General features: G+C 32.2%; 1 protein-coding gene and 1 long non-coding RNA gene across 3 annotated transcripts; both read left to right on the top strand.

Annotated features, from left to right (window-relative positions):
* Positions 1 to 41,853: 41,853 nt before the first annotated feature.
* On the top strand, positions 41,854 to 51,964 carry LOC143057693 (uncharacterized). The gene is made up of 2 exons (XR_012972794.1): positions 41,854 to 42,001; positions 46,384 to 51,964. It is a non-coding gene; the product is annotated as an uncharacterized LOC143057693 (long non-coding RNA).
* Positions 51,965 to 56,404: 4,440 nt separating this feature from the next.
* On the top strand, positions 56,405 to 63,088 carry LOC143057692 (uncharacterized). Of its 2 annotated transcripts, XM_076231054.1 has the most exons (3): positions 56,405 to 56,671; positions 59,499 to 60,393; positions 61,099 to 63,088. In XM_076231054.1, the coding sequence occupies exons 2-3, from the start codon at positions 59,541 to 59,543 to the stop codon at positions 62,919 to 62,921; spliced, it is 2,676 nt and encodes an 891-aa protein (XP_076087169.1). In that variant the 5' UTR covers positions 56,405 to 56,671; positions 59,499 to 59,540; the 3' UTR covers positions 62,922 to 63,088. The 2 variants fall into 2 exon arrangements, with proteins under 2 accessions (XP_076087169.1, XP_076087168.1); XM_076231053.1 differs by having other exon boundaries at positions 56,411 to 56,671; positions 59,499 to 63,088.
* Positions 63,089 to 72,089: the final 9,001 nt, after the last annotated feature.

The following is a 72,089-nucleotide window of genomic DNA, read 5'->3' as shown; positions in this document are numbered from 1 at the left end:
GGATGCTATATTTTCTTCTCCGGGCGCTTTTTCTTTTCCACATGCGCTTTTTCGTCACCCGGGCGCTCCCGGGCGCATTTTAGTAGGACCCGTGTCGTTTGTTTTCTCTTATTTTTGAGTGTGAAATCACATTACTTTAAGATGTGTCACGGTACTTATCTTTCCCAAATTCATGTATTTGGTTTTGATGTTATATTTGTCATTCTCATCGGATTTTGTCTAATGCTAGTCCGTTTCTGTGTGTATGTGTGTGTGTGTGTGTGTGTGTGTGTTTCATTTTAATGTTGTGTCGTTGTTCTCCTCTTATATTTAATGCGTTTCCCTCAGTTTTAGTTTGTTATCCCGATTTTGTTTTTTGTCCATAGATTTATGAGTTTTGAACAGTGGTATACTACTGTTGCCTTTATTTACGTAAACATATGTAACATGAGTATTAGATTAGTAAAAGAGGGACGAAAGATACCAAAGGGACAGTTAAACTCATAAATCTAAAACAAACTGACAACGCCATGGCTAAAAATGAAAAAGACAAACAAAAAACAGCACACATGACAGAACATAGAAAACTAAAGAATAAACAACACGAACCCCAAAAAAACAAGGGGTGATTTCAGGTGCTCCGGAAGGGTAAGCAGATCCTGCTCCACATGTGGCACCCGTCGTGTTGCTTATGTGATAACAAATCCGATAAATAGTCTAATTCGGTAGGTCACATTCATGAAAGGGAAGAGGGTTGTAGTTACGACGTAAGGAACATATCCGATATCATTTGTGAAACGGTTATTCCATAACGGTCAACCAACTCGTGATGGTGTCCGTAAAATTTACGAAGGAATGATTTCAACTTCACCATTTGGAACTCTTGGTTTAATTGCTTCCTTGTGAGCAGCAGCCCTCTATCAAGAAAATCATGATAGGAAATGCAAGAACGGGAATATCGTATCAATTGGGAGATATATACTCCGTATGCAATCATGTTCTTTGTTTGATGCCTTCATAACTTTGGTAGTCAAGGCAAATGTGTAAGCTCAATACAAAACTGTAAATATTGTTTTGTAAAACATGTTTTTCTACATAAACACTTTTTTTCTGTTTTGATACTTCTCTGATAAATAAACCATTGATTGGTGTCGATCTCGAAATATGATCCAGACATCAAATTTAAATTGAAAATATCTTGCGAGTATTTTTGGAAGTTACATGTAGCGACAATGTTTAGGTTAAAGTCGTATTGAAAATAATAATATTGAATATATTATTTTTATTATCACTGACATATAAAGCTCTACATGTTTTACCCATTTAAACATACGCTCATTAATTTTATAATAACATACCCGCATGCATGTTTGTAAATGAAAGAAATCTTCAATAATGATAATCATATGTCAAACCATGGAAGTATTATATTGACAGGAACTCCAACGAAAAATTAGCACATTCCCATCCCACTGATTTCTTTAAGAAAATAAAAGGTTCCGACACAGTTTGGCAAGTACATGATAACTCCTTTGTGGGGTATCTGTGATGCCGCCTTCGCCTGTTCTTTTAACTGAAGCTGGTCTTATCACGTGATTTGATATCGATTGTCTTATCTACCTACCAATGTAAATAAACACGGAAACTCCCGTGGTTATTTGTGAATCGCCACATGAATAACAACACCTGTTGCTGTTCAATAAATGAAGAGCAACGCTGAAAAGATCGAAAAAAATGGTCCATATTTAACAGAATGACATAAGAAAATTAACTGCATTCGGAAAGAGGGCAAGATTATTTTTAGTTTTGTTGAGTATGTTTTAATCATTGGAACTTGGAAATCGGGAAATATCCGATTATGAAAATTACATTGTTCTGAAGTAGAATGTTTGCAGAAAATAATGTGATGCGCTTGTAGTGTGCCAGATGGTGCCAGATAACTCAAATTTTAAGTTAAAGATTGTAAACTTTTATCGAGTGTTACACAAATATTTTTGGTTTTCTCTATCGTAAAATGTTATCAACTTATTTATCAAATATGTTTTAAAGACTAAAAGAGGTTAATAATTACACGCATGTGATGACCTCTACATAGCAATATCAGGTTACGAGACATGCAGATCAATTGTTACACCTTTAAGAAGTTTTATGATAATTCCAAAGTTGTAAACAACCTTAAACATTCAACCATGGAAGTAATATTGAATTATATTTAAATATTACTTCCATGATTCAACCTAGTCCGAGATTACTCGATCTGACGTATGACAGATTTCTTTTTACGGATGGCTTTTAATATTTCTGGATGCATTTAAAGAACGATCACCGTTTTAAAAGCTTTTACAAATCTGAAACATCTTACATCGTATGCTAAGCAATTTTTGTTTCTGTTTCTTGTTATTTGCATGAAATGTTTGACATTGGACTTTTAGTAAACAATAAATCAAAATATTTGATTTTTTTGTTCGGATCAAAGCTCTTTAGGTGTAACACCACTAATTCGGGCCCGGCCAGAAAGCACATACATATAGAAAGTAGTACATATTTAACACAAAATAGTTCCTACGCATGAGTGTAACTTTCAAAATATGTAGAATATTTAGGTATTTTTTTGTATCAAATTAAAGCTGAAGGACTGGTGATCATTTTAGAACACTTTTGGACTTTAATTTTGAATATTAAAAAAACTACACCAAATTTTAAAAAGAGGGTACATTTTGTCTGTTTCTCAGATCTGAAGTACCTGTTTGGGTACATCCGAAGTTCCGGGAACCAGTTCTTTCTTATATGCAATTAAAGGTATGTTGATTTTTTCAGTACAAGACACCATAAAGTGTTGCTTTGCAATGCAATGATTGCTACTTTATTTGAACTTTAAACAAAAGAGGTGTGCCTGCTTGAAACGGAGGAATTTAGCATAGAAAGCAATGGGACCATGAATTAGTGGTGTACTTCCTATTACAGAGAATCATCAGAAATCCAATTTTTAGAAGTTGTATCTATTCCAATGAAAATAAGTCAAATTTGATGCTAGTAATGTTTCATCATCTTTTTTTGGTGAACCATCCTGTTTATAGGAAATGTAAGCTCTTAAATTGGCATAATCAAGTATTTTAGCCTTTTATGGTCATACAACATGCATGCAGTTAAGACTTGACTCCAAGTTCTTATTTTTGCATTTTTTATGATTGAAATCAATAAAACATGTATTTTATGACTTGCATATGGTACAACATAGCTCTTGGTCAAAATAATCCTATGATTTTTCAAGTTTTATTGTGTTTCTTATGGTAGCCTTTTACAATCTAGGCAAATGGTATATATTCATATAAGAATTCCAAAATCTCACTGTCCATTCAATTTTGAACCAGTTTAGCAAGTTATCTAGCTGAGGGATATATAAATTGCTCTTAATAATCTATGTTTTACCACAGAAGTAAGGTTTATACAAAAAAGGGCCATTTTTTTTATTTGAAGAAAAAAGGGGGGACAATATTCTCAATTGTGTCTTAAGTTTGGACTAATAAATTTGTATTTAATGAAAAACCTCTGATAAAAATATGACTATTGGTTAGCACAGAGCTTTCCTAATAGAAATTAATAAATAAAACAATAATATTGAGAATAAAAAAGGATTTTGGCCAATATACAAAATCCATATGCAGTTTTCTTTGAATAACCCACATATTACTACCAGTCCAATTTGAGCTTAAAATTAGTAAAATAGTATTTGGACTAAAGCTTTATATGTTTTTTATTGCTTGGAATAGATCATAGAATGAAATAAAGTAATGCTGAAGTCAATATAACAAGTTTGGTTCTGTTATAGGTGTAACACCACTAATTCGGGTCCGGCCAGAAAGCACATACCAGAAAGTAGTACATATTTAACACAAAATAGTTCCTACGCATGAGTGTAACTTTCAAAATATGTAGAATATTTAGGTATTTTTGGTATCAAATGAAAGCTGAAGGACTGGTGATCATTTTAGAACACTTTTGAACTTTAATTTTGAATATTAAAAAAACTGCACCAAATTTTAAAAAGAGGGTACATTTTGTCTGTTTCTCAGATCTGAAGTACCTGTTTGGGTACATCCGAAGTTCCGTGAACCAGTTCTTTCTTATATGCAATTAAAGGTATGTTGATTTTTTCAGTACAAGACACCATAAAGTGTTGCTTTGCAATGCAATGATTGCCACTTTATTTGAACTTAAAACAAAAGAGGTGTGCCTGCTTGAAACGGAGGAATTTAGCATAGAAAGCAATGGGACCATGAATTAGTGGTGTACTTCCTTTAACCCCGTCCCCCCCGTCAACTTTTGGATTAAATTTTTGTTGGAAATTCTTTCATTAAACACTTCATTACAATATTTGTCAAAGTTAGCAGTAACACCTGATAATAATTACTGATAAAAACTTTTCCGTTTACTTTATATGAGGATTTTATGATTTTCAAGCCTAACATGTATATTTCAGTTACGTAGCATATTTACCTGACGATATCAAGAATTTGGTATTTAGTCAAATCTTAACCGGAAATTGTGATTCTAAAATTTATTAAATGTAAATAACATGTCGAAATATTTAGGCTTGAAATAAATATATTTTTGGATAAGGTAATGCAAGCACACGAGGTGTATAGTGTCTTATACGATTACAGGTTTGTAATGTTTAACAACCATATTATATCAGTGTGTAAACACGTTAATTATGAGCTTTGAAAGTCAAGTAGTTCGAGCATTTTTCTGAGTAAGTGTTAAAAAATTTCAAACAAATATTCTTTACTGTGGTTAGAATTCATTAGTCGTCAGTATCTATAGATTAACAACTTGTAGTTATATTGATAATTTAGAATCTTCCTTGAAGGTGGCGCACGATTTCGCAGCTAAATAACTCGATTGATGTGTCATTTGTATACAAGAGTTATATTCCTTTGAACTATGAGTCTATGTTTAATTTCATAAAGTCAGTATGTTGATTGTCTACCTTGAACAGGGTTATAATTATATCTTATAAATATAGTTTTTTTTATTGAATTTAAAATCGTTACAAAATCTGTAATGTACTAGATACTCGTATTTTTCATTAGTTTATCAAAGACATTTATGTATATCTATAATTTCTTTTATTTGTTTTGAAATGTTTAAAATTAATATATACCAATATAAAGAATCATTTTGTTATCTTATAAACATTTTTTTGTCATCTGTAAGTATTCATACCGTGTTTATACGTAAAAAATAAGCAAGGTCAAATCTGCCTTCATCATCACCAACTTTCTTAGAGCAATGAGACAAACTGCTCTAAATCACAGATCACAGGCACTCGAGCTCGTTACAGAATAAAACTTCCCTTTGTTATACCTTAATATACCAATAAGGTATATAGGGGGAAATATTCTGAAACAAGTGACTATGTCACAGAAAAAGCATCTTCCCAGTATTCATGAAATTGCTCTCTATTAAAGCCATATCCTGGAAATTATTAAAAAAACACTTGTTTCCTACTTTTAATTTGAGGTACAATATGACGGTTAAAAAACATTAATTGTGCTGTCAAGAATACACTGTTTCAAGTTGTGGTATGCATCAAAAACTGTCCAACAGCATTCGTCATTCTACTCGTAAAGGCATTTGTTTCTAAGATCGGTATGGTGTATACCATTATGCCAGAACTCAAATGAAGCAGAAAGCTGATGTAACTTATCTGCCTTACTTGATCCCTTAAGACAAATACATGAAAGAAGTGTAATAACGCCTAACACAAACACAAAACAGTACACCATAGCCACCATTTTATTCCAGAAGCTTCTAACTGATGCTGAATGCTAGAGTGTAAAATTGTAATTGGGACCTACCCAAAACAATTAGAACTTTTCTGGAAAAAACCATAAATGAAAACAGAACTATATCATCTTCCTATAATGATTGAATGTTAGGAAAATTGACCAGAGTTATCTTACTTTAATCACAGAGAGGGGAAAGCAAACAATTTTTAATTTAAGCCTAATTAACATTAAAACAATTTTCCATTAACAAATAAAGTTATCTTATTGAAATATAAGGACTTTGTTTGTTAAATCTATTAATTTTATTAGATATTATGAATTTTTATGACAATAGAGAAACATGCTAAGTTACGCGTGTCTAGCCAACGTCTCTCTCATGAATAAAAATCTTACTATTTTAAAATTGATTGCAACTTAAACTGAAATGTTTATGGCTTGTGAGTATTTCTACTCTTCAGTTTTTTTTTGTTTTTGTTTTTTATTTGGTGAAAACAGTCGCGGGGATTTCGTTTCTTTTCTTTTTATTTGTTTTTAAGCAGCAAAACCCGTAAAAACTGACATATTTGTCATTCACATGGTCGGTAAATTCATTTCCTTGACAATTAAGTACACATCCGTTTATTTCGGTATGTTCCGTAATTACGATCATTCACGAGGTTCCAAAAATTTGATCGGAACCCATGCATCCATAAGACGATGTCGAGTTAATTAACAGATACTTAACGATTTTGCGGCATCGCACTATATACGTTTGAAGTCCGCTTGTTGGAGTTCCTGTCAATATAATACTTCCATGGTCAAACTTACAAGGAATACATGTACTTTTAAACTCAGATAGGCAAACGGATTTAAATTGACAGGTTTGAAATAAAAATCAACTATTGCTTGTGTAATTACATTCCGACTATTCATGATTTTCAGCCACGATGGGGTTGACTAATTAAAAAATAACTTAATTCTATATAAAACTATGTATTTACTTCCATAGACAAAGTCTTCTTTGAAATTACAGTTTAAATGCATCACAATACGTACGTTAATCAATTCAATATACTGCTTTGTAATAACATGGCGTCTCTCTAGACAATTCAATCATGGTGAAATTGAAACAATTCTCTGTCAAACAATTTTAGAGATCTTTACTATATAAACAATTTAAATTACAATTATAGTCTGGATTGCTAGTAACTGCGTGACAATATATGTAGTTTGCATTTTTAAATACAGCTAATTCACAAACCACGGCACTTTTGGGGCATATTTAATATTTATAGAATCTATGATGTGTTTACCTACTGGTTTCTACATTCCATAATTTCATTTCGTAGAGACGCAACTCAACCAATCTCCAAGAAAATGTCGAAACGGAAAGCCCTTCAGGTATATTAGTACTTGTTCATATTCAGATAGACAAAATGACTAAAAATTGAATATGTCGCACTAGTTTGTAATAACATGAGCAACACGATGGGTGACACATGTGAAGAAGGGTCTGCTTACCCTTCCGGAGCACTTACGATCACCACAACTTTTTGGTGAGGTTCGTGTTGCTTAATCTTTAACTTTTTTTATGATTTGTCTTGTGTACTATTATTTGTCTGATTGACTTTTCTTTGTTACCCATGGCGTTGTCAGTTTATTTTCGATATATGAGTTTGACTGTTAATCTGGAAGCTGTCGCCACTTTTGGATATTGATTGATTATTACATCATAATTATTTATTCTTTTCAACCGCAATTGGATTCACTTATTGAAAAAAAAAATTAATTTTAATATGCATGTCTACTATATTACGACATATTTTATTCTATTATCAAGTATTTCTTTAAACAGTAGTTGACATAAGTCATTTAACATACTGTTATCAGTTAGATGATTTTATTGATAGAAGGTGTGTTGCTCACATGGAAGCCAATAAAAAAAGAGTTCCAAATAGTGAAGTTGAAATCGCCCTTTCTTAAATTTTATGGACGCCATCACAATTGTTTGCCCGTTCATGGTTATTCGTTTTAGAGATAATAGCAGATATGTTCATGTCGTAACTACAAACCTGCCCAATTTCCCGAATGTGACCTACCGAATTAGACTTATTACTTTGTTTGTACTGACATGAGCAATACCACGGGTGCCAAAATCTACTTACCCGTTCAAAGATCCTGAGATCACCCCACGTTTTTGGTGGGGTTAGTATTACTCAGTCCTTAGTTTTCTGTCGGTCTTTTTATTTTTGAGCAATGGTGATGATAGTTTATTTTCGACTATAATGAATTTGAATGTACTTTAGTATACTTCGCTTTACCTTTACATAATTCAATATAGTGCTTTGTAATAACATGGCGTCTTTTTGGCGATGCAATTATGCTGTATTTGAAACAATTCTCTATACAATATTTTTTTAGATCCTTACTTTATAAACAATTTCGATACAATTATAGTCTTGATTACTAGTAATTACGTAATAATACATGTAGGTTGCACTTTGTAAATACAACTATTCCACAAACCACGCATGTTTTATTACTTGTTCCAAGATTTTATCTGCATTTTTTTTTTTATCTAAAAGAAACACAACTTGGACTGCTGTATCCCATTTCGAACACTTTTACCTATTTTGTCTGTTTTTGGTTTGTTTTTTTTTTTGCTCATGCAATGTACATTTTTACCATTTTAATGGAATTTTTCGTGACTTTCAAACAAATGAAAGTTTTAGCTAGCTGACAGTTGTTTTTCATTCGTTTGATATGCTTTAGCATTAATTGTGTCATAACGTTGTAAATTTTCCATTGAGATCGATATTTTCTTTAATTGTGTCATAACGTTTTAAATTTTCCATTAAGATCGGTATTTTCTTTTACTTTTTATATTGTTAATATTTGGTTTAACAAACATACCAGTGCTGATCTAACATTTTTAAATGTAGTAAAAAACATTAAACAACACATAATAAATTTCATGTTTTTTTCTGAATCTACCTTTATCAAGAACCTAATAAAAACAACAATACTTATGTGTTATGGTCACTTTCAGTGATTGGTTAACCTATACATGTACAATATGTTTGTGTCTCAACTCACCAGTGATATGGTTTTGCATCATCAAGTCTCCATATGCCATAATAGTTGTCTGATCTGTTAGTTTTACCGATTATGTCATATTCCCGGATGTGACATTTTAAGTACGGACTCGTACGGCGACTGATGATGCATAATAAGAGACGATTACACAGTCGTCACACCTGGTCTCGATCTTTTTATAGCCAATGCAATTCCCACAGTGCATATGTCTCGCCTTCACTTGTCTCTGCATTAAGGATGTATTCTTCTTGCGTTTCAGTCTCGTTGAAATATCGTTCTGGAATTATTTCAAAAACATGTGATACAAGTGAAAAATATCAATGAATTTCAAAAATATTATACTCAAACATAACTCTGTGAAAAAAATGTGCATTTACAATGAATAGTTTTAGTTTTTGAGTAATTCAGTTTTCAATTTTTACGTAACAGTAAAAGTTCAATGATAAGTTAATATTGATATTAAAAGACCTCCGAACAGAAAGAGGTGTTCAAATCCCCGAGCCCGAGCCCTCTTTGTGATTCTATTAACACTTGGCATCATAGAGTAAGAGCACAGACTGGCCGGCTCAGAATCGGAAATGTGTCAGGGTCGGGTGACTTTTCTTCCTTCGAACTAATATCTTGTGAACTTACACGATAAAAAAATCGACTCAGCTTGTCAGTCTAGTAAAAAAACGGGGTTAATACTCTTATTATATTTACACGTAATCGTCCTGAATATTAATTTTATTCGCCGCTGGTCGTCATCCATAATCATTATTTATTTTACCGTTTTATTATACAGTGAAGTGGTTTTTTTTTACTGGTATATATTAAAACTTCTTAAATTTTCACCAATCAAAATAAAAAAAAATGACATGTGAAATTTTTCAAACATTTGTGATTGTTGGGATTATTATCTTTGACGGTAAATAATATTAAGGTAGATTACAAGTATATATTTTTTTAGACAGAATTTTTTTTATAATTTGCCAACATGAAGATTTTACTATGCTCTTTTCAAAAATTTAATAAAACGTATTGGTCACCGTGCTATTTTTCAAGCTATGAGGCGTTTAAAATTGCCAAAATTTGGTTAGTTTGTTCATGAAAAAACACATTAGTGTGCAAAACAAAAAAATAGAATTTTGAAATAAATTGTGAGAAGAAAGGTTTCATAATATGTTTTGAGAAAATAAAAAGAAAACATGGTGTCACCGAACTTGTTTTCTTGCTACAAGTGAAAATAAAAAAAATCCCTATTAGCCCAGTATAAATTTTGTACTAAAGGAGTTATCTCACCTTAAATGGCTCATTTGAAAAAAATGATTTTAAAACCCCTAAAAATATTTTGAATAATACGATTAATTTTACAAGTTTTCTCTAAATAGAAAAAAAAAAACAGTCTAACCATTGAATTGCAAATCTGTCTCAAAATTTGCAGATTTAGGCAAATAACTAGACCGATTTTGTACTGTGTTTGTACAATCCGAGATGGCGGTATACCATGCATTTACCTCAAATCAAATGTGAAAATATTATTGAATTAATTCCGTATACATGTATAACTATTATTTAGTCATGGGTCGGTTTTGAGCTTATTATTCTGTATACGTAATGTTCTATAAAAAAAAAGACCGAATGTTGACTCTAAATATTTTTATTTATCTGTGTCTTTGAGTTGCTGTCGCATTAATGTATACCTGTATCTCCTTTTAATCAAAACCAAGATTCGCTTGGGTATGGAAATATTGACATCTCTAGACCTCTCCCGTCCCACAGTATACCTTGCTAAATTGGTGCGTTCATTTGGCTTATCGGTTATATAAATACGCAGCTTTGTCCGATCAAAATATAATAAGAATGTATATCAGATGTCTGGTGCAGTGAGAATTCCACGCTATCTTCACCTTAAAAAACATTAGAGGGAAAGACGATCTACGAACGAGTTGAATGATTGAAATGTGTAAACAACAAGAAAGGTCAGCTTAATCTTTTTAAATAAGTCGCATGGCTGATTTTTACAACATTTTTGTGACTTTTGCTAGAACAATAGTAAATGAAAAAAATATAACAAAACCGTTCAGCAAGACAATATAAAAAAATTGAAACGCTCAAAATAAGTTGAATCTTTTTTATAAATTGTTGTCAACCTTTTTTATCTTTTGTTTTTTGGCTTTTATGACAACTATTATACCAGTCTGAGATATAAATAAACTTGAAACAGCAAATGTTGTGAACTAGACGAGACAGCCGTCATTGTACGCTTCAATATTTGAGTTATTGCCACTCAATGAAGATTGTGTGTCTGTTCTAGTCCCTCCCCTATTAGTTTTGCTGGAAATTATACAATGTAACCCCTGATGTGTACTACGACAACGTTTTTTTTAATATTAAAAAAACGATTAAATGCAAAAAATGATGGAAGAAATGCTAAGATTTACGCACAAGTTTACAAAATTGACAGCATGGTAAATTTGACACAAAAAAACATCAAATTATAATTAAATATTCTTACATTAACATCTACCTATATTTTTTTTAAGTTAAATTTATTCAGATTGGTCCTCTTCATCTTTATTGAAATATAAAAAAAAGTGCACAACCATATGATTTTTTCTTCACCAATTATTTGTTTACAGTCAAACAGTCCTTGAATGGTGTAAACTTCCCACTAACACCATACACCATTACACCATACTCCTTGTACCATTACACCATACACGTTACACCTTTGCACCATACACCTTACACATTACACCATACACCATTCCCCATTCTATCTACACCATCCGAAATTACCCATAATGCAATTAAATTTCAAATATTAAGATTATATCTATTCTTTATGTTAACAATCCGAAAAATTAAATAAAAAGAACTTCGTGTTCAACCAATGAAATGTTGTACACCGTACATTCACACCATTCCCGATCACACGTTACGCAATCACACCATTCCTCATACACCATTACACCATTTCCCTTACACCATACACCATAGCACCATTCACCATAGCACCATACACCATAACACCATACACCTTACACCATTGCACCATATGCCATACACCATTACACCATACACGTTTTTTGGGGAAGTTTAGACCATCCAAGGGCTGTATAAACCCAAAAATTAGGTTAAGAAAAAAGTTTAATCCTAGAAATTACAAAGTTAACTAAACATAACCATTTCTAGCCTATCCAGAGTTATATAACTAAGACTTTTTGTGAACATTTTTGAAAAAAATAGCTTTTTCTAGTAGATGGCTTTGCAAAATTAAGTTATAGCTTAAACCCATATTTGGTGGCCTTCGGCTGTCTGCTCTTTGGTCGTGTTGTTGAATCTTTGACATAATCCCCATTTCCATTCTCAATTTTATCATTTCTTTAAACTATTATAACATATGTTCGAATTTCATTATCACGTCATATGAACATACTTATTAGCTTTTATAATGGTTTTATCAAAGACTGCCTGTTAAAATGCTGTATTCTTTTGTTCAATGTATGTTCGAGATACAGTCGCCTTCTTATCTTTTTTTTTTTCATTTCAAATGTATGAGGTACATTAGACTATCTTATCAAAGAAACTATATGAATTATGTACCCTTATGTATTGTTAACTTGAAATCTGTTTTTTGGGGTTTATTTTTAATATATAGGTTTTACAATATTGTATGTGTAACAAAATTGCATATAACTACAGATGAATTTCTTGTTCTGTATTACCTTATGTAACGAAGTAGAAGTAGTAGTGTAATGAGTGTACACGTGTACTACGCGAACACTTGGAACAATATCGCATTAAACTACGCATTTTCGAAAACATTAGCAAAAAGTGATGAGTCAGTACTAGTATAAATCTTTCGTAATAAGTTAAGTCTCATGATACTTTGATATCAGCTTCCATGGACTTATAACTATGTAACAATGTTGTCATTTTCATGTCAAATCGTAAGTGGTCTCGGAAACATAAAACATGAAGATGACGTTTATACTATAGAACAATTACGCTGTAAAGTACTTCTCTATACTAATGGTTTTAGAACGGATTTGATTCGTGGGGCTAGAGTTCAATGGACGCAGTAAGGCAAAAAGTACTATAGGGACCAATTGAGTTAATATGCCAATTATGTCGTAGATCTTGATACCTTTGATAACTATATAGCAATACATTGTTAGAGTCATAATAGATTATTGACCGATTACTCATTTTTTGAAATCGTCGAAATACTTAGGATGTTCTACCAAAGGAATAGATTACCTTTGTAGTATTTGCAAAACCGTTTATCATTTTGTATTCTCAATGCTCGTCAACTTCATATTTGATTTTACCTTTTAATCTTTGTTATTCTGAAGTCACTTGTGTTGCTTATTCTTTAGTTCTCTTTGTTGTGTCATGTGTACTATTGTTTGTCTGTTTGTCTTTTTTTCATTTTTAGCCATGGCGTTGTCAGTTTATTTTCGATTCATGAGTTCGACTGTCCTTCTGGTATGTTTCGTCCCTATTTTATAATGGTAATGCATAAACTTTTAGGTCCATAATTATTTTATTTCAAATGGGATTATGTCAAATTGATTGATGTTATTGACGTTTTGAATTTGTCTAAGAGTTCTGTATATTTTTTTAAATGTTTTTCTTAGAATTACGTACGTTAGAAGTACCGTAGACGACTGTAAATTTGTCTTAGAGTTCTGTATATTTTTTTAATGTTTTCTTAGAATTACGTGCGTTAGAAGTACCGTAGACGACTGTAAATTTGTTTACTGTTTTTCTCAGAATTACGTACGTTAGAAGTACCGTAGACGACTGTAAATTTGTTTAATGTTTTTCTTAGAATTACGTACGTTAGAAGTACCGTAGACGACTGTAAATGACGTACGTTAGAAGTACCGTAGACGACTGTAAATTACGTACGTTAGAAGTACCGTAGACGACTGTAAATTACGTTCGTTAGAAGTACCGTAGACGACTGTAAATTACGTATGTTAGAAGTACCGTAGACGACTGTAAATTACGTATGTTAGAAGTACCGTAGACGACTGTAAATTACGTACTTTAGAAGTACCGTAGACGACTGTAAACTACGTACGTAAGAAGTACCGTAGACGACTGTAAATTACGTACGTAAGAAGTACCGTAGACGACTGTAAATTACGTACGTTAGAATTACCGTAGACGACTGTAAATTACGTACGTTAGAAGTACCGTAGACGACTGTAAATTACGTACGTTAGAAGTACCGTAGACGACTGTAAATTACGTACGTAAGAAGAACCGTAGACGACTGTGAATTTGTTTTAAAGGTTTGATTCATTATTGATGATTTAGAAGAAAAAAAATACCGACCACAATATCCAAGAAAACTCAATACTGTTGAAAACTAATTTCGTGATCTTGATTGTAGCAGAAAAGTTTAACTATTTATCAATTAATCATACATCCAAATATTTTTTGTTAAGTAGGAGTCACCGAATCTCTTATTACAAGTGAAGGGATCTTGATTCTAAAGAAGAGTTTTACCAATTATTAAATATTATGCAACATTTTTTTTTCAATAGAAGTGCACGCAGCTTTTATTACAAGTTACGGGATCTGTAACAATATACCACTGGCCATGTAGACAGTAAGGAACCAATGCTATGCTATCGATGAATTAATAATTTATCTAAATTGTTTCTACAGCGTGTTAATCAATGAAGATGATTTACATGTCTGCGTTGCTTTTGAATCCTTTTAAGTCAAATAAAAGATATATTCGAGATGGATTACCATAACACAAACATGTAATCATTGTTGAAAGCTGTAGGGGAATCTATTGATACTAACGTTGTACATCCATTTCATTTTGTCTCTGGTGGAAAGCTGTAGCGTTGGAAATCATACCTCATCCCGTATGTAAAAAAAGAACAACAAATACATTTTTGTATTAGTAATAACTCATAATTTGTTGTATCAAAATTAATGTCAAGCTATGCGAGGACCGTGTCAAAACAGAATTTCGTACATTGGTATTTAGTTTATGGAAAATATCCCAGACTATTCAATCGACTTTGTGATAGAGTTTTGATGAATATATTCTAGTAGTTTCACAGAAAGAAAATCCCAATGTGTATATAAACTCCTTCTGCTCTTTATCAGGGTGGTATGTACGTAATCAATTTCAAATCATCATGTCAGAAATAATGTATTTGGGAGTGTCACAAGACAAGTTGTATTAGAAGATGAGAAAAACTGTATGTCTCCAGAAATGTAATCGCATTTCAATATTAATAATTGTCACGATAAAACAAAAATACATGTGTATGTTTAATTTACTTTTATCTTTGCAGGGTGTTTGATATTTGCAGAAACAATCTTGATCTTTAACCAGAATGTTTACACTGTCATTAAATTTCAGTATAAGGTTGAGGGTGACTGTCAAGAGCCTTGATGGACAAGAAAATAGCTTTTAAAAACATTGTTGAGGCTGTGAAAAGTATACGAAGTGTAAAAACAACATTTGATAGGTGCTTTTTATTCTTTATCAATGTGAACATGCTTTGACCGAGCAAAATCTTTTTGAATGTTAGATCATCAATTCTCTTCAATTTTGTACTTTGTTTTGTATTTTCATTCCAAACATAACTGTTGAGGTTTTTTTTAATGAAATGTACGTCTGAATTACTGTTTTCTGTCCAAAATTCTTGTATTTAGTTTTGATGTTATATCTGTTATTCTTATCGGATTTTGTCAAATGGTTGTCGTTTGTAGTTGTCAATCTTTTTTTTCTGTTGTATTCGTATGTTATGGTAAACGATATATTTGGTTTACAGTTTGATTCAGAAGAAACACCGACATAGCTAGATAATACAATTAATTATTTGATTACTACCACAATTTGATATTAATTAGTATTGTGATTTTCATTGATATTAATAAATGTCAAATCAGTATTACAAATCTAATCATGAATTCTATCCAAATGCCATCCTTTTTTGGGAATTTTTTAAGAAATTCAAATGTGACGTTACTTTGTGCGTTGATGGCTCGGATGTTAAATTTTATGTGCTGGTTAAGGTTGTAGTAGTCACCTCGTCGGTTGTATCATGTATATCTATTATATAGTCATTTTACAAAATTACTGTTTGCAAAAGTATGAATTATTCTTCATAATAAGGATTTCTAATCCCAGGCGGAAAACCATAGCCGTATTAGGCACAACTTTTTGGAACTTTTGGTCCTCATTGCTCTTCAACTTTGCAATTGTTTTGGCTTTCGAACTGTTTTCATCTGAGCCTCACTGGTAGGTCTTGTGTGGACGTAATGCGCGTCTGTCGTATTAAATTCTAAACCTGATACCTTTTGTTAGCTATTATTCGTGTGTTTCTCTTTCCTTTATATTCTCCAATTTATTTGTAATGTAGTTCAGTCTTGTAATGTTGTTTCATTGTAATGTTAAATTTAACATTGCCATAAAAGCAGGAGGTTTGGCATGCCACAAAACCAGGTTCAACCCACCATTTGTTTCTCCTAAAAATATCCTGTACCAAGTCAGGAAAAGGGAAATTCTTATATTATAGTTCGTTTCTGTGTGTCGTAGTTTTCCTCTTATATTTGATGTGTCTGAAATATTGTCAAATTTCGTATACTCTTTAATTTCCATAAAAGTTAAACATTACTATGAAGAACAGAATAAGTATTGCATTTCAAAATGTGCGTGACTTTGTTTAATCCAATATATAATGTTTGTAAGAAATAATTCTGAGTTCAATGTAATTTAAATTCTAGAATGGTATTAGAGTGTCCTACGTTGGCGGAATGGTTGTTTGATAGCATACATGTAAACAAGTAATGACTGTTTAGTAGGTTCAATGTAATATTTTAATCTGGTTTCAATTTCCTGGTAGTTATTCTGATTTCCCAATTAGAAATGGAAGGACATTTGTAATATAATACTGCAATGAAAAAGTAATTAAATTACAACAAATAAAACCAACGCCATATTTTCTTTGTCTACTTGTATACAAGTTAAGTGAAAAATTAATTACAGCATGCACAGAACAGGTTAATAAAATGAACGGCACCTTTGAAGAAGTTTTTTTTTTATTTTCAATTATCTTATCTTTCATTAGGAATTTTGTGACTTTCATACAACTGAGATGATTTGCTACCTTTTAATCCAGGTTAAGAAAAGGAATATGACAGTTGTTATCTATTCATTTATTTCGTTTGAGCTTTTGATTTTACCATTGCCTACGGACTACCCGTTCTGTATAAAACACTGAGTTTTTTTGTAAGGAATTTTGGTTCTCAATGCTCTTCAACTTCGTACTTTATTTGGCCTTTTTAACTTTTTTGGATTCGAGCGTCACTGATGAGTCTTTTGGAGACGAAACGCGCGTCTGGCGTATATTCTAAATTCAGTATATATCTATGATGAGTTAGTTTTATCAAACGTTTTGAACCCCTCTTGTTTATTGCTAGATTTTATCAAACTTATTCGAGGAATCTGTCATCATCATTTCATCTGAAGACCATACTGAATGGTTTAGACGAACTTCTTTTACTTTTTAGTATTAATTATTATGCAGCCAAATTGTTTATTTTTCAATAGAGGTCATCGAAGATTTTATTAACATGAAGAGATCTCGAACCATTTATCCCTGACAGGTAGACGTTTAGGAACCAATAGAATGCTTCCGATGCATTATACTTTGATATCTTCCTCAATTAATTCTACAGCATGTTAACAAATTGTCATAGATATAGGAAGATGCGGTATGAGTGCCAATGAAACAACTCTCCAGCCAAAACACAATTTATAAAAGTAACCATGTCTGCGTTACTTCTGAATCTTTTTAGAAAATAAAATACATCTTCTAGATGGATATCAGTAACACGTAACACCAACGTGTGATAATTGTTTAAAGCCGTTGTCCATCCACTTCATTTGATCCCTGGTGGATAGTTGTCGCGTTGGAAATCATACCACCTCTCCGTGGCTTTGTAAAATAAGAGAACAACAAAGGCTTTTTCTATTAGTATTACGGTAATTCATAATTTGTTGTATCAAAATTGATGTCAAGCCACGCGAGGATCGTGTCAAAACACAATTTTGTACATTGGAATTTAGTTTATGAAAATTATCCTGGACTATTCAATTGACTTATGATTATATTTGTGTAGTTTCACATAAAAACAAAACCCAATATGTACATACACTCCTTTTGGGTTTTATCATGGGGGTATGAACGTAATTACATCAGAACTAATGTATTTGGGAATGTCACTGGACAAGCTGAATAGGAAGACAAGAACAAATGTTGTTTAAACAAAAATAGTGTTTCTCCCATTCTGTGATGACATGATTCAATATTAAGAATGGTCACGATAAAAAAATATATTATGACATGCATCAGCGTAAAGAATTGTCACGATAAACATTATGTTCAATTTACTCTTATCTTTATAAGGTGCTTAATGTTTGTGGAAGCATTCTTGATCTTTTAACAAAATGTGTACACTTCCATTTCAGAATGACTGTCAAGATTCTTTATGGACACGAAAATAGCATTATAAAATTATTGCTGTGGCTGTAAAAAGACTGTGCAGTATAGGTAGTTATTCTCCATTCTTTGTCAATGATAAGTCGAACACGAAACGGTTAGCTTACATAATTTTAATTCTTGTATCTATGATGAGGCAAATTAACGTACACTAAATAAAATCTACAACTTTTTTTAAATAATTTAAAAACTGGATTCATGAATGACACATATGTTTTTTTAGATATTCAAATGCAGTGCACTAGGTTTTAAATGCGTACACAATATCTTCAGAATCTGAAATATCACCAAAGTACGTATACTCTTTAATATCCATGTAAGTGAAACTATGGAAACAGAATAAATCTTTAATTTAAAAATTAGCGTGACTTTGTTAAATCCAATTTACAATAGTTACAAGAAATTGATTTCACAGTTTAATGTAATTTGAATTCTACAATGGTATTCGTTTGCCCTACGTGTAGGATAATTCATGGCGTAATGGTTGTTAAAATTATCAATGAATGTTTACAATGTAGAAGGTTCCACGTAATATTTTTGTTTTAATTTCAATTGAGTTGTAGTTATTCTGATTTCCTATTTAAAATTGAAGGACATTTGTGTAATATATACTGCAATGAGAAATTAATCCAATAACAAGAAATAAAACCAGAAAGTCATTTATTATGTACAGAATAGTTTAGTTAAGTAAACGGTACCTTTGAATTAGGCTGTCTTTTATTTTGAATTATTTTTCATTTGAAATTTCATGTGAATGGCAAATGACTGAGACGATTGTCATTTTAATGTTATATCAAACATTGCCATAAAAGCGGGTGGTTTAGCATGTCACATAACCAGGTTCATACCGCATAGTCAGGTATAAAATGCACCAAAATCAGACATGTAAATTGATCCAAAAGGGAAAACTAACGACCTAAATAATGTTTAAAAAAACGAACGAATAATTAATATGTAACACAGCAAAACACGACAACCACTTTCTCCATTGAATTATTACAGTATGGGTTTGTCTCATTTTGAAATGTGTACATGAATGTTTATTTTATCAAAGAATTGTACTAATTAGTACTATTTAGAATACCTTGATTTATAGTGTTTATATATTTTATTAGATAATAAAAAGACAGAAATATAGTTTATTGACATGCATTGACAGATGTACGCTATAAGAGTGATATTTAAATAATAATTTATATCAGCACTCATGGTCTAGTGGTATCATGCATAGGCTACAGACTTTACTGTCGAAAACACGCACGAGTTCGAACCTTTCATTTGTCACTCGTTTTGGAGAGGATAAAATATCGTAAGTTAAAAGTTATGATATACGTTATCTTAAGTTAACATGGTGGTCAGTGGATTCTTGAAAAATAATCCACTGTTAGAACAATAGACTGACGTCAGAAAAATGGGTTAATACAAATAGAACATGATTCCTCGTTTACTCTTTTATAATGTTAGTGAATTCACATACATCCATTTAAGTTATTCAAATGTTAGATCCAATTGAACACTACCCATTATTATCAACGATGAATTAGGATGTGTTCTAATAAGTTCAAGAAACTCAATTATCAAAATTTTATAAATCCTTAACATACGTCCAGTTAGGTGGGTGTGCCCGTTCTTAAAAGCGACGTACAGGAAGGTAGACATTATAAGGATCTAAACTGTGCAGAAGAGAGCGATCAAAATGTGGCCAACATTTACAAATATGTTATAAGGATGTCTACTCAAATGTCGACCTGCATTATCGTTGATTGAAGTTTATAGAATAGAAGTCTACAAGCTATTTGCCTGATTGCATCATAAGGGAGTAACAACTAACGTTTTATTTGACTGATTTGTGTTCAACGCCACTTCCAACATTATTGTGCTATTTCGTGGCCGTCAGTTTTTAAATCATTGACGGAAGAAGCAAGGTTGCCCTGATAGAACCAGGAGAACTGCCATTATCTTACCCCTATATAAACATTTCTAAGAATATAATTGGTTAAATGCAACCGCATGAAGACCGTGTATATTCCATATTAGGTTAGTAGGGTTCCAAATTAAGTTTTAATAGACCTATTGAAGTTGGTTCATAATACTAACAATATTGAAGACTTGGTCACTTTAATAGGCCACTAGTCTGAATACCACAAGTTAAGATAATCGGTAAGATAAATTCGTTACATAGTGTGCTAGTGACCTAATACGATTTATATGGGATCAGTAAATTCCATATAGGAATTCGAGCTTTGCTCTCATCCCATATGGAATTTAATGACCCCATGTATATCGTATTAGGTTACTAGCGTACGTTGTACCTAATAATTCTAGTAAATTAAGATTGAAGTTGAGTGCACCTGTCTGTGCGAGATTCGAATTCACACTTTCATTGTTGAATGACCAGTGATACAATAGTTCGACTATTTACTAGACTACTCGGTAACCGATATCCTTCAACTAATTTATTAGCAATAAAGTTCTATTCACAACGCAGGTAAATGAGCTAAAATTTGAAGAAGTGACGACGTCTTCATGGTCTCAGTCAGTATTTTCCCATATAGAGTTGTTGACAAATGGGAAATGCTCCCTCAAGATTTTATTTCAGCTAAAACTTTAAACATATTTAGAAAATATGATATTAGATAAATTCCGGGTCAATCAACCGTTAAAAATGAATATGAAATCTTATCAGGTATTGAGAATCGATAAATACATTATAATGACGATGACGTAGTGCATTATATATTGGTACTACAGTGCCCGCGTTTTGAAGATCCAAAGGTATCCATAGATGTGCTATTTGAAGAGGAAGACGGAATAATGGACTGATGGGCTGACAGAAGGACGACTTTACATAAAGTGTTATGTTATGGTCAGTAACATCGCCAAAATTAAGGATTAAAAAAAACAGCGATAAGATTATAGTATAATACCTTATAACTGTATGTAAGATAGGTTCGGTTTTCTCGTAATATGTTATTAACATAGCTACAACAAGTGGTTTATGTCCTTGTGTATTTGTATATTAGTCACGTAGATGTATTGTTCTGAAATTAAACTTGGTAGTATACAATTATTTAACCTCTTATTAGACATGTTGTTGGTCTATTAACTTTAGCTAATTGAGACAACTACCCAGCAGGCACTCAACGTTGATTCAATGTTGAAACAAGGTTGTTTCTCAACGTTGAAACAATGTCAAATTTATGTTTGATTTTGAAAATTTGAATTAACGTTGTAATTTCAACGTTGAAGTTTCAACATCCATTCAACGTTGATTCAAGGTTGAATAGTAGTTGAAAGTATAATAATGAAATTTATTATACAGCTACAAACACCACATTTTTTACCTGCTTTCCAAATTTTTGCTGTTGTTAGATGGTAAACAGGCAGTGTGGGTGTACATGTTTTTTTTAAATGTTTTTCCCTCTCACCAATACACATATGAACAAAATAGATAAGTTAAATGGAAGACATCTAAATAAATACATCAACTGTTACTTTAAACAACATTTGGTGCTTGTACAAAGTCAAAAATCTAGACCATAAATGTCATTTCTTAAAATCCTGTTGGCAGAAGGAATAGCGGAAATGATTGTGTGTGTCTACTTGTATTTAACTGTAACTATAGACATAGTTATCTATTTAATTTATAAGTGGACACCTATCATTTTTGATATATTCTTACTTGTAGTTTTTCTTGTTGTGAATAGCTATAAAAAGACAAATCATTCAATGAGTTTGATTACACAGTTTGCATAAAAACTAAGACATGCACTTTATTCCCTGACACCACAAAAAGGAAAGAAGATGTTGAATAGTTCTAAACAATTCTCACAAGTTCAAAGTAGTTTTTGTTAAACGACCAACCAATGTTAAACCCTTCTTGAAAGTAGTATATATATGTAGGAAGAGTGAAGACATTATTGGATCCAATGTGTGTTCAGGATAATCGCAATATTTACGAAAATAAGAAGATGCTGCATGACTGCTAACCAGACAACTATCCACAAAAAACAAACGTCCTTGATTATATATACATATATGTTATATAAATGTATATATTACCCTCATAAACCATTACATTAATACTTATTTACTCAGGAAAATGCTCTTAGAAATAGTATAATTGGAGGAAATTATATATGATGGCCCTTCCATGTGTTCTGATCTGTTTTCTGGAATACAATGTTTACGTTATAATTTTCTCTAATTGTGCAATATGATACCAATTCAGAGTTTCTAAACACAATTCATAAATATAACAAACCGTGATAGCCACATGCAAACATCTACATACCATAAATATACGTGATAAACGGGAAGTTTCTCTTTCGACTTCGTCCTTTGTCTGTTTGTTGTTCTTTTTCAAAACAGGAAAGGTGCGTGTTTGAATAATGCGCATGGGCAATCTAACTTCCTGTTCAAATCCCGCGAAAATATGAATGAAAGAAATCGCGATCATTGTTGATAATCAACTATTTTAAATTTCTTTACATGTTATCTTTATGTTCAAATTAAAGTTATGTGAAATGAAATTAATAAAGTATGTTTCTTATTCCCTAGAAATTTAGTATCAAACGACTTACCTCCCTCCCTTTTCTCATACCGTCACGGTGACGCAAAACTCAACTTGAAATAGTGACCAATAGTTAGTACTATACTGTTTTGTGAAACCCAAAACTGTTTTTCATTCTTTTCTTTATAAATATATACTAATACAATTATGCATATATTGCCTTCTGATAACGATTTTTTATAGGCCTACATTGAGTAAATAAGTTAACGTTGATTCAATGTTGAATCAACGTTCCAATTACAACGTTGAAATGATCAACGTTAATTCAACGTTGAAATGATCAACGTTAATTCAACGTTGAATGTTGGTTTATTACTCAACGTTGAAAATGTTACGTTGTTTCAACGTTGAATATACGTTGATCACATTTCAACCTCTTTTCAACGTTTATTAAACGTTGAGTGCCTGCTGGGTAGTTATATGTATTTCGTTTGTCGTTAGAGGTGATATTTAAAACTCTATCTTAATTACATATTGCTTAGATAATCATTTTTATTTGAGGATTAAGGGTGTAACTGTGTTCAACTCCTCCAGCTGTCTAATGAGGAGTATTTAAGATATTTAAACATAACTAGATATGTATTGTTATACATTTACAGTTATTGGTAATTATGGTTTTACCACCTCGTGATACTCATATACTTATATATAAATGCATTGCAAAAGATCATGTGTACTTTTTTTAGTTCATTGGTGAAATAAGAAATGTACGAAACATAGTCTATCTAATAGTTGAAATTGGTTTTAAACTAGCCTGTAGTAACTCTGAGTAACCTTAGATCAGTAATGTGTAGTTTTTTTTTTACCCTTTGTTTGAGTTGTCTTTTACAGTTTGTACCAATCTAATCAGTCTAGCCACTACTGTCCCGTGTTAAGTTGAGTGTGTATCAGTAACACATGTTTATCCTGCCACTTTCTCATTTGTCCTCTCAAGTTAGACTCGAATTGAGTTCACTCGTTTATTGTATGTGCATTATTTATGTTTTGTTTAATCAGCCCATTGGGTTTCTGTTTTAATATCTCATTTTGTAGTGCGAGAGTTTGAGATGAGTTTGGGAATCTTTGGAACTACTATATTGCCATGGGAACTAAATATGTTAAGCATTAAACCCTATGGGGAAAATCTTAAAGTAGTATTTAAACTCTTAATATGGTATATTCAACCATTGAAACTTTAAGAGCCAGTCTGAGTGTGATAAAACCATGCAAAATGGTCCAAATCCAAAATATTCCAATCAGACTGATATTTTGTATTTTAGATACCTTATATGTAATAACTATTTGTGCAAAATATTTTGAAAAAATATTCAGCCATTATTTGTGTATGCCGAACATTCGATAATTGTCTATTTCTGTACTGACAAATGGCCATTTCAAGTCTATTTTAGGGTATTTTGACCTGATTTTTTTTTGTTTTATAGAAAAAAAATACAGCTTAATGATAACAACTTAAAATGAAAGGAAATTATGATAATTCAAAAAGTTGTGAGATTTCTCAATACCCCTACTAACAGGTTGAAATTGCATGGTTTTGAAAAAGTGCCGATTCAGCAAAATTTGTATATTTTTAAAGGCTTGAATCTTGTTAGATCATGTTTTATTTTCAATAAAATGTAATATTTCATGAAGCTTATATATTTATCTACAAAATGCAAGAAAATGGTGATCGGCAAATGATACCTTCTTACGAGAAAATAATAATTAAAGATAGGCGTGATGGCCATTTTGCCGATTTTTTGATTTTTTTTATCTGTTTCATTAGAAACTTTTTAAAAGTATGTAATAGTCAAAATATAAGAAAAATAATGACTGAACTAATGTTTACTGGTTATATTAAATGAATAAACCAAGTTTAGCTTAGTTTAAAGTATAAAATATACTAACGCGAAAACCGCTTTTTTGCATTTTTTGCCCCTAAACTGAGCATTTTTACCATATGTTTAAAATCTTAACTTATTCAAAAGTAAATTACTTTAGTAACTTAAACTGGGCTGTTTTATTTACAATACTATGTACACTCATCAGGTAATATCATCATGAGTTCTTCACAATTTTTAGCATTTTATAATAGTCTAGTTTTTAGACGCTTTTTTGTCTAAATTCAAAGTGGCCACAATTGAGTTCAGTCTTAAATTTTTAAAACATGTTGTATTTGATAATGATTCATAAAACTGTTTAACATATAAGAGATAGAGACTCAACATGAATGCAACCCCTTGCAATTTAGACAAAAATACTATCATAAAAGTACTAAAAATTCTAAGCACGTCTCCTTCAGATGAAATCGGGGTATTTTCTTTTCTAAAATAGTATGAAAATGTAGACAAAATTGTACAAACTGCGCAGCCTTGTACATCCATGTTATCTATTTCCAGAAAAGAGGAAGATTTAATAGTTTTGTGAATTTCATAGAATTGTGCCTCATACCTAGAAAAGTGCTATATTTTGTATATTGTGATAAAGCTTTATGTCAAATATAAACTAAAAGAGACTACTCCTAGTAGTTCCTGATAAAACTGGAACTGAAATTTTGTGACGCTGACATGAACCAGTTCGTTATCCCTATGTCAATTCTGGGAGAACAGTGGACATAACAGTAATGTTAAGTTTCCTCCTAGAATGTAATCTCTAGCAATTTGAGGCTTGGGAATAAGACATGTAAAATACAGATGGCCTATTACTACCAGCTGAGACAAACACAAATATTTCAAATTGCAATAAAATTTATTTCATAACCACATGTAATAACCAGATACTCCGCAGGGTGCAGCTTTATACGACCGCAGAGGTCGAACCCTGAACAGTTGGGGCAAAGTATGGACACAACATTTAAGCTTGATATAGCTCTGAATTTGGATTGTGATTAAATAGTTGACACAACAGAATGAGTGTGGTCTAAGAACTTAAACTTAAAAACTTAAAAAAATTTAATTTGACATTTACCTATTATGGTCCAATATCCAAAATCTAAATACATGGTTAGATTCAGCATATCATAGAACCCCAAGAATTCAATTTTTGATGCAATCAAATAATGTTGAATTTTAGACCCCATTACACTTCAATGTGGACCAATTTGATAACCGGGCCCAAATATTAAAAATCTAAATACATGGTTAGATTCAGCATATTGAGGAACCCCATTTATTCAATTTTGTTGAAATCAAACAAAGTTTAATTTTTGACCCCGATTTGGACCAACTTGAAAACTGGGCCCATAATAAAAAATCTTAGTACATTTTTAGATTCAGCATTATCAAAGAACCCCAAGAATTAAATTTTTGTTAAAATCAAAATAAGTTTAATTTTGGATCCTTTGGACCTTAATGTAAACCAATTTGAAAACAGGACCAAAAATTAAGAATCTAAATTCACTGTTAGATTTGGCATATCAAAGAACCCCAATAATTCATTTTTTGATGAAATCAAACAGTTTAATTTTTGACCCTTTTTGGCCCCTAATTCCTAAACTGTTGGGACCAAAACTCCCAAAATCAATCCCAACCTTTCTTTTATGGTCATAAACCTTGTGTTTAAATTTCATAGATTTCTATTTACTTATACTAAAGTTATAGTGCGAAAACCAAATATCTTTGGATGACGACGACGATGTCAACGGCAACGTCATACCAGTATACGACCAAAATTTTTCATTTTTTGCGGTTGTATAAAAACAAGTATACACAGATAAATGCTTAAACTGTTGAGCAGACATACATTTACCCGGCCACGTCCACTTGTATTTTTGTCCATCTGATGAGTTAAGCCTTTTTCAACTGATTTTTATAATTCGTTCTTATGTTTTACTGTTATACCACTGTCCTAGGTTAGGGGGAGGGTTGGGATCCCCCGCTAACATGTTTAACCCCGCTACATTATTTATGTATGTACCTGTCCCAAGTCAGGAGCCTGTAATTCAGTGGTAGTCGTTTGTTTATGTGTAACATATTTGTTTTTCATTCATTTTTTATATACATAAGGCCTTTAGTTTTCTCATTTGAATTGTTTTACATTGTCTTATCGGGGCCTTTTATAGCTGACTATGCGGTATGGGCTTTGCTCATTGTTTAAGGCCGTATGGTGACCTTTATTTGTTAATGTCTGTGTCATTTTGGTCTCTTGTGGACAGTTGTCTCATTGGCAATCATACCACATCTTCTTTTTTATATTGTCATTAAAATGGTAAGATTTTACTGTTTATATACATGTAATATTATGGTGGTCTACCGTAAAGAAAAACGTGCAAAATGGTTTAAATACAAGTTTTTAGTCATGAATGAACATGATGAAGGTATTAGCAAAAAAAAGTAAAAGTTTGATAGATCTGAAAAAATTTAACATAATAAAGTCATCAATATCTATTTTAACTAAATATTAAACAATTTTGCAGCATCAGAATTTTTTGGATAAAAACAAGCATTCTGTGAGTAATACATGACAATACATAATCCCCAACCCGTTACAAATTCATTGTAATGGAACAAAATTTTAACTTGATCTATAATTTGTCATGGTGTAAACTACATAAAAATATCGAGACAAAATCTTCAAGCAAAACAAAAAAAAACTTGTTGAATTCTGACATCTAAGTGAATTTCCTATGTGCAAAGACCACAACTCTGCACACAAATATCAGACTGGAACAAAACTGAATCACTAAATACCAAAGAAAAGGAAAAACATTCAAAATGTCATTTTGTCTTTTAAAAAATGAGTTATTTCCGTTTGAACAGAAATCTTCTAATGAATAAGTATTTCATCAAAAATTTAATTCTAGAGAAAGGGCTTCAACTGAACAAAGAGAAAAGCTTAAAGCGTGAATAATGAATTTGACCTGTAACTTGTCATGATAAATCAATAAACCAAATATCAAATCAAAATCTACAAGCACAAAAAGTCTTGATTTGCCGAAATGACAGATAGACAGACTGACAGACAGACAAACGCAGTGCAAACCCAAGTCCACTTAGACGTTAGTCGTTAGGGGACTTAAAATCAAAATCTCAAAGTAAAGTATCAACAAACAGGAAAGAGATGTTCTTTGGAGAGGGAACATTCAAGATAATTTTGGAAAAGCTTTCGATTTTTGAAGAAGTAGGGTCACCTCAAATGTCTTTCTTTTATCTTTATTTAATCTGAGATATAAATCAAAAACTTTTATATGGCACATTATATATCCACATATAAACTTTTTTCGTAGATGAAAATAAATGGCCACATTTTTTACATACGCTCTAATAGACACAGATTTCGAATCTAGACACTCAATGAGTGATTGCCCTTATAATTGGTTGCATTCCAATCAAAAGTTTCAAAGAGGAAGATTTTTTGAAGTACAAGTATGTTCACAACTCTGTTTCATATAACAAGCTTTTTAAAAGACTGTCATCAATTGAAAGTATGTGAAAATCAGGTGCTCCGCAGGACGCAGCTTTATACAACCGCAGTGGTTGGACCCTGAACAGTTGGGGCAAATTAAATTTGGTCACAATGTTCAAGCTTGATGCTGTCTGAATTTGGATTGCGATTGCATTTTTGACAAAATAAAGGTTTTTGTTACAAAATAAATGTGGTCAAAGATCAACAAATCTATTGCACAATACTGTGCAATTGAAGATTTCTTCTTGAAAATTTTCAAAATTTGAAATTTGAAAAATTTTGAAAAAAAAAGAAATCCCTTAAAAAATTGTTTACAAATCCCCCCCCCCCATTTATTGAAACCCCCTTTAAAGAATAACCCTTAAACACAATCCCATCATTTCCTTTTAAGTATAGAACCTTGTAGTACAATTACAGAGAGATCCATATACTTAAACCCAAGTTAGTCTTTGGAAACTAGAAACATGCTTCTTTTTGGCCCTTTTTTGGCCCCTTATTCCTACATATTTTGGACAATTAATCCAAAACTATATCCCAGCCTCCCCTTTGTTATATGGAGCATTGTGGTACAATTTGAGAGAGATCCATACAATTACACACAAGTTATTGTCTTGAAACTAGAAAAATGCTTGTTTTTTGGCCCCTTTTTGGCCCTTAATTCCTAACTTTGAACCCATGACCCATTTAAATTAATCCAAACCTTCTACGTGTGGTTTTAAACATTGTGATACAATATCAGAGCAATTGAAATACTTATACACAAGTTATTATCCTTAAACTATAAAATGCTTGTTTTGGGCCCTTCTGGGCCCTTAATTCCTAAACGGTTGGGACCATCATCCCCAAAATCGATCCAAACCTTCCTTTTGTGGTATTGAACCTTCTGAGAAAAAATCATAAAGATCTATACACTTAAACTAAAGTTATTGTCCGGAATATAAGTCTACTTTGATCAGTTTTAGTTAAAATATTAAGGGGCAAAAACTATTACAATTAGTGCATTTTATAGATATTTGGGAGCATTTTTTTACCAATTTCCCAATATTTGCCAGGCTAAATTTTTTTACTTGTCTTAGAACTGATATGCACCTTTAAACAAATCCTAAAAGTTGAAAAAAATAAATATGATCTTGAGAGAAAACACCTACTGAGTACATGTACTACATGCAAGTTATCTAATACATCTGTTGCACGAACCTCTCTGGCAACCTGCCAAAAGGTAAAAAAAATGTCAAAATGCATTTTTTCTTCTTTTTTTTATAATGTTCTTTGCAAAATATAACAAGATAATGCTATATTTAAGAGATATATCAATTATCCAGACCTTTAAAAAGTACCTAAATATGGTGATTTTTTTTGCATTTTTTTTTAATAATTCACATATATGCAAATAAGGCTGTTAAATGAAAAATAGTGTGAAATTACAAAAAAAAATTTGTTTATCTTAACTCCTAAATACCCAAAGATTTTGGAAATATATATAATGTTGCCAAGTTATAACTACCAATTTGGACGAAATTTGAGATTTTGCATGGTTTTATGGCAGACTGGCTCTAAATGGTATGTTCCTTATCATGTGCTAATGTGGTAGGTGTCTTTGGAATTTTGGAAACGGTCACCGTTACCATGGAAACAGCAGAAATGTCCCAAAATTTCAAATTGCTCCAAACTTTCTGAAAATGTTAAGTGGCACATCAAGAGTTGGTATTCGACTTTGGAACTTCCAAAATGGCTGCCGTTTCCATGGAAACAACAAAAAAATAAAAAATTTCAAAATGTTCCAAAATTGATAGAATTTTACAACAATGTTGATAGACATCTGTAGATGCTCTCTTTAACAGTGGAAATTTCAAAGTGGTTGCCGCTCGTCTGGCAATGGAGGACAAGGGTGGCATCCGTTATTGCTAGCAATTACAAATCTAGTTGTATGTTCTATTTGTTCTCTTAAATTGATATTCCGTTTTTAATTTTCCATTTCAATTGTATTTTAAATATGAAAGAGAAAAGACTTATATAGATGCATTTCTTTATTTACTTATCTATAAAGAGAAGGAGATGCTATCCAGTAAAGTCTTAATTGTCATGCATGCTTTTATTATCATATTTTAATTGTCTTTATTGATACATCCATTAAAGAAACATAGTTTATTTATAATATGAAATTGGTTTTAAAAAGAAATAACAAAAAAGCCCGAATAAAAATAACACGATTTGAAAGTTAAAAAGTAAAAATAACAACATTGCAAAAATTGGTTAAACCTTTTGAATGATTTATAGTTTGTTTTTATGCTTATACAACACTTCACAAGATTACTGCGAGGCTATGTTAACACCAAACATGTTTAAACTGCTACATTCATTATGTGCCTGTACCAACTAAGGAGCCTGTAATTTAGTAGTTGTCGTTGATTGCTATCTGTCATTTTCATATAATTGTTTAATAAAAATCAAAGAATCAAGTTAACGTATCATTTTGTCTTTTTAATCGATCCCAATTTCGTTATGCTGGGTTTTGACACTCAAATGCAAAAATTGAAGTTTAAAAACCCAGCATAACGAAATTGGTATCGATTAAACAGGTCGGGACCACTACCTTATATGGAAATGCATAAATTAGCATACTTATGTTCTCGCACATCTAATTGTTTATTTACATGTGACGCAATTTATTTTTACCTAGGTTTTTGACCAATCCACTAAATGAGTCACAATGCATGATGGACTACTCATGTTTACAATCAACCAAGAACACGTGTTATTTACTGAAATACAACACACTTTTTCGTGCAATGCGGGATTCACAATTTCGCTTAGTTTTTCATTTTGTGTATCCTCATTTATAGTTCGTGATATAAAGTATTACTTCCATGCTCAGATTAACGAAGAGTTGTTTCTATGCGAAGAAAAAAGGGTTTGAATTACCCGATATATAGCCATTAACATGTTTGATGATGGCACATATATTTCATGTATTTGTCCACCAGAAGTAACGAAACAACAGCGAAAAAACACAATTACCCATGAGACAAACTTACTGGTGTAAAGTAAGCCGTCGATAACAGCCGGTGCTGATATTCAAGAGTACAGCAATGTTCGTATAGATAATTAAAGGCAAATGTGGGATCCTTGAATTTGTGTTCGTAAAAAAGGCGAAGAAATATTTACATATATGGCAGTGTTAACAAAATCTATAAGTATTTTTGTTGGTCACATTTCAGTATATGGGACTTCCAAACTGTTCCCTTTTTTTAAGGTAGTGAAGTCAGCAACTATAGTTTCAGTTTGTTCGTCTTTTAACGGGCTCGGACATTTGCCAAACTGATAAAATCATTACAGCTGATTTCTTAAACCTGCGAAGTAAAACTTTGGTTGGCTTGCTTGCTTTGTTTGTATAGTTGTTTATACAAGCTTTGAAAATAAGATTGACATCTTTAAACAATATATATATATATATAGGCATAGTTTAACTTGTATATTTTATATTTTGACCAATATACAAACAAAGCAAGCAAGCTAACCAAAGTTTTGCTCCACATGCATTAGGAAATAAGCTGTAAAGATTTTATCAATATGTATGTGCGACAAGGTGGAAAATTTGATATGTTTTGTGAAAATTGCAGCGTTGGATCTATAATAAAAAAAGAAGATGTGGTATGATTGCCAATGAGACAGCTGTCCACAAGAGACCAAAATGACACAGAAAATAAAAAACATTTATAGATCACCGTACGGCCTTCAACAATGAGCAGAGCCCATACCGCATAGTCAGCTATAAAAGTCCCCGATATGACAATGTAAAACAATTCAAACGAGAAAACTAACGGCCTTAATTATATAAAAAAAAAAAATGAACGAAAAACAAATATGTAACACATAAACAAACGACAACCACTGAAATACAGGCTCCTATACAATATATTTTGTTTTGATGGGATAGATTTCTTGTCCTTTTATATATTTAATTGGGCCGGTTTTTTTTTTTGGTTTTTTTTTTGGATTGTTTTACACAAGTAAATTTTGGGTCATTAATAGCTTACTTTTCAGCATTGGACCTATGACTGCTTACTTTACTAAATTATGTCTTTGTTGGAAAGATGTCTTATTTGGCAATCATACCTCATCTTCTTATTTCTATATACAAAGCACGTTTTAGAAAAAAAATAATAGGTAATATGGCACCCACTATGATCCAGAGACTTTTAATATTGGAGATAATTTACATATGTCAACAGGACAGCAGCCGAACGATAAAAAAACCTCTGAGGTATATTTTGTGATAAAATTAGCAACAAACGGATATTATCGATGGATGAAACCATAAAAAATGTATTGAGCTATATACCGTACCCGCTCAGTGGCGGATCCAGGGGGGGGGGGGGGGGGGTTCTGGGGGATGGACCCCCTTTTTTGTACGATCAGTGCATTTGGATGGGGACATGTAGTTGGAACCCCCTCCCCTTTTGTCCAGGGTTAGGACCCCCCTTTTTAAAATGGCTGGACCCGCCCCTGCCGCTTTCATAACACTTCTTTTTAGCATACTGAATATTATGATGTTTTTACTATTAGTTCAGGTCCTGATAAAAAAAAATACACATTCAGTACAGAAAGAAGTGTTTCAATGAAAGTTTCGTGTTTTTCTAGGCAGAAATGATTTTGCAATGACATTATACAGGTTTAAAAGAGCTCAAATGATTTTCTTACTGGACAGTGGTCACTTCATTGGACATTTCACTGTCATGTCGTTAAATTAATGCAGGTTCAATTCATAACAATGCACAAAACCGGTTCAACTACTTTTGCAAGGCGAAAAAGAAAGTCGAATCGTGAAGCCAATAAACAATATTTTTTTAATCTGAGCATGCAAATTGAAGATTACGTTATATATTTTACATTAAATATATTTACAGAATAAAAACTTTGGTAATGTGAGTCCCAGACAATATATTAATTGACTGTTTTCCCACTAATTCCACGTGTTTTAAGTAGTAGTTTACTCGCAGTAGCCCACAATGCATTGTAGTTCATTGAGTCGATTGGTCAGTTTTTCAAGGCCATATTGGCCTTGTGTTTTGGAAATTACTATGCAAATATATTCTGACGTCAGAAAATCTAGTCTAAGAGTTCTCGACCTGTTAAAAAGACAAAATATAATATGTTTTTTTTATCTAGACCGTATAAAATGGTATTTTCTATTATCATTTTTCTAATTTATATTCCTTAAGACTCTGGTGGACAGTTGTCTCATTCAACAATCATGCCTCTTCTCCTTATTTCTATGCTTTGTTTCCTTACAAAAAATGCTTTTTAAAATGGTTTTTGTTGTAGTCTTCTTATTCAGCATTTTTTTTCTGTCGATGTAAGATGGAATAAGAAAAGACGATTAGTACACCCGTCCTTGTTTCCATCATCTACAATGTACGTGACAAAAAAGATTGTGTTGCACCATTTAATTCACACTGACAGACTTCAGATGTATTAGCTCCACGAACACGTAATCATTACCATTGTTTATAGCTGAAGCTGTGACATTATTATGATGATTGCTGTAAGAAGACGTGTGCCTTGATAATCGTAAGTGTAAAAAGAGCTACAGTCAGCATTTAAAATGGAAATTTTCAAAACGTAATACATAGACATGTCGTTTTGCTATTGCAAGTCTACAAAACAGCAAATTGGCACGATGATACCATACAATTGCAAAGTATTTGAAATAGACACAGACAATTTGTAAAAGAAAAGTATCGAACGGATTTAACGATGGTCAAGTATGATATCATGCATCCCTGAAAAGAATTTGTCAATTAGGTTGATCATCCGAAAGTCTGTACTTCATGGTTCTACAAGATAACGTCATTGAAATTTGCACATTATTTTTTTTTTTGTGACAATGACAATTAATAATCGAGATTATATCCTTATCAAAGATTAATCTGATGCAATTTTATTCATATTTCCAGTTTTCTGCGGAAATCCATTCAGTTTTACTTTCGGTATAAGAGACATACCCATTTACTTAAATCTTTCATATTAAATTAAGCATCTTGATCTCGATATATAATACTGCTATATGTTTGATTTTCAAGGTCATATTTTTTTGTTGTTGAAGGTCATATTTTTTTTTTTGAAGGTCATATTTTTTTTTGTTGTTAAAAGTCATATTTATTTTTTTTGAATGGCATTTTTTTTTTTTTTTTGTTGAAGGTCATATTTATTTTTTTTGAAGATCATATGACTTTGTTAAATTTTTCATTGAAGACTTATACGCCACAAAAAAGAAAGGCCAACATGCAGCTAAAGACATCTGTGCTAAGGAAGAATCATCTTAACATATGGATTTTTTTCGTTGATGCTTAAATTTGGCAGCCAAATCTTTGACAATTAGTTAGAAAAAAGGGAACTGATTTATAATACCTCAACAATAAATGAAATGCTTTTGAATATGATTGAAACCTCCTTTTTTCCTTGGTTAAACCCTCCATCCTCTTTTAAAAAATGGAATAGATCCGCCACTGAAAATTAAAAGCCTTTTAATTAAACTAACATCATAGTGCCGCAATAAACAGGTAGGTAAAAGCTATGCATAGACTGGATCGATACGTCGAGTCTGAATGTTTGCTGTGCTATATTGCAGATAACAAGACACGTTTGTGTAGCAGTCCTCGTCAAAACTCTAGCAAACTAGATATGTTATTCTGACTCGGAGTCTAATAGATGTTATTCTTACTTCGGTATACATACCTGCCAACTTTTCAAAATGCCCATGGGGGTTTTGCGTGCAAGATGGCTGTCATAGTCATAAAAAATCTTCAAGGGGGCCTTCGAATACATTTTAATGTTGTTTTTTTTTTTTGGCATCTTCATACTTTTATTAGCTGAACTAATTGTTTTGTTTTAAATTGTGGACAAAATTGCTCTTTCAAAATTTCAATTTTGGAGCCTCCATGGGGAAAATCCCCCGCAAATAGTAATGCCCCAGTCCCACTAGACCACGATCGCACCACGCTCACCGCGATCTAAAATAAATTTAGATTGTGGTGAGGTCGCGGTATGAGCGTCATGAAAATGTTAATTTTCGTTGATTTCACGATGCTACTACGTCTCATTACGCTTCTACAACGATCCCGCTACGATTAAACCACGTTCTCACAGCGCTTATTCTGCGACCTCACTACGCTTATAAAGATCTTTCTACGCTCTTCACGTTCTCACTACGACCATACCACGAGTTATCCGATTGCAAAACGATCTTACTGCGATTATAGCACGTTCTTACCACGATTATACTACTTTCATACCGCGATCTTACTACATTGTACGTTCTCAGCAATACCGTCAATATCGTGTTTCATATCAGTATAGTTCCATTCCTTCTATTTTTGATTAAAACGGCGATTTCTTGGAAACAATACAGTCATGCCACCAAAATCTACCAGAACACGTGGGCGTGGTGGTAGGGGTTGATGTAGAGGCAGAGGGAGCAAAGTATGAACGCCATACTAAACTCCAAATAGTACACAAGAAACTAAAATTAAAAATAGTACAAGACTAACAAAGGCCAGAGGCTCCTGACTTGGGACAGGCGCAAAAATAGTGGGGTTAAACATGTTTGTGAGATCTCAACCCTCCCCCTATACCTCTAGCCAATGAAGAAAAGTAAACGCATAACAATACGCACATTAAAATTCAGTTCAAGAGAAGTCCGAGTCTGATGTCAGAAGATGTGACTAAAGAAAATAAACAAAATGACAATAATACATAAATAACAACAGACTACTAGCAGTTAACTGACATGCCAGCTCCAGACTTCAATTAAACTGATACTATATACATACGTAGTATAATACTTGTCATCAAGAGATGTCGGAACGACCAATCAAACCTAAATTACAACCTATTGCTGGTCCATAAAGCTCAAATGACGATATTTTAGTGATCGATAGCAGAGATGACACAGATGTGTCAATATATATAGGAAGATGTGGTATGAGTGCCAATGAGACAACTCTCCATCAACGTAAAAATCTATAAAAGTAAACCATTATAGGCCACGGTACGGCCTTTAATACGGAGCCTTGGCTCACACTGAACACCACGCTATAAAGGGCCCCAAAAAATACTTATGTTAAACCATTTAAACGGGAAAAACCAACGGTCTAATCTATATAAAAACGAGAAACATGGATGAGCCGTTAGAGCAAATGGATAAATACATTCAGATTTATTTTATGTGAAAATGACAAAAAAATGATGGTCGTCGTGTGAACGTAGTAAGGTCGTGAGAAGATGCGTGATGAGGACGGCAAGGGCGTGCTAGAATCGTACTATGGTCATGAACAGCGTGGTAAAGTCGTAGTGGAAGCGTAGTTGGGTCGCGGTGAGAACGTGATGGTCGTAGTAAGGTCGTGATAACGTCGCTGTGAGATCGTAGCGCAATTTCTCCGAATAGAATCGCGCTTTCGCTACGATTGTACAGCGACCTTTGCGATCTTACTACGATCTTAGTGCGCTCTCACTACGCTTCTACTACGACCTAATTTCGCCACGACCGCACCACGATTGTTCTGAACATGTTCAAAGTTGGCCACGCTCTTCACGATCTTGAAGACCTCACCACGACCGTGGTACGACCTTACTGCGACCTACACGATCGTACCACGATCATCAAAATTTGCATTTTTTTCACAGATCGTAGTGCGATCATGGCCTAGTGGGACTGGGGTATAACAGTTAACAGGTATGTGTATACCTCGTGCTCCAATAAAGAAGCAGTAAATATCCAATGTGTTTGCTTCAGAGTGATTGAAGATCGAACACGTGATCTCCTATTATAAAGGCGAGCAGGCTACAAAGTGACTTCGAATTCGTTTCAAAGAAATAAAAATCAGGATGTATGCAAATTAAAAAAGGGAGTCCGATTTATTTTTATTGCAAAATGGAAAATCCAGTTTGCAATCGTAAATTCAAATATATGATACGTCAACGTACCGATGTTTTAGTAGATCTGATTCGTAACTTCCTCTCCGAGCGGGGCTGGAACCTGTACTATAGCTAGCTCCTACGACAACAGTTTTGACATGCTTTCGCAAGTTTATTTCCAGTCCCGACAAACTCGTTCGCTAACATAATGTGAATGACAGTATTCCTGAAATACGTAGATGCGCAAGAAGAAAATTGTCACACAATGTATTTTGCTTGATTTTGATTTTGCTTAGGACATGGTGATCACGTACAGTACATATCCAAAGGAATTTAATTTAACACATATATTAAAACAAACGTAATCCTTAAGCCCTGGTCACAACGAACCCACAACACATCTATGCAGCGCCACGACATGAAATATGGTCAAATCGTGGTTCATCTGTGATCGTCGTACGACAGTCGCACGATATTTTCAGCATCGTGGCGCTGTCGTGTGTCGTGGGACGAAAATTGAACATGCACCTTTTTTGCTCTGCGTTTTTTTTTTTTTTTTTTGTCGTGTCACTGTCTTGTGGTTGTCCTGAGAGTGACTAACCACAGTCTTGCGACTGTCGTGCGATACACACATTGTCGTGGGTACCAAACTAAACTATTCTAATAAAAAAAGTACGATTATCGCATGACACTCGTGATACAGTCGCACGATTACCAAAGTTCACACGGTGCTCGCACAACATTGATTGTATGTCGTACGACAGCGGTACGTTCGTCGTGGAACATATTTTCGTTTTATTTAGAAAAATACAATTCGGCGGGAATGTCCGTAAACTCCTCCCCGTCCTCCGTCACAGTAACAACGTTATCACCATGATAGTCTCCGACAGTTTCCGAAGCTTATGGTAGGGGTTTTTTTTCGTCTGGTCAACTTCACCCACGGTTACTGATACCGCCTTTCTTTTGTAAATTTTTCTTTTCGGGTGCATCCTTGTTTAAATTCGCAAAACAGTTATAATAGAAACTAATACGAAAAACGTCGTTTATTTGGACCGATATGGTAATGACACTGAACAATATTGAAAGCAAACGTCAAATGGCAGGCAATAAATCGGGCCTTCTTTATAGACTAGTAGTTTGGAGTCAAACGCGTGAGGGACACACGACTGTTGTGCGACAGTCGTTCGACAGTGATACGACAGTAACACGCGCATCCAATAACATGAAAACCTGAAAAATAGCACCAAACAACTCACGATTGATGTATGACTGTTGCAAGACTTTCGCACGACTCACTTGCGACAAACCTACGACAGTACAATAACAATTCTTTTTTCTGTACTGTACCCAGTATCGTGAACATGTCGTAGCTGATGTGACCACTCGAAATATGATTTTGACATTTTGCATGACAGTGCCACGACAATTGTTTTTTAGATCTTCCACGACAAAAAAAAAAATCGTACGATCTGTTGTGACCGGGGCTTTTGATAAAAAAAAATGTGTCCAATATGAATAAAAGGAGGAGTGAGGTTAACGCCGAAGAGACAGCATTCAAACAACACAAAACATTCAAGATATTTAAAGGTCAGCATATTGTCTTCAACAACCAGACTACATTGTATGATTACTTGAAGCTTTAACTCGACTGAATATAAAAAAGAAGATGCAGTATGATTGCTATTGAGATAACTTTTTACAATAGACCAAATGACACAGGAATTGTAGGTAGCTATATAGATATAGGAAGATGTGTTGTATGTGCTAATGAGACAACTCTCCATCCAAATAACAATTTTAAAAAGTTAACCATAATAGATCAATGTACGGCCTTCAACACGGAGCCTTGGCTCACACCGAACAACAAGCTATAAATGGCCCCAAAACTACTAGTGTAAAACCATTCAAACGGGAAAACCAACGGTCTAATCTATATAAAAAAACATGAAACGAGAAACACGTATAAATTACATAAACAAACGACAACTACTATACATCAGATTCCTGACTTAGGACAGGTGCAAACATTTGCAGCGGGATTAAACGTTTTAATGGTACCAAACCTTCTCATTTTTTTCTGAAACAATAACATAACATCATAACATAGAAAAACACACGATAAAATATCAATTGGCAGGCTTAACTCAATCAAAAATAGTCTATATAAATAAACAGCGAATAAATCATATAGAAACTATCCATTATCTGTTACATGTTTCATCGAAAAATTACATAACTTACCAAACAATCGTTAATATTTTGCTTAAAACCGACTTTAACAAGGTCCATACTTTGGAACATATATATATGCATATTTGGGTGATATAAATTAGCTTTTATAGACTCCAAACCACATATCTTACACTTTTACTGTTGATAAGTTTAACAAATACTGATTTACATAAAAAAAAAAACACACAAAACATCCAGTGCATAGTAAACATGCTATGATATCCATAATAAAAACCTACAACATTTAAATTACAAATTTGCACTTTACAGTAATAAAGAATGCCGTTATCTGAATGTTTTGGTCCTAACTATGATATTGAGGGCTAAGGAATATTTAGGAATGAAATAGATTATTTACATCGTATACATAAATCCTTTTTTTAAAGAAATACCTCAATACTTGATCGAAAGAAGCAATGTGATTCTATGTCGGTTTTCTTTTCAACGACTGACATTATGTACCACAAAGTGACATAATTTTTTGTCATTGTTTAGTATACAATGAATGGGAAATAATTCAAGAACAATTTACCGTTATTGTGGTCAGATAGAGTTGTCTCTCCTTTTTCGTTCTTTCTTCAACTTTATCTTATAGACTGTTGACAAATATTGCAATCACGTTCATTACCAATATAGATTAAAAACAAAGCAGTTAGTAATATGTAAAACACCTACAGTTCAATATAAGATCATAAAAGTAAAAAAAAAAACTGTACATTGCCTTCGTCTATAACATTGTTTATGATCAATTTGTGTTTTTTTAATCTCAACTAAGGGTAAACAAGATAAGTGCATGTTGTTGAATAATTGTTTACGACCTGAAAGTTAAAACTATATCATCGACAGAACTGTATTAAGCTGTATACACTATGGTTGTGAGTTCGAACTTAGCTTGTGAAAGAGGCGTTTGACTTCAGGATATTCAATTTTCCTGTTGATGGTGTGTGTTACTCTCCTGGCAATATGACTTTCTAAATCAAATTAAGCATTTTACAAAATGTGATTGTGATCCAAATAAAGTTTGAAAATATTAGTTAATTTTTTTTATAAAATATGACATTTTGGACAAGTTAAGCATGCAAATTTTTTCCAAACAATTTTGAACGATTTTTTTTTATTTAATTTGTTGTCTCTCATTTGTCTGCCAATTAAATTGTCCCCCGTGAAAATAAGAAAATTAGAATATCACGCAGTTAATTAGCTCTTATATAAATGGATTTTTTGGTAAATGGAATATGAAAACGATACATGTATATAAACATAACGGGACGAAAAACCGATCACACATAACCCACATCATAATGTACAAATACAAACATAAGCCGTTTGAGAGCTTTTTACCAAATATAAATGATATATACATTGTACATAAAATTAAACACAGAACATACAGATGATATATAAGCAGGAAAGTATTCCGAATGCGTAGAAACAGCACAGGCATATTGAGATACACGCAAAGCATTTCCAAACTACACATCTAAACAAACAACTACAATTGAAGCACAACTACAAATTAAGCACAAACATTCAAATGTAAGTACTAGCTTTATCTATATTACAATGTTATTTTCGTTATTAGCCAATTATTTAATATTCAAATAGTTAGCATACTACGTAGCCACATCGATCATATTTCGCCTGTATTAATTATCTAGTAATTCAAAACCAGATCAAACTGATGACGCCCGCACATTTAAACTAGTAAACATGTGTCCGACTTACATGTAAAAAATAGTCAAAATATATGTGGTTGCAACCTTGTGAAGTCATGGTGTTTTGCAAATAGAATTAGTTTGCCTGTATTTTACTGTTGCATGCGGTAAAAGAGTACAAAATAATATTTCCTTGTGACAAATTAACTCGATTGGTCCGATTAAGGGACAAATAAAACTATTTTGATACAGAGTAGTGGTATTTTATTATATACATATCTGTTTTAAAAAAGTATTTGTATACATACTGGACCTGTTAAGAGAAACATATAGGTTTTAAAACGTGTTTTTTTGTTATTTGCTTTTGGTTTTTTTTGGGGGAAAAGGGGGGGGGCGGGGCGGTTACATCGTTAGAACAAACATTTCATATCTTCTATTTTTGCTAACTTCTACGTCATCTGATGAACATATCATCTTATTTGTAGTCATACCACATCTTGTTATTTTTTTATTGTTGAAATTACACACCTGAATAAGTAGATCTAAATTGTAACCAAATGTTTGACATGTGGTTAAAAGATATAACTCTAGTACAATGTAGTTGTATGTATAATAACATAACTGTCATACTAGGGTTTATTTTCATTCAAATTCACTTACAATGTAAAGAACTTTAAAATTTTAAAGATTGTTTGATCGTGATGTTTAAACGCGGTCCTTTATTTCGCTGCGTGAATATTTTAAGAATACATTATAATACTATATATGTACATGAAGAGGAAGGGATTTCCCCGTAAAATACTTCCGGATAGTATACATCTTTTTGTACTTGTAAACCTTGAAAAGATTTTTGAAGTCGTACTTTATCAGGTAAGTAATTTATTAAAAGAAATTCTTCATACCCACATAAATAACCGATGATTATGAGGACACTTTTCTGTGACAGCATCATCACAACACAAATAGAAATATGGAGTTTTAAGAATGTTGGGACTAAGGGGACGACCATTTGATATTGGGGGGGGGAGGGGGGGGGGCAGGAGGATTTTTTTTTGGATCGGTTATTTATTTTTGTAAACTAAGATGACATGTTTTCTTTTTTCTGCACTATTGAAGCAAGATTTTTCATTTTCATTAAAGCAAGGGACTGATTATTTATTTTCACAACTGTATTTGTAATATTTAACCAGAATTAATCATCATTCTCTGCAGCCAAGAATCTTCTATATTCCCAACTGCATATACATGTATTGCTTCCATACACTATATTAAAGATTGATTGTATCTAGCCTATTTTAAAAGTATTGGCAAACATGGTATGCCGATCGGAGCGAGGCAATTTTTTTAAGGGTTTTGGAGTCACTAAAGAAGCTTTAGAAGAAATAATGCAAAATCATGCCTTCTGGGTGTTCCCCAGACCCTTTCTTATTTTTGGTCTCAAAGGAAAATGTATACATTCAGTGTAAGACTTTAGTTTTTAGGGACAACATCAATAGACCAATATGCATGATAAAGCAAAAATGTAATTCACATAGTTGAAGTCTTGGGCTTCTGTTTTTTAAACTCATGATCAAGTTAATAACAAAATTACTAAATTACAAAAGGAATGCAACACTAACAGAATACAGAAGGCCAACCAATGAAAAAAAGAAATATTGATCCCGAAAAATCAGGGGCTACGTCTTAGGGAGAACAGAACTTGCTTCTTGCAAGGCACTCGACGTGAAAACAATTTGATATGGAGACAAGCGTTTGGTTTTGAAATTTTGTACATGAGGCATTTGCCTCAATGTAGTTACGGCCCTGTAATAAAAGTGAGGTAAGTGTTTCCGAGAAAACATTCCTCAAGTTAAATGAAGCCAATTTGCAGACATTTCAAGTATATTTAAATAATATTTATACTTTTATTATTAAACAATTTGGGCAGTGTTTCTGAAAAAAGATGAATTTATGAAGAATCTGGAGCCATCTCATACTATCGATTAGACCTGCTGAGTTATTTATTTTCAATACATTGCAAGTCAGGTAATTTATTTTCAAACTACCACAGAACAAACCATTTATTTTTGTAATTATCAAGGGCGAGTTATTTATTTTCAAAATCCTCCTGCCCCCCCCCCCCTCCCCACAGAATATCAAATGGTCGTCCCGTAATCATATTTTTATCATAAAATTGAGAATGGAAATGGGGATGTGTCAAAGAGACAACAACCCAACCAAAGAGCAGATAACAGCCGAAGGCCACCAATGGGTCTTCGGCGTGTCTTCAATGTATATTTTGAATATCTCCGTATTTTCATGCTTTGCATATATGGAATTTGTATTATATAAATTTGCTGTTACACAGTTTTTAAAATGATTTAAATTAAGGAATGTATCTCCCTCGTGCAAAGCTCTGATTCCTTGCCCGGCATTGGCTATACTTTTTTTTCCTATTTGGTTTATTATAGCTCTTCGTCCTTCTTACTAAGCTTTGGATTTTCAAATATTTTGAGCATCACTGAAGAGACATTGATTGTCGAAATTCGCAACTGGTGCAGAAAAATTTGTACGGTACTACCGTGTATGTTTTATTGCCATAACATACATGTAACCGATAAAATAAAATAAAAATATAAGTTAGAAGATGTGCAATCTAATTAAAAACCGATCTCTCATCGCTCCTGTTTCTGATATGTCGCGTGGGAGATCTAACGAAACCCGCTTTGAGGTCACATGTGAGTGACCTCGTAGGTGTGTCTTTTTCGACCAATGAAATTGAGTCTTCCACGATCTTGGAAGTTTAACGTAAGGCAAAGGGATGTAACTCATTTTATTTACGACGAAATCGTCAGTCAAAATAATTCATAAACTTTTTTGATTGGCTTATTAATAGGTCGTCAACTCATTTGCATATCTTTATAAATTCATAACTATTAGTTCACTCACATGTGACCTCAAAGCCGGTTTCGTTAGATCTCCCACGCGACATATCAGAAACAGGAGCGATGAGAGATCGGTTTTTAATTAGATTGGAAGATGTGCGGTGTGAGTGCCAATGAGAAAACTCTCCATCCAAGTCACAGTATATAAACTAGATGTGTCAAAACGACACGAATGGCCCCGTTCCAAAAATTTGAAAAATCTGCAATTACAACAACACATGTGGACACAAAGAAGATGGAAGTCTCACATATACTAAATCTGCTCAAAATCTTCAGGCCTTAAAAAAAAACCATATCACTGACATTTTCAACAGTTTCTAAAAGTCCAAAGCCCGTAATTTCGACAAAAACTAGTAAAGCGGAACGAAACTCAAACTTGATCTGTAACTCATCATGGTTAACTCACATACCAAAAATCAGTCCAATATCTGAAAGCGTTTTGAAAAAAAGTCCGTATAACTGTGATTTTCAACAATTACCAAAGTCCAAAGCCCGTAATTTCGACAAAAACTAGTGAAGCGGAACGAAACTCAAACTTAATCTGTAACTCATCATGGTTAACTCACATACCAAAAATCAGTCCAATATCAAAAGCCGTTTAGAAAAAAAAACAACGTATAATGGTTAACTTTGTTGCGGAATGACGGAATGACGGAATTACGGAATTTCGGAATTACGGAATTACGGAATTTCGGACAAGGGGAATACTATATGTCCCCGACAACTTTGTTACGGGGCCATAAAAATAAACAATCATAGGCTCAATATACATGTGTAGATGAAGAGTTCTTTTCTTCATAATAAAATCCCTATTTTCAAATCTGTGAATAAAATATTTAGCAAAGTTTGTCCTTAAACTTTAAACTTTGCTCAAACCAATTTAACGATGTTATATTTAGCATTGTATTGTTTATATAATATTGTATTTGTCACACCCATGTGATGTTTATCTTTATACAAATCTATGACATGTCACTTTTACATGTGTACCTGTGTCTACACACAATGTATCTAGTATATTATGGACCAAAGTATTTCGACTCAAGTTCATTTAATATGAGGATCTGGATGGGGTATCCTTAATTTTTTGGTACATTTTTTATATATATATCAAGGACATTTTTTCTTTCTCTTAAAGACATAATTATAAAAAAGAAGATGTGGTATGATTGCCAATGAGACAAATGTTCACAAGAGACCAAAATGACACAGAGATTAACAACTATAATGCCTTTTTTTATGTTAAGCTCTCATGGAAATGATATATTTTGTTATTTTGTAGTTGTATGATTTCTGTATTTGTTGTACATCTTTAATTTGTGTGATTTGTATTGTAGAGCCTAATTCTTTTATTTTTAACAGTTATTTTTATATTTTTTATTATTCTATATTTTTTAACTTATTTTATTTTGCTCATTTTCTCTGTTTCTAATTGTTTTCGACCAATTTACCTTTTCTGTATGATTTTAAAAGACAAGTGTTAGATACTACACAAAGTACGAAGTTGAAGAGCACCGAATGCAATTTGTATCTTAAAATTATTCGAGACCCTCTTTGATAAAACATAGCATTGCGTAATGAGAACGTAAATGTGTTTTAAAGAATTCACTTGAACTCACTATTAAAATTTGCATTTTACTACTGTACTCTAAAACAACATATTAAATAACCACAAAATCTAAGCTATTAAAGTTACAAATTTATGTAAATTGAGCCTTTCAAGGTTTAATTTCAGAAAAAAAGGTACATATCAGGTTACGACAGAAAATGTTATAAAAGAATTTTAGATAAAGAATAAATCTGATTTCCACAACCATAAACTTAACAGGCTATCGATATGTTGTCGGTCCTGATCTTCACATAATTTAGCATTGATTAATTGTAAAATGAATTTGACTCTACTAGGGACCCTCCGCATCTTCAACAGTTTGTCGGTCCTGGTCTTGAAGTCATAAAAATCTCTTCAGTGCTCGGAGAACAAAAATCATACTCGAAACATTAAAACCCAGCAATTTGATTGGTTGATTTTAGAGTATTAGTACTGACTCAAAGTTTTATGACTTCAAAGCCTGGTCTTGGTCTTCATTTAGAATTCTACGAAGAGTTACTACTGCAGTTAAGCATACGCTGTGCCTGAATGATCTCAATCTTGAACTTTTAATCAATGAAAAAATTCTTCAATCTTTATTTGTGTTTATCTTGACTTATGCTATGAATTTCAAAAAAAACATTCAGTACTGTTCCATTTATTTTTTAATTTTTTAATTATAATCCTAAAATCTGTGATGAGTTTTCATACGTATAAATATATTTCTTTTCCGTTTTCAGGTTACCTCCTTCAAATGTCATTGTTTATTCTAGTGTACACGTACGAAGATCATGGCCAACATGATGATAATCATCTGTTTACTAATTTCTACAGTTCCGAAAGTTGAAAGTGATGTGCAATGCAAGACAGATCTTAAACCTTTTACGCATCCTCCGCTTTTCAGTTTACATTCACAAACTATTGAAAGTGTTGGACGACAAATACATATTCTTTCACCTTCTAACTGCAGTGTAAATGTAACGAATATCATTTCCAATTTTGATTTTCCTACCGATAGCAAACGTGTTGGAATGTTTGTCTTCTACTGCCATCATCATATTAAAGTTTCTTTTGATGGTTTACACATATCAGTGGTTCAGTCAAATGTGATAGGATATGTCCAGCTGATGCAATGCCAGTTTGACGTAGAAGAAATGGATTTATTTCTAAGCATAACAAACTCCCGTGTATTTTCTATAAAAATTGGGAACTTTTATTCTCCGGATCACCAAAACAAATCTGCTTCGTGTAAAGGATTCAAGCGAATTGTTTCCGTCAGTCTAGAGTCCATAAACAATGATATAATGAGTTCTATAGAAAACTTGTTTAATTGTAATGATGATACTTTCAACGTGAAAGAGATATTAATTGGTCAGTGCACGGGACAAATCAATCAAACTATAATACGTCAAAAGTTTCCAGATTTGCAGACGCTAAGCCTTGTAGATTGTAATGTAAGTGGAACAGTGGAATTCCCATGGGCAACAGACGTGTCTCCTCTTCCCGATAATTTATCTAGATCGGATTACATGCAGGATCATTATAGTAAGTCTTTACATCTAAATTTCCTCCGAACATCTTTCGAAGGCAGCTAACGCTAACAAATAATGAGATAACTGGACAACATCAAGTCAAAATGTATGGTTTATTGCAGTTTTTCAAAGTTTCAAATAATAATATATCCGAAATTGATGACAACCTGTTCAGTAATGTTCTAGGACTTCAGGTTATTGTGATAACCAAAGTTGGGCTACGACTCATTGGAAAATCGACGTTTTCAGGACAAAACAAATTGACCTATCTTGACCTCAGGAATAATGAAATCACTGATTTACCATCGACAGTATTCAATCAGGTACCAAGCCTTAAATATATTACTTTATCGCACAATAACTTACAAAACTTACGTGAAAAACTTTTTAGTGACCTTGAACAATTACTCCAAATAAACTTAGAAAACAATAAGATAGCTGAAATTACAGATGGCGTGCTTCCAGTAAACAGTGTAACGCTAAAAACTCTTAAATTGAATAATAATCCGTTGGTGGAGTTCCCGGTCTCTATTTTGTACATACGAAATCTAAGAAAAGCTGAACTTAAGTCAACAAACATATCTTTCAGCAATCTGACAGCTCTCCTTGAAAAAGTTGATGCTAGTTCGCTTCTTAGAAGTGTTAATCCATCAAGCAGCTCGATTGAGAGTGATGTTTTACAGACAACCGATGAATGGAGAATAGTCGACCTAACCGGAAGTAGAGTTAGTGGTTTCTTTATTGATGATGATATGTGCTGCCATGCAAGACGTGTTATGTTGGTAATCCTGAAGCATTTTAAATTTGAAATAAAAGAAAACCACTTAACCTGTTTTTCGGATATTATACCATTTAACAAATTAATGCAAAATTTTACAGAGAGTAGATATTGGACAGGAAACGAATACTTTTTTTCTGATTGGTTATGTGAATATCCAAAGGAACTTGAAGGGAAGTCCGTTCTCTCAATTCAAGCAGAGGAAACATATTCACAAATAGATATTTTTGAATGTCCAACTTTATGTGAGTGCTACTTCCGAGAAGTATATAATGTGACTATTGTTAACTGCAGAGGCGTAGGACTCAATGAACTACCAAACACTATGCCCTCTAGCGACTTGGATCTCTGGTTAGAGAATAACAATATATCGAAATTAATTTTCCGAAGTTACTTGTGCAATGTGCGTCAACTGATCCTATCGCACAATATAATAGAGCATATTGATCATAATATTTTCCCAAATTTGGAAAAGTTAAAGATTTTAAAGCTTGACAACAATCTGCTTACTCACGTACCAAAAAGTATTGATGTTTTACAGCTCAATACACTCTGCCTTAAGAACAACCCCTTTGTTTGTGACTGCCGAACATTATGGTTCAAAAAGTGGTTGTTAAGAAATGTTTTTTTAATTGACAACCTACGAGAGGTCAATTGTATTAGTGAAAGCGAGAATGGACATCAAATTATTTATGTCCCAGATTATAAATTTACATGCAAGAAACCCTCTGTGTTTCATCATTATACAAAACCAGTCGCTGCAGCTACATCAGTTATCTTAATTATTGGGGTGATTACATTTTTGTTAGTATATTATAGACTGGAAATCAAAGTTCTTTTATATGTCAATTTCGAATGGCATCCTTTTGATCGCGGGAAACTTGATCAAAACGAAATAGTAGATCTGACAATAATACACGCTGTAGACACGACAGAATTTGTCGACGAGCAGTTGGTTTTACCGTTGCAACAATTAGGTTTTGTTATTTGTAGCCAGGCAAATGATTTCATTGCTGGATATTCAGTGCATGAAAACATCTCCTCGGCAGTATTTTATAGCAAGCACGTGCTTCTCATACTGTCGGAAAACATGATATCCGATTCAATTTTATTAGATTTGACTTTGGCAGAATGCCAGGAGAAAATGAAAGTGAATAGAGCAAATTTTCTTCTAGTTACGAATATCGCACCAACTTCCAGAGTTGCCAAATTAAACAAAGACTTACAAAAATATATACAGCTGCATCAACATTTAAACTGTAAGGGATCACTATTTCTTAGTAAAATACGATATATTTTGACTTCATATCAAACTAGTGGAAGTAAAGCCATGATGGCTGATTTAAATCACAGGCGGTTACTTCCTATAAAGGATACTCTGCAATATACCAAAGACCATGAATACGATTTATTCTTTTGTTATTCAAGCGATGAACGTGATTATTGCCAAAACAACCTAATACCTCAATTAGAACGGGAATCGTACAGAATTTGCACTCCGGATAGTCATTTTCATCCAGGGGACTATTTATTGACAAATATTGGTCTCGCTGTCGAATCCTCGTCTCATACAATTTTCGTTACCTCAAACCATGATTCATTTGATGAATTACAACTATTTGTGTTTCAAAAGGCAATAGAGAAAACACGTTTAAAAAAATATAATCATTTGATAGTTATATTAATTCAGGGAAAAACTTGTCCACCAGGAGAAAAAGATATAAACGAATATTTTCATTCTTTTGTATACTTAGATACCACAGACAAACATTTCTTTTCGAGATTAAAAACGTCGATACTCCAACCAAATGAAATAGACGTTTCCAATGTGAACATTCGAAATGGAATAGAAAATACTTCTATATGAAAAATCTGAATAGTTTATCATGTAAAATAAACACGTGTTACATGAAGGATCGATGTTGAATATTTGTCTCTTTAGATTTTCCTGGTAAGGATTTATTCTTTTATTTGATCAAAAGCTACTTATATACAGCATTACAATTATGGGGGAAGGATTATGAAAGTGTATTTCAAAGTTGCGCTACATGTGTGCTTAACCAAACTTAATATCTGCTTTATTTCATGTTCAAATTTACTTTCACTTTGGATTCTATTTCCAGTTTTAACACAATACTCTTTATTTTAATGAATGCGTATGCTAACACTTTCACACATAAAAGTCTTAGAGCAATTACCTTAGTAAGGTGCACATTAATCGACCGTCTGCTAGTGTAAATGTCACAAAATTCAGATGGTCACTTCTATAGGACTCAATCCAAGTGTGTTGATATTTGAAGCAGTCCTTGACCAAATATGTGTAGGCTTACGCTTGCAATGATTCTTGCAATACTTAACGTATTCAACATAGTATTCGTTATATAATAGATAATTAAGTTTGATAAAGTTATCAATGAGACAACAACAAACAGTCAAGAATGAAAACAACTACAAATGGTTGGTCATCTAATGGCATTTCTTAATGAGCAAAATGCTTACCGTTTAATCACGTATAAAATGTCATGTCAAAACAAAATGTGGAAAATGTGGTATGTTTGTTATTCTCATTGGATTTTGTCTAATGCTAAGTCCGTTTCTGTGTGTGTTACATTTTAATGTTGTGTCGTTGTTCTCCTCTTATATTTAATGCGTTTCCCTCAGTTTTAGTTTATTACCCCGATTTTGTTTTTTGTCCATGGATTTATGAGTTTTGAACAGCGGTATACTACTGTTGCCTTTATTTATTCAAAAACATTGAATATTTTTTTTACCCCAAACGTTCAATGTCAGAAGCTGGAATTAATGGCCCTGCAGCAAATTTTACCAAAATTACCAACTGATCAGACCAGATAAAACAGAACAGCACCAGATTTGAAACAATATATCTGCTAATCATTTATTTGTTAAAAGAAATTAACTGAGGCACCTTCTTTGATATTACTAAATATACATTTAGAGAAGCAGTATCTGCTTCGTCTGTGGTGATTTCAAAGTGTATATTAGTAGAATTAAGAGAGTACCATAATTGTCGTGTTTTAACATTGTTACAACAGGAAGTCTTGAATAAACCGAGTGATTCACAAGCACTAACACTCCCCGTTTGTTTGTCCACTCAAACAAATGGGACTACTTGGAATGTAACAATCTATAGAGGTACAGATTAGACGACTGTTCTTGTAGGAAAAATCCAAGACTGCGAAAACAAGCCAAAATGTTTCGAGCCGAATAAAAATACAGCTGATATCTATATACATTAAACAGTTTTTGTCTTTATACTGAAATTAATTTTGTACATTTTTTCCATATCAGAATCATTGAATTTATCTTCAAAAGAAATCGAAACGAATTAAACACAGACCGCAATGTTGATCCCACTTGAACTGTGACGTTAACAGAAATTTTATTTAACCGTTCGCTCGCAACAGTAGTAGGATACTAGTATACTATATACGTCTTGTATACAAATTCGCCTCGTGGTATATGTACACCTGTATTAGTATAGTAGAAATGTCGATTGCAGGATAACATGTAGTCTATTGTTAGAAAAAGTTAATGTCGCTAACCTCGTTTCACTTTTTATACAATATAAAAACCTTATCTGATCTGTAGTATTGTCATTACAGAAGGTTGAATACACTATTTTGTTTTCATCTCGTTTTTCAATTTATTGATAAGAATAAGAATATTTATTATTCCAATCAAGGGCCCTTGATGGGCAGCATAACATGTACACATGAAATAATACATCATGATTTGTAACAGAAAAACATTTTTATATAATAAAATGAAACATTAAAAAAAGTTCAGACAGATGTTATTATCTTCATTCTATAAAAATCATATACATTAAATTCCAGGCAGGATCAGAACCATAAAATCATTACAATTATCATTGTTATTACATACATTAATTAACATTTCGTCTAACATCTAGACATGTAATAATATAGCTCCCTAAATATTTAAGTACAGACAAATTTTCATTAGTAAATAACCAAACAAATTTTGGCTCATTTGAAAGATGTATAAAATTAGGACAAATACAGTTTATCTCCTTAAAAAATATCTCCCTATCATTTTTGTATGCTGGAAAACTAGTTATAAAATGTTGTTCATCTTCAACCAGATTTAGAGTACATTTCTTACAAAGCCTTTGATTTCTTTCTATATATAATGTTATACCTGTCTCTTTCTATTTTGAGATCATGTGCACTGATTCTAATTTTACATATGGCACTTCTCAATTGAAAATTGTTTAAAGATAGATACATTTCTTTAGAAAAACAAGTTATGAGTTTGAAATAAGTATCTAATTCACTACTCTGTGCATCTGTTCTTTTTGTGTTCCAAAATTTTACAAAACTATTACAAAGTTTTTGCTTAACTGACTTGATAAAAAAGTTGAGCTTCACCTCCAAATTATGAATATTCAGCTTTTTAAAAATGAAATGTATGGATGAATACTAGCATTCAATATTATTATTAAACATGTTTTTGTTACACATATAGGTATCATACAGTGAACCATCTTTCATATTCTTTATTCTAAACCAATATTTTAGCATTGATAATACAACTGAAAAATATAAAGGGAATCTACCAAGCTCTCCTAGCACAGCTAGGTTAGAAGACTTTTTGTTTACACCTAATATTTACTTCATATATCTTAAATTGGATTTATCTAAAAAAAATCATTCATATAAATGTGCTGTAATAAATATTCACTTTCTTTCTGACATGCTGCAGAGCTAGTTTCAAACATACTTGTAATTTCACTGTTATACATTAAAATAGGTTTTATTGTATGGTCATATATTTGTAATAGAGTAGAAATACTTGGATTGGAAGACGAAAAGATCTTTGCAATTTGAATATAGCTTTTAGTGATTTTTTGTATAATTCTTCCTGTCCTTGCTTAAAAAGTCCACTAGATATAAATTTTAAACCTAAATACTTATAATTGTTAACACATTCTATTGTATCTTTTTCGAAATAAAATATTCTTTTAAAAGTTTACCAGGTTAGTTAAATTTAATAACTTTGGTTTTAGATAGATTGACCGCTAAACACCATTTAGTACAAAATTTTGATAAATCATCAAGTCGTTTTTGAAGACCTGCCTTGGAACTAGAAAAAATAACAATATCATCTGCATACATGAGGCAGTCAATCCTGCGACGATTTATATCAACAGCATCTTGTCTTTCTTTAAATGCATCCGGTAAATCGTTTATAAAAATCTTGAAAAGGTTTGGACCTAAAACATCCCCTTGCTTTACTCCAATTTGAGAATAAAAATTAGGAGTAAGCACATCACCTATTTTAACACATAATTCACTTCTATTGTACATGTCGCTCAGGATTGCATAAAAGTTACCACCTATATCATGTTTTAATAGCTTATAATTTAAACCAGAATGAATGACTTTGTCAAACGCTTTTTTTTAAATCAACAAAGCAAGCATAAAGTTTCCCAACTTTCATACTGGTGTACTTATCCATTATAGTTTTTATTATCTTAATTTATCGTTATGTTAAGTAGTTTTTAGAAAAATGGGGATTTTTAACAAAACAATGATCTTTAAGTTTAAAACTACAAATACACACTCCGATTTCTTTTTCTCGATGAAGCTGATGATTTATTTTATTTGTACCTTGTGTGTTATCCTTCTGTTTATGATATTACTTAAAATTGATATGCAGGCAATATCCTTCTTTGAGGGAATGACAATTTTGTTTAAAACGTGTCCCGTTTACAATTGCTTTATCACATTTAGTGATTGATGTCATCATGATACTAGCCATGACTTTGATTCTTTTGTATCATTAACGCTTGAAATAGATAAGAAAAGAATTTGTTGTTAAAATAACCTTTTTAAAATTTTACGTAAACGGTTATTTACCGAAGAATGGTGTTTGGTTGATTATATTGTGTCACTTTATTCTTTAAACCACTAAATCCAGGTAAAGAAAAATCCGGTTGTCTCGCCTTAGTTGGGTTCACAAAATATATGTTATAAAATGCTTGCAAGAGTTTTCTTAGTGTGCATATTTGTGTTTCAGCTACTTTTAAACATTTGTGTGTTTCATTTGCAACATTTTCCATCGAATAGTTAGAACTAGTTCCAAATCATTCAGGTCAATTTTTGTATCCAAGTGCTAATACTATATCAGCAAAATCATAAGGTATGGCAAAATATATGGGACAAAATATTATCTATATGAACCTCTTATTTATATTTAATTGATTATTCTATGCTAAATGAACAAAATATAAATACTGCATAATACGTTATGTAGTATAATTGTCTTGTCGCAATACATACATAATTATGCGCAATAAATATGTCACATCAGAAGTTTTAAAATAATTGTCTGTCTAACGAGAACCTGTCAACTAGGATTTCTCATAGACAAAAATAAAAGAGTTTATAGTAACATCTTGTCATTCCATCCTTCAATAAAAGTGTAAAAACAAAATGTTATCGTATGGTTACTGTTATATCACTTGCTTCATTAGAATGAACCTTACATATATGGGTGATATATTTTAGGAAAATAAGCTTATTTATGTCAAGGTCAATAGGTCAAGGTCAAGGTCAATGTACACACAAATAAAATATGTGGAAAATTTATTCGACACTGAACTGATTTATAACATCATTTCTAAATATCCATAGGCGGTAATGGTAAAAAGTAAAATCACAAAAATACTGAACTCAGAGGAAAATCTTATCGGAAAGTCCATAATCACATGGCAAAATCAAATGATAAAACACATCAAAAACGAATGGGCAAGAACTGTCATATTCCTGACTTGGTACAGGCATTTTCAAATGTAAAAAATGGTGGATTGAATCTGGTTTTATAGCGCTAAACCTCTCACTTTGTTGACAGTCTCATCAAATTCCGTTATACTTACGACGACGCGCGAACTAAACAGACATAATAAATAAAATAGTCAAAATATGGGTACAGCAGTCATCATCGTGTAACAATTCTAAAAGGAACAATTTAACAGAACACAAAAACATCTATCTACAAACGTATTCATTGATTCGCGTTTCTGACGTCAAAAATTTTTATACGTCACATATTTTTGTGGTACAATGTTTATACAAACAATTTAAAATTTTCACATGGGCACTGTTAGCATACAGGGTTAAAAAATCAAAAGTATGTAAGACTTAATTACAGAGATAGACCGAGATTTAAAATAGTCCAAAAGTTCTATGGAATTTATAAGAATCCACAAATAGTTCATTCCACTACAAGATGGAATAATTTTGACGTTTGTGGTTAATTTTTCGGGGTACGAAGTGGGATTATTTTCTCCGTTGATTAGCACACCCGAACATCCCTTTGTGATGCTGCTCCTCGTGGTAAAAAATGCTCTTTTAAACACAATAAGTTCTTTGAAAATTTAATACTTTGAACACATTTAATAGCTCCATAGTTTTAACACTGTGACAGTTATTCTATATGTTCCTCTACTTTCCAAATCAAAACACAAATGGTTAAGCTCAGTCACTTGTTAAAAACAGAAACATGCCCAATATCACTTCACAGATATTTTTTGTTTACACAGAATTTTTGAGAGTTCCTCATTTTGAGGTGCATAAGGGATATTGAACCAAATAAGTCTTTTTCATATGAATAAATAAAAGTCAATATGAAGATAATCACAGTTTCATGGTATCTCCTATTTTTGTTGTTGAAAAATACGTCCACCAGACATGATACATATGTTGTCAAGCAGGAAATCAAGCATCTTTTTAATCTCAGTTTTAACGTATTTTAAGTTTGACAGGTGATTATTCATAAAGAACGATAAATCACTCCCGTAGTTTAGAAATTAAAATCTACGTCGGTCATTCTTTTTTATGAACAAAGAGGTTTTCTAGTTTGGAATAAGAATACTTGTGTAAGGGGTAGACAAGTCAAATGTTTTTGTATTGTTGCAGTTGGACAAAGACGCAAATTGTATGTATTCTAACTTTCTTTTAATTGAAATTTGGACTATTAGTTTCTATAATATAGATCATTGAACCAAGTCAGGAGTATGGCGGTTATTATCAAATAGTCCGTTTCTATGTACATTGGCGTTAGTTTTTGTAACCATTCAGGGTTTCTGTTGTTCCGTTGTTTTCCTCTTTTATTTGATTTGTTACTTTGATTTTGGGCAGCTGCCCGATCAAAACATGAATATCAAACAGCGGTATACTACTGTTGTGATTTTATACGTATACCATTTCTATATTCTTCCAAGATTTCTTATGCATTTCGTTCTTTTCATTTCTTTGCCAATTTTTGTTTTATTATTTTATTTTGTCTTAAATCTTATTGTTGAAGTCTTGTTTTACTTTTTTTAAAGATTTTATTCTCATCTTTTGATATAATATACGCTCCTTGTGTGATGAAGGAGTGTCCGATGGGATGATTGAATGAAGAGATCAAGTACAACACATGACACGTACGTAATGTGTTTGATTGTTGTCATTTCGACAATCATAATAATCTTACTTAATAGCAACAACAACATTTTTTCAAAAACATATTATCATGAAAAGGTACTTCAACTGTGTAAAACTGATCTAGAGATATAAAAATTCACCTTGAGGATAAATCTACACATACTTCCTATTATGTATTGTAAAACGGAAAGGATTTTACCGATTCATATTTACGGTGGTATATATACACATTGAAAAAAATCAGGTTTGTTTTAGTTTATATATTATTTATAGTACTTTTTAATAGTAGAAATGTATATTAAGGAGTTGCTTTTTGCGTTAAATAAATTTACTACATAGTCTTTTAAGTTGAAAATGTTTGTTTAGTAGCCAAACGTAAATCAAATAGTGAAATATGTTGAAAAGGAAATGCAAAATTAAAGACAAAGACGATGTGTTTTGTTTGTGGTTGAATTCTGACATTCAGTACACTCAACTATGAACATGATTTTTTTTTAATTTAAAAGCTAAATATAGGCTTAATTGTGTAATGCTAACAATAACAATCGTGAAATATCTCCTTTTTATATTTTCAAATTTGTTTGCCATGATAATTTCTTATACATGTTATATGTCTTATGCATTCCATATTTACAAAATCTCACCTTAAAACAAACGGGTAATTGGATGTCATTGAATTTCGAATTGATTTTTATTGATAGTTTGTTAAGTGTATTACGTACTATTAACATTTTATTGTACAAGGTAAAAATATCATGTCTCCACCAGATTAGTGAAGCACATCTAGTAACATATAAATGTGTTGATACACATGAACGACGTGTAACAATTAGATCATCAAAAACATATTTACAATACGATAGTATTTGATCCATATATATGTGGTAACATCTTTTCGTGCTCATGAGGAGTGTCTCAAAAAGTCAAATGACTTACTAGCAAAGCGTGAAATATATCAATTATATGATGGCACCAGAATAGATCCAAAAGTATTTTTTGAAAGAGAACATACCCGCCATATTATGCATTGAATTATTCAGTATACCAGAAACATTCGAAAGTTCTTTTTGTCCAAATTAAATCACTGTCCTGTGTATCTTTAAACCTTGTTTATTCATACTGTTTAAACAGTTACGCTTTGCCAATGATATTTTTAGTGTGTTATACCCTATAGTAAATAACTTAAAAGAGGGGCGAAATATTCCATATAAATCGAAAATAAACTGACAAAACCATGGCTCAAAATGAAAAAGACAAACAGAAAAACAATAGTACACATGACACAACATAGAAAACTCAAGAATAAGCAACACAAACCACACCAAAAACCAGGGGGAACCTCAGATGTTCCGTAAGGGTAAGCAGATCCTGCTCCACATGTGGCACCCGTCGTGTTGCTCATGTTATAACAAAATAAATATTAAGATATATTAGGCAAAATCTTTCAAACTTTGGGTCTTTCATTCTATTTAACTTCGTACTTTATTCGGATTTTTAACTGTTTTGTTTCGAGCGTCACTGATGATGTTTTTGTATATCAGACGCGCGTCTGACCTTTAAAATTGTAATCCTTGTATCATCCTGTATAACAATAAGGCTTGGACAGAAATAAGCTACATTGATAAATTTAAAAATATATTTCCATGGACCTTTGCATGTATTCAGTTATCGTGTTTTGTAAATTGTAAAATACAGTATAGTGAAATTACTAAAATATTACATTTACAAAAATACATTTCTCACATATTCTTAACTCTTTAAACCTAGTGAATTTTTATAATTGAATTTGTATCCTTTGACAAAAAAAAATATGAAACTTTTTTTTGTTCATTTGAATCATTTTCTCTATTAGAAATTCAAATCTTATCTCATGTAAGTAGAAAACAAGAAATAAAGGAAGTACTTCAGAAACAATATGTTGACACTCTTCTTTCAACTATCCGAACAATTTTAGGGACATTTTGATTGTGTCATTACTCTATTACTATTATAATGTAATTGTGTACAAGTTATACATGTAGGTATAATTTTAATCAAATGCTTCCACAAAAATACAGACCAGCTTATGAACATTATGAAAACATACATCGTTGCACAACAATCGGTAATATACTCAACATTCTTTAAAAGTAAATTTGTTTATTGATTTATATAAAAAAAATAATAACAGATGAAAAAAGGCGAAAGTTATCAAAGATTCTCATGGAGGGTGTGCAAATCCTGCTCCATGTGTGACACCCGCCTTGTTGCTGTACTAAGTATCAAAGTCTAATTCGATGGTTACGTTAAATTTAGATAAGAGACCAATTCACAAAAAAATGTACATGCCAGATATTTTGGACAAGTTTGGGTACCCTACTGGATTTGTATTTATCCCTCAATCATATATGTACTTCAAAACATGTAAAAGATAAAAAAAATATATATATATATATTTTCGCAAACTAGCGATTGTGACACTTGGCCTATTGGTACGAGATTATCACATGAAACGGGGATAGGTGAAAGAATAACATGATTTGTCCCTGAATATGTAAAAAAAATATCAATTTTATATATCAACAGATAATAAATTGTTTAAAATCATTATACTTTCTGTATTTAATATAAAATAGATAATAAAAAAAACAACAGAGAGATTATATCGTTCTTTATGATATTAGTTACCTAAACTACAATACAATTCATAGCAACAAGTATGCTGGTGGATATATCAGTAAGATGCTATGGTAAATTGACACTCTTAGTACAAAAGGTCAATTCGTAACCAAATAAAAGATTAATAAGTATTAGGGTACTTCTAGAATTGTAGAGATTTTATTTCCATTCCTGCAAATTTATATAACATAGTCAATAATTGCCAGCTGCCTGCAATTCAACAACTCACTGTTTGTCTGTGTGTGCCTTATCTTTATAATTTACACAAATGAACCTTTGATTCAGTTCATAAAAATTGATAAATGCATTTATACTGAATTAAAAAACGGCTGCTTTATTTATATTTTTAATGCTTGTGTTACCATAAAGGGTCATTCCATGATTATTTACTAGCTTTAGCAATCTAATTACAGATAGCTTGCAAAGAAATCAAATAAGCGGAATATCAATGGATTATGGGTAATATAGTAAGAAATGCTACTTTTGTAGTGGTATTGACGGTGGCAGCATCAAGTGGCTTTCTGTGTCAAATGGAACTTAAACCGTTTATCTGGCCTTCGCTTTATAATCAAGATTCAAAACCAGTTAATACCATTGGACGATTAATAAAGATTCATTCAGCTGATAATTGTGATTTGAACACAACAGATATTATAAATGATTATAACTTTCCAAATGAAAGTATGACAGTTGGATTTTTTGTATTTATTTGTGATGAATATATCAAGATATCTTTCAGACAGTTAGAAAACGCAACAATTATTTCAAATCTAATGAGCTATGTTCAGCTATACAAATGTAGTTTTGATATAGAAGGTATTGATCCGTTCTTTGTAATAACTAATACACGTGTACTTACAATATTGACAGCTAATTTTACTTCTTTTCAAGCGTTAGATAGCAGGTCATCGTGTCACGGCTCCAGAAATATTCAAGCACTTGGTCTAAACTGTATACACAATGACATAACGAACTTTATACAGTATATGTTCAATTGCAACAATGAAACTTCCAAAGTGAAGGAGATTTTAGTAAGTCAATGCAAAGGAGCTATTAATCAACAAATGCTTCGTAAAATATTTCCAGATCTTCAAACATTAGAGGTTGATAAATGTGATTTAAAAGGAAAAGTGGAATTTCCGTGGTCAATCAACGATGCATTCATCACAGATAATTTATCACGGTCAGAGTATCTACAAAACAATCTTATAAAGTCTTTCCATCTTAATATTCCATACAACATATTTCGGAGGCAGATATCGTTAATAAACAATGGACTTACGACAAGAAGTAGCATACAATTAAGTCGTAAGTTGCACTTTTTCAGAATTTCCAAAAACAACATTTCCTTTTTTGATGAAGATATTTTCAAAAATGTAGAAGGTCTTCAAGTTGTTATATTAACTGAACTTGGATTACGGGAAATAAGAGGACTGACATTTTCAGGGCTGACTGAGTTACTCCATCTTGATCTGAGTAAAAACGAACTAGGTGATTTACCGTCTGGAGTTTTTGATCAGTTATCAAGCCTAACGTTTCTTAGTTTAGCAAACAACAGTTTAACGGTGTTACCGAAGCAAGTGTTCTTTCACCTTAATAAACTGATTTCTTTAGATTTGGGATATAATAAGATACTAACAGTAGGTCAAGAAATATTTCCAGTTAACAGTGTAGCGTTAAACAGTGTCATTTTAAAAAACAATCCACTCAGAGATTTTCCGGTTACATTGCTTTATATACGAGGTCTAAAAACAATTGATGTTCGGTTTACCAATATTAATTTTCAAAATATGACAGCTTTGCTTGAACACGTTGACCCGACCTCACTTATAAGAAGTGTAGAGTCTTCCAGTAGCTCGATTGACAGTGACTATCTACAAACAACAACCACTTGGAGAAAAATTGATTTAAGCCATTCTAATGTCACTGGTTTCCTTATAAAAACTAATGCAAGCGCACATGCAAAACGTATGTTGTTGATAATATTGAAGCATTTCAAATTTGTATTTTTAGCGCAATCTTTCAAATGTTATTCTGATATACTACCTTTCAATAAATTGATGCTAAACTTGACTGAGAGTGGATATTGGACAGGGGAGGAGTATTTCTACACTGAATGGACATGCAAATTACCATTTGAATTCCAAGGAAGAGCTGTTCTTAGACTCAAAGCAGAAGAGACATATTCAGTAGTCAATATAACTGACTGTCCACCTTTATGTGAATGCTACATTCGTGAAATGTTTAATGTAACCATAGTTAACTGTAGAGATAAAGAATTAAACACACTTCCGGAAAATATGCCGAGTGGAATGCTGGATATCTGGTTAGAAAATAATAATATTTCAAAACTCACCGTACGTAAATATTTAGGGAATATACGACAACTTCTTATATCCAACAATAATTTAGGTGAAATAGAACCTGATGCTTTAAAAAAGATGATTAATATAAAACGGTTGACACTGGATAATAATTTACTAATGCACATCCCAGAAAATATCAAAGATTTAGATATCGATGCGATCAGCTTGCAAAACAACCTCTTTGCTTGTGACTGTAATTCTTTGTGGTTCAAAAAATGGCTGACAGTGAATATTGATTTAATTGAAAACATCCATGATATTACTTGTCATAGTGAAAACAACGCGCAACCAATTGTTCTACTCCACGATAATAAGTTTGTATGCCACGATAGAACTGTACATCAATCTTATGTGATTCCCGTTGTCGTAGGAATATTGTTGACTTTTATTGCACTGTTTCTTGGATTCTACTTTAGAGTAGAGATCAAAGTTCTCATTTACGTTACTTTTGAATTACATCCTTTTGATCGACAGAAATGTGATAAAAGGGAGATAATAGACCTGACAATTATTCACGCTAAAGATTCGTCAGAATTTGTGGAAGAAAAATTGGTATTTCCCCTTAAACAAATGCAATTCGTTGTTTTTAGTGTTGCAAACGATTTTGTTGCTGGATATTCTTTGCAGGAAAATGTTTCCTCTGCAGTATTGCAAAGCAAACATGTTCTTCTTATATTATCCGATGAGATGTTTGCAAATACGGTATTAATGGATTATACATGGGCGGAGTGTCAAAATAAAATAAAAGTAAACAGAGCTAATTTCCTGCTAGTAACAAGTGTTACAGAAAACAATGTGGTTACAGCATTAAACAAGGACGTTCAGAAGTATATCAAACTCCATAAACACTTAAAGTACAGAAATGCACTATTTTTAAGTAAAATAAAGTATACATTAAGATCATACTCAAAGAATAATCTAGGAGCTAGTCAAGATAACCTAATGGTTAATATGAATACCAACATAGTATTTCCGTTTGAGAGGGAGCTGAAAATAACGAAAGGACATGAATATGATCTATTCTTTTGTTATTCGTGTGATGAACGTGATTACTGCCAAAACAACTTAATACCACGACTAGAAAGAGAATCGTACAGAATCTGTACTCCGGATAGTCATTTTCATCCTGGTGCCTGTATATTGACAAATATTGGGCTCGCCGTTGAGTCCTCTTCACATACAATTTTTGTGACTTCAAGTTTGGAAACATTAGATGATTTACAATTGTTTGCGTTTCAAAGAGCGATCGAAAAGACACGTCTTAGCAAATACAACCATTTAATAGTGATATTTCTGCAGGATAAGACAAGTAAAATAGATGACAGAGATATAAAGGATTATCTTAATTCTTATGTGTACTTAGATGTTACAGACCGTAATTTTATGGCAAAGTTGAAAAATGCGCTTATGCCGCAAATTAAGGTTAAATTGTCGGATACATATATTATTATTAGAAATGGTGTAACTTAATTTTTTCTGGTCTGAAGATTGCAATATGAATATTATAGCACGCAATGTACTACCTCTCAAGAAACAGCTGATGTGATATTGTTTAACTGATAACTTTGTATTATGTTTGAGAATATTTTAAGTTGTTTGATCTACCAAATGATATTATTAAATCACAGATATATGTATGTTTATATTATTTTATTACATTTTTAGTATCAGAACCTTACTGCTATGATATCACTCAAAGAATTTAAATGATCAAGAGATAATATTTTACCTACTGCCCGATTTTTGAGCTTATCTTTCTTTGTTATATTTTTTTCACTGAAAGCATACCATTGAGGCGTGTTTTATTTTCGGAATTTGCCAAGTGACTGTGATAACGTTGCTAAAAGACATGATATTAGCTGTTGTCCCACTGTCATTATCAGTCTGCTCTGGTTTTAATTATATTGTATATCACCGCTTTGTGAAGTGAAATGCATTGACCCGAACTTAATTACTTTGACCAAGATACTGTATATAATCAAAGTCAAAATGATTGAACCGACATTTATAAGTTTGACCCGAACTTATAAGACATCTTCCTGATTGCTGTTGAAATAGGGGCAGGACCTTTTTCGGGACGTCGGGACTGGGTGTTTTTATGCTCGGGATTTGATGATTGACCCTTTCGGGATCCGGGAATTCTTTTTTAGAAAACACATACATATCGTCAGCTATAAAATGACCTTATGTGCTACATTTCAATGCTTAAAGAAAACCAACCAATAGGTTTTTTTTAAATCAAAAAATCAAAATTCAGATTTTTAGAATGATCTAGTCAAAAAGATACTGTCGAGTACAAATACTACTCATTATAGAATATCAGTGGTTTGATTTTTCAATTTTAAAGTTTCCCAGAGATCGGTATTTTTGTGATTTTACTTTATGAAAAAGTCATGTAGCAACATATCTTATTACAAAGAATGTCGATTTATGCTTTAGTTCTCACAAGAGTTTTTTTTAATAAAATAGCTTATTGAATAAGTTATTGCTTAACTCAATCACAGATACAAACATTATTTAGAATGAAACGTAGTTAACTATATAGGACAAAATGCATTCAGGATATCGGTTCTTATAATAAACATTTTGTAAAAGTTCAAGGTTTTCGCCCAGTTTAAATCTCGTAATAGTGTGCGAACTGTCACGGAAACAGTTCAGTGCAGATACGTACTTACTTAATTTTACTGACGATCATCTCAATTATCAATATCATTTCGACGGAATTCTTTACATTTTTTCGTAAAACTTTTGTAGATTCGATTTCACAAAAAAAAAACTTACGACTAAGATTGGTCGTTAGTCATGAACAATTCAGTATACTTACGATCAATTTTAGTCGTAGTTTTTTTGTGAAACTGACTCCAAAATATCGTCTCTGTTATCCGAATGGACCTTCGTTACACAGCTGTTTTAATAGCATATCCTTGGTGTAATTGTTGTTAAGATTGAAGCTAACGGAATGAGAGTTATACGTCAGTGAGTCCGTAAGCCAGTGTCACTACAATACCAATATAAATGTCTAGAGGGTTAAATAAGGATACTTGATATCAATGTGAACAAAATAATTGAACATTACAAACGTTGATTTATAGCAAATGAGTAATTTGAAAAAAATCTATTTTCATATAGTTCGTTTTATGATTTAAAATACAACAATACGATCCATGTTTAAACATTACTATAATCATTTATACAACAAAAGTCATATCTTCCTATCTCACCTTCTGAATCTGAATGACTTCCGATAGGATATTATGAAAGGATACGATCAAGTACAATGAACCTTCTCTTCTAAAGGATCGTTAGTATTTATCTTGATTAAGGAATCACGTCTTATAAAATCTTAATAGTTTTACGATAAAATTATATCAGCCATCTGGTTTGATACAGTCAACTCAGTTATTTATAATAACTGATCATGAAAAGGAGAATTTCGAATATCAATTGCTTGCAGTGATACAAGTATCAAAACCTTGTGACCGGTCTATGGAAGTGATACTTGAACATACATGGTCATCTGTGACTCAGACATTTTATAAGTATCATATACTGTGCGTTAGTGTCAAACGGATAGGTCAAATGTATGTAACTTGGTTGACATTTGAATGACCCTTCCAATTACCCGAAAGAAAACAAAGTCTTCTCAAATCCTTTAGCGTGGTCAAAGTAGTTACTACTGAAATCACAAGCCAGTTAACACTGAGGTTGTGAGTTCGTGCGAGTGCATTCGACTCCTATCTAATTTAACTAGGATTGTATGTTTTTCTGTCGAAGGTCGGTAGTTTTCTCCCGGAACTGCGTCTTCCTCCACCAACAAAAATTGGCGGTCACGAAATAGCCTAAAATCGGTGCTAAAATGTGGCGTAAAATTAAAATCCTTTAGGGATGATTAAATTATTACGTAAAGGAATAGCGTTTGTGTAATTGGTCTTCCTCTTCAACTTTCAACAGCAATCAACAACTCGTACTTTAATAAAAATGCAAGATTAGCATGTGCGGTCAATTCTAAAAACAAACCACCGGTGAGACAGAAAAAAACTCACAAACACAGATGTTTTTTAACAGACACTTTATTCAAACTTAATGATTAAAATATGTAATGTTTCAACTGCATTTTTATTCATACAATAATATTAAAAAAACAATTTGTAGTTATTCTTTTATTTAGTATTCAAGAAGTAGAAATAGGAAAATGTAAGATGAAATCTTATCGAGAATTTCAAGTAGGTTTAATCTTTATTTGACGATATTTGACAATTACGGAAGTCGATAACATTTATAAAATGTACGATCATGGGCGTTTTCATTCGAAATGCCATATATGACTCCATTTTTGTACTATGCTATAGTATTAATAGTTTGAAGTAAATATATATGTTATAATGCTTCTGAATGAGTGTGCTTATATATCTTATTCAAAAATTGATTAAAAGTCGTTTAACATGTGATTGCATTCTCACTTTATTTGATATAAAAAAAAATCACAATATTGTGGTTTTGCATTATTAGCATGTCGTTGCCATTATGTTTGCATATATCGTTAGATGAATTACGACTCCTTTCGGCTGTGGACATTTGAGCAAAATCCCCCCCCCCCTTGCAGGACATTTAAGCGATAAAAAAGAACGTTTGAGTACTTTGATAAATTATGAAGATGATATGGTTTGATAATAATAATGTTTTACGTGTATACATGTACTTCTTCATCGTTAATTTGCTATAATTGAGTTTTTCTTGAAAAGTATACATGATATACTTTAATTTGTCTTCAGAACCTCAATCAATACTGATGATAATACAAAAAAGATGGTGCAAACACTTACAATAATAAACAAAAACATGCATGTGATCGTTGGGTACAAAAAAAATGTATCACGTGACATGTACATTCTGTCAATGTATTACAGTCTTGGTTTCTTCATATTTAGTCGTTTAGGAATGGGACGCCATTTTGATAGTTTTACGAAATTCTTCGTAACTTCAAGACTAAGAACAAATTTCGTCGACAAGTATATTATTAAATTCCTTACATCTTATTGTTATTTCACTCAGATGTCAGCTAACTGTTTACTTGACTATCAAACCGATACCAAGACTGTACTTAATTCTAAACTAAACTTTTATTAAACCAAACAACTGCAAAAAATAAGGATTTCAGCAAACGACATAAATACAAAAAAAATCAACATAAAAAGATCGCAGATAAAAAGCAAGACGAAAATTTGTACAACTTTCTCCGTAAAACGGAGCATATCCATGGTAAATGTTATTTTTTTCACCTCTTTGTTTTTAATGTGTTTTTTTTTTTTTGGTTATTTTGCCGAAGTAAGCTTATAGATCAGATATCAAAAGAAAGTCATAACATTTTGTTTCTTTCTTTTCTGTTACTCTCGTTAGACGTATATCAGGTCAAGACCGTTTTCATCTTCTATTGCGCTTTGTTCATAATATCTACGACGTTTTTTATCCTCCTAAAATCATAAATGGAATATGTTATACTTTTTATGACTGTTATTCTGTTCATCATAACACATACTACAATACTATTAACAATTTGTGGGTTTTTTTCACATCACAACAATGCGTTCCTGTTTTTTATAATTTTGAAGAATGAATTAAAAGTTGATTGAACTTGACAATCATTTTAAGGATACACAATGCAATTAGTCTCGTTTCGCGGACAGACAAGACGACAGTCTCATTTTACAGACAGACAAGGCAATACGTCTCATTCCACAGACAAACAAGGCAATACGACTCATTTCAGGGACAGACAAGACAATAAGTATCATTTAAAGGACAGACAAGGCAATAAGTTTCATTTAAAGGACAGACAAGGCAATAAGTCTCATTTCACGGACAAACAAGGAAATAAGTCTTATTTCACGGACAGACAAGGCAATAAGTCTTATTTCACAGACATACAAGGCAATTAGTTTCATTTCATGGACAGACAAGGCAAAAGGTCTTAGTTCACGGACAGACAAGGCAATTATAGACTCATTTCTCGAACATACAAGGCAAGAAGTCTTATTTCACAGGTATACAAGGAAGAAGTCTCAATTCACAGAGAGACAAGGCAATTAGTCTCAATTCACGGATATACAAGGCAGTACGTCTCATTTCACAGACAGAAAAAACATTATCCAAATTTAAGGTCTGACAAGATATGAAGTACCATTTCAAAGAAAGACAACCCTAAATTTTTTATTTCACGAACAGAATATAATACAGCAATCTCATTACAAGAACAGACATCATACAAGTTTCAATTAGAGGACAAATAAAACTTTACTTAGTCATATAGATAGATAGAACAGTAGCCTCATTTTATGGACAGACGAGACAGAATTCTATTTCAAGAACAGAGACAACCTTCGTCTCATTTTAAGGACAGACAAGACATCATTTATTCTCATTTCATAGATAGATAGGACATCATTTACGGGGCGCCGAATGGGACTCTTGTGGTTTTGTACTCAAAATTCAATTTTGTACGGACAAAAGTGACTTTTGTTCAACAAAAATAAGTTCAGTTTAACAAAATTTGTATCATACTACAAATTTAAAATTTTGTCATACAAAATTATCTATCAGCGGACAAAAGTCACTTTTGTCATGACAAAATTCATTTTTGTTACACAGACTTGAATTTTGTTACCTAATTTGAAAATTGGGCGACAAAAGTCAATTTTGTATTCAAATTAGTTCAGTTTGGTTTCTGTGAACTAATTTGCATACAAAATCGACTTTTGTTACACAAAATTGACAAAAATGAATTTTGTCTCAACAAAATTGACAAAATTGACTTTTGTCTCAACAAAATTGACAAAATTGACTTTTGTCTCAACAAAATTGACAAAATTGACTTTTGTCTCAACAAAATTGACAAAATTGACTTTTGTGAGACAAAATTGACTTTTGTCTCAACAAAATTGACAAAATTGACTTTTGTCTCAACAAAATTGACAAAATTGAATTTTGTCTCAACAAAATTGATTTTTGTCTCACGAAAGTCAATTTTGTCTCACGAAAGTCAATTTTGTCTCATAAAAGTCAATTTTGTTGTTACAAAATTGAATTTTGTCGTCACAAAAATGAATTTTGTCGTCACAAAATTGACTTTTGTCTCAACAAAATTGACAAAATTGACTTTTGTCTCAACAAAATTAACAAAATTGACTTTTGTCTCAACAAAATTAACAAAATTGACTTTTGTCTCAACAAAATTAACAAAATTGACTTTTGTCTCAACAAAATTGATTTTTGTCTCAACAAAATGGACAGAATTGACTTTTGTCTCAACAAAATTAACAAAATTGACTTTTGTCTCAACAAAATTGACAAAATTGAATTTTGTCTCACAAAATTGAATTTTGTCTCACAAAAATCAATTTTGTCTCACAAAAGTCAATTTTGTCTCACAAAAGTTAATTTTGTCTCACAAAAGTCAATTTTGTCTCACAAAATTGAATCTTACCTCACACAATTGACTTTTGTGATTTAATTTCCATATCAGGTAACAAAAGTCAATTTTGTATGCAAATATGTTTATATTTGCCTACCTTTTAGACAAAATTGACTTTTGTCATGACAAATATGAATTTTGTCTACAAAAATGAATTTTGTCATGACAAAAATTAATTTTGTCTACACAAATGAATTTTGTCATCACAAAATTGAAGTTCTCACAAAACAAGTCTGTAGCACATAGTTTTGTAAGACAAAAATGATTTTGTTATGACAGAATTGAATTTTGTACAAAACCACAAGAGTCCCATTCGGCGCCCCGTATCATTATCATAACACGGAGATACAATAATGATATATTGGAAGGTTTATTTATATTATTACTCTTTTAAAAATTTGTAGTTACATCTTCTTTCTTTCTGTTTTTTTTTCTTCCTTTTTTTGGTGGTGTAAATGGGGCCGTGTTGCTTTGGTTTGTACATTTTGCTCTTCTGGTTATATACATCAATAAGAAATAAATAAAGTGGAAACGGATGATGTGTCAAAGAGACAACAATTTAACCAAAGATCAGTCCAAAGCAACCAAAGGTTTGTCTTAACACCTGAAGAGAACCCGGCACCCGTAGGCGGGCTTCAGCTGAACCTAAATAAATATATGTACTAGTTCAGCGATAATTGACGCCACATCAAACTCCGAAACTTATAAACGAACAAAATTTTAAAAATAAAATACAAGACTAAGAAATGCCGAAAAAAAACGAAACAAATGACAATGATTAATTATACATTAACAGCCGACTACTACAGAAGCAGTTTCAGAAATGCAGCTCTAGACCTAAACTACATTGATTGATATATTGTGTTTTCTTCATATAACAATCAAGTGCAATCCCTCCTTAAAAGTGTTTAGTATCGTATTATCACAAATAAACGGAAAAGAACGTAACCTGTAGCTTGCCAATAACTAGACCTGTATCATGCCAATAACAAGTTTAAGAATAAATGATTTTATTTCCGATGCGAAGACCCGTCAATCAATATTAATTCTAAATAATCCATATTCAATGACCTGACAACAGTATCGTTAGTATATCTCTCATGAATAAGTTTGTTTAAGGATCGGAAGGGTACGATAAATGGCTGACCCGTGTTAAGAGAGAGTCATACATTTGTATCTTTTTCACGTTAAAAACACCCTTGTAGATTTCGAAAAAGAGCAGACTAATGCCGCTACAAGGCAGCACTCGAACCCGCAAAGTGGAAAGAGATTAATATAAGTTGCAAAACTTGTTTCCCAATCCACTATAAATAAATATGTTTAAACTAAAGATTTTTTTAGGTTTTGAGCTGAATGACGACATCTTTGTTATTTTTAAGATTGTTACCATGAATGATTGTATGTGAAATACCTGAACGTATAAAATGTCTTCACATTGATTTCTATTTACGAATGATTTTTTTGTACGGATGATTTAAAAAATTCACTGAGAGTTTTGACAAGTTTTTAATATTGAAAACCCTGGTGTTATAATTTTTTTGTGTTAAAATCTTTTCATACACGAGCGAATCGAACAAGTAGAAATATTATACTAACACCATCAGATGGTGACAACGGAACGTCGACATTTAAACATGTATAATTAACAATGATTAACAGAAAATAATCCCCTTATCGTAAATTTTGGAATTAAGTTTTCCTTTTTAAATTAAAAATAGATATCAAGATCCAGAAAAGAGCAGTGAGCATGCCTAGTATTAGATTTATATAAATTCAGTTCAACAGATCTAATTGCTCTTGACAATGACGAATGCATGTACAGTAAAGAGATTTATCCTGCTTAAAATTAAGGATATAAATCAGCTAAAAGTTTTATTATTTTTTTGTGGCAGATATCGTTTCTGTGGGTTTTTGCTGATTTATATCCTTAATTTTAACTCGTAGCGATACAGAAAGAGATCCGCAATATGTTGTACACAGTTAGTCCCTATTAGAATTCCGATTACTTAACGATATCCGGAATCTATATAGCAAACACATGTGCTATCTTGTAAAAATTCGAGTGCAGTCATCGTATCAGAGCAGGTCCAATGAACATAGTTCTTTTGTTTGTTGTTACTAAAAAAATGACATAACAGCGTATAAACATATATATTTGCATTCTGACATGTCAAATACTGATTTAATTATGCATGGGATTTTTTATTGCTATTATGAAGCAAAGTGATATATAGAGAAGAAGAAAAAACTTTGAACACCAATATGAGCATGCAATGTATCAAGTACTTCGAACACATGATACTTTCTATAATTAAATATAATTTTGTAAGTTTGTGTTTAATTGACAAACAAACCTATGTTACTTACATCATCGTCCATTGGAATTGACTTTAATTGACAAACTTACATCATCGTCCATTGGAATTGACTTTGATTGACAAACAAACCTATGTTACTTACATCATCGTCCATTGGAATTGACATTTGATTGTTACTCTTTTTTTCTTTGTTTGCTCCATTAATGGCGGTGTTTGTCGTAGATTGGTTCTTTTTTAAAGTATCCTCCCTATCGGAGTTGTCCCCACCAAAGCCTTTATGGGGACTGACCGACGATGTGTTTATCCTTTTTAGCATTGTTTTAGACAGACCGTAGACGGCAAGCGTACTTGCGACAGCACCAGCAGCAGCAAATGTAGCAGTGGCTGTAAACCCTGGAAAATGAAATAGATATAGGAAGATGTGGCATGAGTGCCAATCAGACAACTCTCCATTCATGCAAGTAACAATTTATAAAAGTAAACCATTATAGGTTATAGTACGGCCTTCAACATGGAGCTATGGCTCACACCGACAAATAGTACACTATGATAAATGATAACAAACACAGACCACATTAATCTATTTAAAATAGTTTACAGTTTAAACACTGTGGTAAATAATAATAAATACAGGCTTATAAATGATTGCTGGTCGGTGTGAGAGTAGGTTCTGTATTGAAGATATAATAGTTTACATTTACAAATTGTGACTCGTATGAGAGAGTTGTTGCATTGGCACTCAAACCACATATTATAATATCTACTTATCAATATATTCACCATAAAGCACAGTGTTGACATCATGGTAATGGTTTATAAATGCATATCCTATAAATCTGTTTACCATAATGT

The sequence above is a fragment of the Mytilus galloprovincialis genome, chromosome 13 (assembly GCF_965363235.1).
Source record: "Mytilus galloprovincialis chromosome 13, xbMytGall1.hap1.1, whole genome shotgun sequence".
Lineage (NCBI taxonomy): Eukaryota > Metazoa > Mollusca > Bivalvia > Mytilida > Mytilidae > Mytilus > Mytilus galloprovincialis.
This window is presented reverse-complemented; position numbering and strand designations above follow the sequence as displayed.

Coding starts and splice junctions, on each gene's coding strand:
- LOC143057692 (XM_076231053.1), top strand. CDS start 59,541: ATGGGTAATATAGTAAGAAATGCTACTTTTGTAGTGGTATTGACGGTG.